The sequence below is a fragment of the Schistocerca cancellata genome, chromosome 4 (genome assembly GCF_023864275.1).
Source record: "Schistocerca cancellata isolate TAMUIC-IGC-003103 chromosome 4, iqSchCanc2.1, whole genome shotgun sequence".
In the NCBI taxonomy this organism is placed as follows: Eukaryota; Metazoa; Arthropoda; class Insecta; order Orthoptera; family Acrididae; genus Schistocerca; species Schistocerca cancellata.
In genome coordinates this window covers 936,969,880-937,041,968 of record NC_064629.1, presented here as the reverse complement: position 1 = coordinate 937,041,968, position 72,089 = coordinate 936,969,880, and the positions used below count along the sequence as shown (strand labels likewise).

At 38.2% G+C, this 72,089-nt stretch overlaps 1 protein-coding gene across 3 annotated transcripts; it reads right to left on the bottom strand.

Annotated features, from left to right (window-relative positions):
• Positions 1–19,899: 19,899 nt before the first annotated feature.
• On the bottom strand, positions 19,900–61,545 carry LOC126185128 (uncharacterized). 3 transcript variants are annotated; one of them, XM_049927953.1, is made up of 4 exons: positions 61,422–61,545; positions 37,442–37,502; positions 31,245–31,395; positions 19,900–23,948 (listed from the first exon to the last, which is right to left on the bottom strand). In XM_049927953.1, exon 4 carries the CDS (start codon positions 23,920–23,922, stop codon positions 20,431–20,433), a length of 3,492 nt encoding a protein of 1,163 aa, XP_049783910.1. In that variant the 5' UTR covers positions 23,923–23,948; positions 31,245–31,395; positions 37,442–37,502; positions 61,422–61,545; the 3' UTR covers positions 19,900–20,430. The 3 variants fall into 3 exon arrangements, with proteins under 3 accessions (XP_049783910.1, XP_049783908.1, XP_049783909.1); XM_049927951.1 differs by lacking the exon at positions 61,422–61,545 and adding an exon at positions 61,176–61,200; XM_049927952.1 differs by lacking the exon at positions 61,422–61,545 and adding an exon at positions 60,957–61,113.
• Between the last annotated feature and the right edge of the window lie 10,544 nt (positions 61,546–72,089).

Genomic DNA, 72,089 nt, shown 5'->3' with positions numbered 1-72,089 from the left:
ATTATAGATATTGGTACAATGGATAAAAGCATCCCACTAAACATGGATTACTTTTGAACTATGAGAGTAAACGGTTTTTGTGTGAAAAATTACAATAGATTGGTTACAGAGAGAATTGAACGGAGTAGTTAAATATGTGAAAATGTTAATTGGTGAGTGAACTTTTTTAGTGTAAATCAGCATTCAGTGTGTATAAATTTACCTTCAGTGTTCACACAAAAAAGCAAAACAACTGCAGACAGAACCAAAGACAAGGAAAAATTTTAAATAATGTTACAGAATGTCCAGCAGGTCACTAATTAAATAGAACAAGTTGATGAATTTCTAGGAGAGAGTAAACCATACTTATATATTGTGAATCAACTAGGACACAAGAGCGAAGAGATTCATAGTTTTAAGTTAAATAATCACAAATCTCTAAGTGCATGTTGTAGTAAGATGCACAAGGGTGGTGGTGCAGGCAGTATGCTAGAAATAACAATCTGTGTGAAAACACTGACTGTGTTCATGAACTCACTGTGGAGACGTGCTTTGAATCTCCAGCAATAAAAATAAAGGTAGGCAAAATCAAATTCATAATTGTAAGCCTATACAGATCACCAAATGCTGGTGTATATGAATTCTTCTGCCATTTAGAACAACTATCAACAAAAAAAGCAGGTTATAATAAAAGGAGATGTGAACACAGACACTTTAAGCTATAATGTAAATAAACTTAGGTATTCTGACTTGTTACATTGCTACAGCCATATCCATATGAATTCATTACCAATGATAATGGCCACCTGCTTAGCTGAGTGGTAACGTGCTTGCATCCCATGCAGTGGGCCCGGGTTCGATTCCTGGCCGGGTTGGAGATTTTCTCCGCTCATAGACTGGGTGTTGCATTGTCATCATCATCATTTCATCCTCATCACTAACAGGCAATTCGCCCAATGTGGCATCAACTGAAGGAAGACTTGCACTTGGTGGCCGAACTTCCCGGATGGGGCCTGCCAGCCAACAATGCCACACTATCATTCATCAATGATAATAACACTTAACTCATCACTCAGACCATAGAGCTTTGTCTACAGAGGTTAAAACAGAGCACAAAATAACTTGCTCACTTTTAGAAGAAAAACTGGCCACAATAAACTTAGGGAGGAACTAGCACACAGTGAATAGAATAAAATAGATGAGCTTCTGGTTTGTTTAGAAGATTTAGAAGCTGAGGATGAAATAGATGTACTATGCCTGTCTGAGCATCACATTGTTACTGATATGGATAAGGTAAATGTAAGTGGATATAAGCTCTCTGCACATGTAATGAGAGAAAATATGGAGAAAGGAGGAGTTGCCATATATGTCAAAAGTTATCATTGTGCAAAAAGTATAGAAACAAAAAAGTTTTGTGTAGAGAAACATATAGAAGTATGTGCCTGTGAGCTTAAATTAAATAAAGGCACATTTATAATTGTAACTTTATATAGGTCCCCATCAGGAAATTTTCATCTATTTCTGAAAAATTTGGACTCCTTGTTGTGCTATCTGTCAGACAGGGGGAAGCAAATTATTATTTGTGGGGACTTCAATGTAGATTCTCTGAAAGAGGGTAATAGGAAAAATGACCTTGAAGTATTACTCGGTTCCTTCAATTTGACACCCGTTATTGATTTTCCTACTCGGGTGGTAAAGGATAGCAGCTCACTGATAGATAACTTCTTTATAGACCAAGATAAGTTTAACCAGATAAATGCTCAGCCTGTTGAGAATGGTCTTTCTGATCATGGTGCACAGCTAGTTACAATATATGACATAGCTCCATTCAGCAATACTAAACAGTCCTCCAAAGTAGTACGTTCAGTCAACGATTTAAGAATTGCAAATTTCAGGGAAAGCCTAGAGCAGTTAGACTGGGATGAGGTGTACCATGAACCTGATGCCAATTTAAAATATAACTTATTTCATGACATTTTCGTAAATGCATTTGAAAACTGCTTCCCCAAGAAACTAGTTAAATATACTCGTAAGAAACCTTGTAACAAACCATGGCTTACTAAGGGTATAAAAATATCTTGTAACCGGAAAAGGGAAATGTATCTGACAGCAAGAAAGAGTAGTGACCCAGAAACTATTGAACATTATAAAAACTACTGTGTTATATTAAGAAAAGTTATTAAAAAGTCCAGAAGTATGTGTATCATGTCTGAAATCAGCAACTCTGATAATAAAATTAAAACAATTTGGAATATTATTAAAAGAGAAACAGGTCAACCAAGAGCACAGGAAGACAGTATTACCATCAAATCGGATGAAAACTTTACGAACAAAAAGTCAGAAGTTGAAAATATTTTTAATAATCATTTTCTAAATGTTGTGGATATAGTAGGATCCAGCTGTTCATTAGAAGATGCTAGGCTGTTAATGGAAGAGGCCATACCTATGCAATTTGATACAATTGAAATCTCACCCACTTCTCCCTCTGAAATTAGAAAAATAATAAACTTGCTTAAAAGCAAAAACTCACATGGAATTGATGGCATTTCCAGCAAAATACTAAAAGCTTGTTCTCAACAGATAAGTAAGATTCTCAGCCACCTGTGTAATAGCTCTCTGGAACAGGGCATTTTCCCTGATAGACTGAAATATGCTATTGTTATACCTTTGCATAAAAAGGGGGATAGATCTGATGTCAACAATTACCGTCCAATCTCCCTTCTAACAGCTTTATCCAAAATTTTTGAGAAAGTAATGTATTCAAGAGTAGCTTCACATATCTGTAACAATGAAGTACTAACAAAATGTCAGTTTGGTTTCCAGAAAGGTTTTTCAACAGAAAATGCCATATATGCTTTCACCAATCAAATTTTGAATGATCTGAATAACCGAACACCACCCATTGGGATTTTTTGTGATCTCTCAAAGGCTTTTGATTGTGTAAATCATGAAATTCTGCTAGACAAGCTCAAGTATTGTGGCATGAGTGGGACAGTGCACAAATGGTTTAATTCGTACCTAACTGGAAGAGTGCAGAAAGTTGAAATAAGTAGTTCTCAAAATATGCAAAGATCAGCACATTCCTCAAACTGGGGAACTATCAAGAATGGGGTTCCACAAGGGTCAGTCTTGGGTCCTTTGCTATTCTTAATATATATTAATGACTTGCCATTCTATATACATGAAGAGGCAAAGTTAGTTCTCTTTGCTGATGATACAAGTATAGTAATCACACCTGACAAACAAGAATTAACTGATGAAATTGTCAATACTGTCTTTCAGAAAATTACTAAGTGGTTCCTTGTAAACGGACTCTCACTGAATTTTGATAAGACACAGTACATACAGTTCCGTACAGTGAATGGTATGATGCCATTAATAAATATAGACCTTAATCAGAAGCATATAGCTAAGGTAGAATATTCCAAATTTTTAGGTGTGTCCATTGATGAGAGATTAAATTGGAAGAAACACATTGATGATCTGCTGAAACGTTTGAGTTCAGCTACTTATGCTATAAGGGTCATTGCAAATTTTGGTGATAAACATCTTAGTAAATTAGCTTACTACGCCTATTTTCACTCGTTGCTTTCATATGGCATCATATTTTGGGGTAATTCATCACTGAGGAATAAAGTATTTATTGCACAAAAGCGTGTAATCAGAATAATAGCTGGAGTCCACCCAAGATCGTCCTGCAGACATTTATTTAAGGATTTAGGGATATTCACAGTAGCTTCTCAGTATATATACTCTCTTATGAAATTTGTTATTAACAACCAAACCGAATTCAAAAGTAATAGCAGTGTGCATAACTACAATACTAGGAGAAAGGATGATCTTCACTATTCAAGATTAAATCTAACTTTGGCACAGAAAGGGGTGAATTATACTGGCACTAAAGTCTTTGGTCACTTACCAAATAGTATCAAAAGTCTGACAGATAACCAACAAGTATTTAAGAAGAAATTAAAAGAATTTCTGTATGACAACTCCTTCTACTCCATAGAGGAATTTTTAGATATAAATTTAAAAAAAATAAAAAAAATAAAAAATAAAAATAAAAAAACACAAAAAATGAAAAATTGGTTATATTAACTTAAGTATGTTGTTAAATTAACTTAATTATGTCATGTATTGGAAAATTTGACTCGTTCCACATCATTACGAAATATCGTATTCATGATCCATGGAACTAGTATTAATCTAATCTAATCTAATCTGACTGGCACAAAATACACAAATCAGTTGATATGAACGAATAGAGGAGGGAGGGGGGGGGCATTTCTACGAAATATTTAACCATAGTTTTAATCGGGCATGTCTAATAATAAATAAACTAAGGAAATCAGACTACACAAATAATCTTAAAATTCATCCAGAAATCCACAAATTAAAGGAAAATATTGCAGACCTACATGTGCTGTTCAGAGATACAAAATAACAGTACTTCCCAATAAAGTACATAAACACCAGAGAAACAGACAAAGAATCCCTGGAGACTAAATGCACACTATTACGCGAACAGGTAAGTGACTCCAGTAATGTTAATGAAACAGCTTAGAATATAGCAAACAAAGAATGTGAAAATAAAGAGAATCCAAGATACAGTAATACAGCACTAGAAGAAAATGGAATTTGGTGAGTGAGCCAAAGACAATATGTGAGGCCGTCATAAAACATTTGGCTACAGCACGTAAAGAAGAAAATGAACCAACACTACAACTAAACTCAGTTAAAACCAGTAATTCATTTTTCCCAAGGAGTATAACAGAATCTTGGGCAATGAAAATAATCTCAAAACTCAAAATAAAAACATCTAGTGGCTGGGATGACATTATTATCTACATTTCCAAGGAAAGTAAAAATTACTTAATAAAATCAGTAAAACACTTTTTATAAAGTTCTAAAAATTACTGAGACACGACTTGTGTATAAAAAGGGACCAAACACTGACATAAATAATTACAGGCCTCACTCACTGACTTCGACACTAAGCAAGTTGTTCTTTCTTCAGTAAATACAACCTATTAAACAACTAGCAGAATGGGTCTTGAAAAGGGAGATCTACAATGACAGCAGTAGAAACTTTCAACCATGAACTGCCAAACAGACTGGATAAAGAAAACAGAGTCATTGGGAATTTTCTTGCCTTGTCTAAGGCACTTCATTCTATGAATCATGCAGTACTATTGTCCAAATTAGAAACTTATGATGTAAGAGAAGTAGCACTAAACTACTGAAGTTGGTATCTCTGAGATAGAAGACTGTACTAGACTGTGTTATAAGAATGAAAATAAAATCCTAACTGTAAAAATCGGCATACAAAACTCCTAACTGTCGAATTGCCCAAGGAACTACTCTTAGGCCTTTTTTTAAATTGTATATATTAATGACTTAACACAGGCACAACACTCAAAGCTATTTAATTATGCTAATGATGCATTATTTATTAGCTGGGGCCATACTGATCAGCTAGCATTACAAAGCAATGAAGAAAACCCTGAACTGATCACAAAGTATCCAACAATAAACAAACTTACATTGAGTAAAAGTGAGACTGTTCTAATGAATTTCTAGTTACATTATAACCAATCTCATACTAAATCACATTCTTCTGTTGAAACATTTGTTAAAAATAAGTTTTTAAGCACTGTGATTGACAAACATCTTACATGGACATAGCATATCTGCTGCATCTGTCAAAAGATAGGCAGCAATATTTCCTTAATGGAATGTCTCTTAAATATAATAAATCCTCCTGTCCTTATGTAAGTTTATTATGGATTAATTAATTTGCATTTGCAAAATGGCATTGAAATTTAGGATGGGGCACATGGATAGGATATTCAGGCTTCAAAATAGAGCAGTTAGGATAATTGCCAATATAAGTAAGCATCAATCCTGTACAGACTACTTAAAGGCAATTAAGTTTGAAACAGAAAATGATTAACTGAGTATAATGAATTGAGATATTCATAACTGGATAGTGTTATGTACTGATTGTCAACTACCATTTTAATTTTTTTAAGGTTTTTGCACCCAGTCATGTGTATAGGTGTGAACTATACGCAATAAAATTGTCTGACACCAATATGGTTGATTTTTCAACATGAAGTTAACTTGCACCAAACACTCCACCTCAATTATTATATTTTGCATCAGTTGACTACCTACACAATCTTGCAGTTTTACTTTGCATCAGTTGGCTATGTAGCAATTGAGCTTTGCCTGATCACATGATGCATAAATGCTTTGCACGAGCACTATGTCTCTCTCTCCCCATGTGCTGTGGTTGTCTCTCATGTGCAATGTGTTTTCTGATTGTGAGACAATCCTTTAATAATATATTTTATAGTTTTCACTGTTCTTAAGTGTTGTTTTGATAATGAAAATGTATAAGACATGAGAAGAAGAATGAATTTGAAACTCAGATCAGTTTCTTTAACATAACATTGGTGATTTGTGGTGCAATAATTGCAAATTATTTGTAGGTTGTTCTAGTTATGATCCATAAAAGTGATGTACCAAATTACTATGTATAATAAAGCATCTGGTTCTCCATACACAGAAAAATGAATATGCAATAGACCCCCAGTCTTTGCAACACAAGTGTCAGTACCTGATCAGTCAAATTAGTTGTCGATCTCACACCCCTGAGTCCAGTAAATTCTAATTTAAGCCCCATAACTATTGTACAGTATTATTATGAAAGAAATGATGTTTCCAGTTTGGGTGTTGTGAGGCCAACGTAAATTTTTGAGCTCTGTGAAAAATTAGGAGATCATGAAATGTCAAATTCTGAAGCCATGGGAGAGTCTTCAAATGGGGGACCAAGGAAGGGGTGGACCAGAAAATACTCATCACAAAATTGACAAATAAGGAAGACAAAATGCATTATAATGAGACTTTCATAAATCAGAAAGGCAAAGTAAAAGAGAAGAAAGACTTCAGAGAATATCTCTGCCTCTAAGTTTTTCCAAGTTAGGATGGGATACTTTAAAAGACTAGTTTGGAATATTCTACAAAACTGACTTACATGACAGTCAAATTGCACTTATTTGCACTATGCTATTAGAAAATGAAGGGAAAAGGAAGAGAGTTAGGAAATCACATAAAAGGACAAAAACAAAAGCGTATAAAATATGCGGGATACCTGTATGTAAAACTTTCTTTCTCCAGGCTTTTAGAATATTTAGTGGAAGGATACATTTAGCTTTAAAGAAAATTAATCACCACAGTGCATTAGAGACTTCCTAGGAGTGGGTGGAGAAACAAAAGGCTTCCTAAAGAAAAATGCAAAGAAGTAATACACCACATTAGAAAATTTCCAAAATACAAATCTCTCTATAAAAAGAGGTGAACCAAACAGAGTATTCCTTGCCCCTGAAATTACCATTAATGTCATGTACAGTTTGTACAAAGAAAACTATTCAGACCCTATATCACTGACAACTTACAAGAAAATATTTTTTGCCAAAATTTAATACACAAAGAATGAAACTGATAAAGATATACATACTGTTTGTGACACACTTGAGGCTCTGATTAAAAAAAACTATGACAATTCAATGGCAGAAAACCTTAAGATCAACAACAACACTCATCTTAACAGTGAAGGAGCAGAAACCTTCGGATACTTATGAACAAAAGAAGACGAGAATGTAGAAGTTCATTGTTTTGGGCTTTAAGGAACTGTGCCTCTCCCAAGCATTCCTACAAACATTCTGTTCTACAAGGGACAGTTGTGGCTATATAACATAGGTATTCATAGTGCTACTAATGACAAAGGGCACAGATATGTCTGAGGGTGAGGCAGGACATGGAGCACAGGAAGTAGCATCCTGTTCGTTAGAACATTTAATGCAACAGATATTGACAGCCAAAGAGGTAATTTTGTGGTCCGATTCATGTAGTAGACACAAGAGAAACAACAAGATGGTTCTAACACTAAAATTAGGTTTAGATCAGCATCCCACATTGCAGAAAATAAGATAGCTGTTTTTTATACCTGTACATAGTTTCCTTTCAAATGGTTGCAATTTTGGAGACATGGAATGTGCTCTCCAACTCCAACAGAGACTTTATCATCTGTGAGGATGGGGCAAAACAAAGCAGCAGAATTAGGGTTTAAACTAAAAGCAGCTAATGGTTCAAATATGCATTTTATACATCACTTAACATCTTCCAAAAATGTTTAAAATAAATATTATTGTTATTATTATTATTATTATTATTAGATGGTTATTATACTGAAAAAAATTATGAGGCAAAATTACAGGTATTGCAACTGACATAACAGTGGCAATTGTCAGTAAAAATTATAATGTGTGGCAGTTCTTACTGTTTTGTCATTCAGAGAGAGCTTATATCAATAAAAATCACATTTTTATTTCTACTATGACTATTGATTTGAATATTCACTTTCCTATAGAATTTACAAAATAAATAATAAAACCATTACAATTAATAATTCAACAAAATTATTTTGAATCAAACCAATAGTATTACATGTAAAAATAAGTACATGAATAGACTCACATACTTCAATAATACCAGACAGAATTTTCATGAACCAACAGAAAAATACCTCTTGAAGACAGGATACCAAATAAAGTATGAGGTTGGTTAGTTAGTTGGATGAGTGTTCCATTGATCAATCACACTGTACTGTAGCTATAATGTACGTGTCAAGTATCTGGTATTGGCACTGGTACAGGCACAAGGGTACATGGATGGCAGTATATCTTGTAAATGAACATCAGAGGGGTATACAGCAGCTACAAAACAAATACATAAACAAAGATGGATGCATCAAAAGGTGCTGTTTCCACCTTTAAAAACAGCATGTCACTTGCATGCAGTGTAACAGTTAAATACTACTGAATGCCATGTGCAGCCTCCACAAAAGAGGTCCCGCTCCCTGTCTGAACACATCTCACAAAAGTAGCACCACAAAGTGCAGTATAACGTAATGCAATCATGATTTGAATTTTCTGTGCTGTGACCAGTAAACATCTGTACAGTGTGATACCAAAGTAATACAACTCAGGATACAGTAAACTAATGTTGAAGCACTTAACAGGGCAATTCCAGTAATAAACATTAGCATTGAAGTTGAGCCACTGTAAAACATTCTTATATATACTGTGAAAATATGTAAGTTATTTTTTCTGCTGCCTTATTCCTAGTACGTAAACCTACCATTTTTCTTGTTTGCATGGATATGTTAATAATGACACCAATTCATGAACTTTGGGGTGTTATGTCACCACAAAAAAATACCAAGTCTGAATACGCTACTATTTGACAGAATATGTTGCAAAAACTGAAAATGAATGTACAAGGCAACAGAAAATTTTTACAAAGTATTCATTTGACACTGCACCATGAAGTTTAGTTGCTCTCAAGACACAAGGAATCTGGAAAAATAGATGGACCCAATATAATGTCAGCATGTACCCTGAATTCATATCAAAACCTTAAAAATTCAGATAAGAGTCCAATGGTGAAACAATGATTGAGGGGAACACTGTAGCTTATGTCAAACGGTTTGACAAGAAAAGTGCTTACCTAATGTTCATTATATTGGTGTTGCACTCTCTGGCACAGAAAGCACATAGTCAATAAATGACAAATGATCCATAAATGTACATGCCATGCGTACCATGAGAACACGATAACTACATAGTTAGCAGAGATGTTCTGGACAAGTTAAACCCACTGAAAAGAATAAATATGAGGACTTAATAGTATTATCTATGAATCATGTTCCACCCACAGAGGCACAGCAAAATCCACATTTTTTAATTGATGTTATCAACAAGCTAAGGAGAAGCATATTTCTGCTCAATTTTTGACTGGAAATTGCCACCATTCCTCCTCAGAGTGGGAAAGTTGCAAGTAAAAATGCAGTCAACCTTCTACTAATGGCAAGATCAATCATTTCACAAATGCTGCACTTTTATGGTTTTCTAATTTAATATACCAGTTTTCCTGAATACCAACTTCAATTTCAGATATTTTCTGAACCAATAATGGCACTTGTTTTATTTATTTATTTATTTATTTATATCCCATAAATCCAATACCGCGAGACATTTGCATGGATGTAGGACATGTCAGAATTATTACAAATAATACAATAGGAATACATAAAAGGACCTCTTGCAAGATGATATCTGGTATAAGACAAAATACACATTAATAGGTATATAAAAAATTACATTAAAAATGGTAGATCTTAATAGCTAAATGAAAGACACAGTAATGTTAACAGTGATTGTGAGTATCGTAATGCACAATAGCACCTCAAGTTAGTAAATGAAAAAATCAATTACAGTTAACTACTGAAATATGCTTCTACCGAATAGAAGGAATTATCTAATAAATACTGTTTGAGCTGTTGTTTAAAATTGGGAAGCTCGTGGATAAGTAATTTCAGTGATGGTGGGAGAGCATTGAACACCTTGCAGCTCATGTAATGGACTCCATTTTGTACAATAGTAAGGTTTTTTGATTCATAATGAAGGTCCATCTTCCTCCTGGTATTGTCGGTATGGTATGAATCATTGGTTTTGTACGATTGTCCATTTTTACCAATGAAACATAACAGGGAGTAGATATATTGGCATGCAGTTGTCAGTATCCCTAATTTTCTGAAAATGTTCCTGTTGTGACGCGTCGATAGTTCAAAGTGCCGCCACGCAATTACGCGTGTCCTCTACATGCGGCGCTGTCTGCCAGCCACGCAGCAGCCGCGCCACCTAAGTGGCCAGCATCCCCTAGACTTGGACTTAGTGCAGATTTGACCGTTACCATGTACACATGCCTTACGTGGTCTACTCGCTCTGTGACTTAAATGTATTGTGTCGTCTTTTGAAATATAGTGTCCAACTTGACGTTATAACAATTGGCGACGGGGTAGTGGATTTTTCCTTTTCATCACTGACCCACACGTTTCCATGGCTACTTTAGAGCAACTATTGCACGGTCTCATTGAACAGCAAATGCTTCTCATGGCGGTGATTCGCGATTTCGTCGCAGCATCCAATGCAGGGCGTTTCTCGCTGTTGTCTACAACTCATTTTACTCCTTACGACGAGACAGCGGAAGACTCGTCTGATTACGAAAAATGTCTTCGACAGCACTTCTTGGCACTTCATGTCACGGACGAACAAACATGTAAGTCTCTGTTCCTTTCATGGATTTCACCTCAAATGTATCGACTGTTGTTGTAATTGGCTCCTTTGAAAGATCCTGCGTCTTTGTCCTTTGATGAAATGTGCTCACTTCTGTCCATATATTTTCATAAGCAAACGCATGTGGTAGCCTCTCATGTTGCCTTTGATCATTGTCAAAAACAACCAAATCCATCCCATCACGCTTGGGCTGCTGAACTTCACGGCCTCAGTAGAAAGTGTCAATTTGTTACTGACGTTCACAAAGAATCCTCAGCCGATTCCATGGTACGGGATGCTATTATCCAGTCGGTGCTCGACAAAGAAGTGAAGCAGCATGCCCTTCAGTTAGCAAATCCGACTCTCGATGAAGTCCTATCCATCGCGCAGTCTTTTGAAATTTCTCGCACTGCTGGAGCGCAAATAGAGGCGTGGGGTGACGTCGGGGAAATACAACCTCTGTGTGCTGTTGACGAAGCATGTGATATGTCCCCACCAGCCAACGTGGCTGCAGTACGCTCCCGAGCGCCGCCTCGGCCTAACCGTAAACAAACCTCTAAGAAACTGCAGCAAAACCACCAGCAACTTCCTTCATGCCCGCGGTGTTTTACAAAACATTCACAGGAGGATTTTCCCCAACATTGGGCCATGTGTCACAACTGCAAAAAGAAGGGTCATGTGTCATCCGTTTGAAAATCCAACCGCATACATGATGTTCATGAACATGACGCTTATTCTGATTCTGTGTTGTCTGTCAATTGCACTTCTTCCCTTTCAGGGAAGTTATTCCTCACGGTCCAAATACTTGGTCGAGATGTTCGTATGCAGGTGGATACTGGTTCTGCTGCCACCATTATCAATTCTCAGACGTATCTTCAGTTGGGTTCTCCAAACCTATCACCTGTCACTAGGTAATTACAGACGTACGATAAACAGAAGATTTCTCTCTTGGGACAATTTGATGATGAGGTATCTTACAAATCCGTCATTCGCACTGTTCCCATATTTGTGGTCGACCATAGTAACGCGGAAAATCTTTTTGGTTTCGATACCTTTCGCGTTTCTGGGTTCTCCATAGATGACTGTCAATATTGTCTCTGATGCCATTCCTTATGCTCAATTGGATTCCTTGTCGACGACATTTTCGTTCCTTTTTTCTCCTGGGTTAGGCCATGCAAACGATTTTGAAGCTCATATCACGCTCAAACCCACTGCTCGGCCTAAGTTTTTTCGGGCTCGGCCCATTCCTGTGGCCCTTCGTGATCGGGTAAAATGGGAGCTGGATCGTCTCACTGCTTCCGGGGTCTTGCTTCCTGTCACCAGTTCCTACAAGTATGTGTAGGCTGGACTCCGCTCATTATCCTAATAACTCTCTTTTGGGCAATGAATATTTTTTTTGGATAATGGCTGATTACCTCAGAAAACTATGCCACAGCAATAGTGCATGGAAATAACTAAAATAAGCAGTTTTTGTGGTGTCTCAGTCACATACAGTGGAAATAATACAAACGGCAAATGTTGCTAAGCTGAGTTTTTTGTGGAGGTACAAAATATGTTCAGACTATTTTAGACTGTTGTCAATGTGTACACCCAGAAACTTAGTTGACTCAACTTGTAGTAGCTCACTACCATTCAATGTAATACTTAATTGATCCTCAACTTTTTTCCTTACTTGTAAATGTACAAACTGGGTCTTACTAACATTTAGTGATAACCCATTATTCACAAACCACTTACATACTTCACTAAAGACAATATTGGCCAATTCCTCAAGATTGAGGTTGGGAGTTTTGTTGATGAGGATAGAGGTGTCATCAGCAAAAAGAGTAAAGTGAGTTTTAAAGCTAGTACACAAGGGAAGGTCATTGATAAAGATGAGGAAGAGAAGGGGGCCAAGTACAGAGCCCTGAGGAACACCACAGCCAATAGAGCCCCAGCTGGATGACACAGAGTACCCCTCAGAGTCGTTCAACATGACCTTCTGCTTTCTTCCAGCTAGGTAGGATTTAATCCATGAGCTAACTGAGCCACTTATACCATAATATTCAGCCTTTGCTAGGAGGATTTCATGATTAACACTATCAAAGGCCTTAGAAAGGTCACAGAAGATACCAACAGGAGACAATTTATTATTAAAAGACTAAGATTTGATGGGTGAAGGAAAAAATAGCTTGTTCTGTTGATACACCCTGTTGAAATCCGAACTGGCTACTGTTTAATATCTTATAATGTTTGAGGTGTTCAATAAGTCTTTTCTGAACCAATTTCTCAAGAATTTTAGAAAAGGTTATTCTCAGTTTCATGTACTGTGACAGGAGACACTTTAATCTGCTTGGTTTTTTTTATTAATAGCTTTTTGAAGGGATAACACGGCTTCATTGACAGAACATGTTTTCCAGTTTGTACTGCTGACGCCAGGAACTGGTTGTTAAAAATTTCGGTGATTATTTCAACATTGTCATGAATGGTATCATTTCTCTTAATTTCTATTGTGTTTTCGGCAGCAGGGATTTTACCTTTTTTCCTTTTTATCATGCCCCATATGGTCTTAATTTTGTTGTTAGAGAGATCAATTTCTGATTTTATAGAAATACTCTTTGGTCTTCTTAGCACTTTTTTAAGGATAGAGCAGTATAGTTTGTAATGTTTTACCTTTTCTACACTATAACTGGATTTGAGTGAGACATACAGATTCCTTTTCCTTCTGCAAGACGTTTTAATGCCCAGTGTTAGCCAGTTTTTATTATAGTAGGTTTCGCATTTGGATTTGACAGTCCTTTTAGGAAAGGCCACTTCGAATAGGCAGATAATTCATTTAGAAAAGCATTGTACTTATCATTAACACTGTCAAAGATCTCAATTTGGTCCCAGTCTACTTCTTGTAGGGAATTACAGAAGCTATTGATAGACGGTGTGTCAATTACTCTGAAAGTTTTACTGCAGGAGTTGTTCTTACAAAGGGGGCTAACATTATCAATTGAAAATAGTTGACCATTATGGTCTGAGAGCCCATTCAATATACATTTTACAGTTGTGTTTAGAATTCTACTGCTGTCTAAGAAGATGTTGTCAATTTGACTTGTAGAATTAGCTGTGACTCTAGTGGGAAAATCCACCAGTGCTGTTAAGTTAAAAGAGTTCATTAAGGGGATCCGGAACACCCTACACTTGCAATGTTAAAATAACGCTTATAAATTACATCTTTCCTCACAAAGTATTTGAGGTAGGAAGTTGAACTTTTTACAGATTATTTATTGGAATATGGGCTACAACTTAACACAGGGATTTTACAAAATTTTAGTTCAGTTATTAAAGATGATTTTTTTTCAACTGTAATGAAAATTCACAACATTTTTTTGCAATTTTTTATTTATATATTCAAAAATATACAGTTTTTTGGAAAAAGGCTGTGTTAAATTATGCAGAAGGTACTGTGTAACATTTACTGAAAGTTTGAAACAAATATGTTTGGAAGATCCTTAGAAAACATGTAATTAGTATGAGAAAATAAAAGTTTTGGGAATCGAGCAACAAAGATTGGATTAACTTTTTAGTGCATTCCAGGTCCATAGGATGGATTATCTTCATCCTCTGCAAACTCCTCCTCCAGCTTCCTCTTGTTCCTCCTCCTGTTTACTCTTGCTTGTATTTCTAGACTCTTTACAGCCCTGTCTGCAGCCCGAAGGTGTTCCTTGTCTAAAGCAAGCATCGCTCGTACCATGTTAGAACCTATCTTCATTCCCATATTTCTAAATACCTTGCACCTTACAATGTTGCCATCATTGAAAGTCGCAACAGCATCATACACACCAAAGTGAAGTGTTTCTATTCGAACAAATACAGTCTTGGGGATTCTCGACCATATAACACAATTTACACTTTCATTGGGGTTTTGAGTTTTTCTGTGAATACACTTTTTCAACAGTTCAGGTGCTGCTAAGTCTCTGAAAATAGGTTTTATCACCTCCATTATTGCATGAGGCAGACTATGCTTATGAGTGTACACTTCACCAGTTAGCAATCCTTTGTTATATTTACACCAACTGTCTTCTTCTTTGGGACACAAGCTATGCTGGGGATTTTCATTGGTTGAAGAAGTATGAAAAAAAAAAAAAAGAGCCCAAACAGCCTTCTTCATTTCGTCGACACTTTGTGTATTTTGCCTAATAGCCATTCCATAATAGTTCTGTATTTTGTCAATTACACTGTCAGTTAACCTTCCCTTCCCATCCAACCCTTTACTATCACTGAGTTTTTGTTTTTTGTATGAAGCTTTCAGTCGCCGAAGTCTTGTTCCCATTTGCTTCTGTACGTGTCCAATAAACTCAAATTTCTGCACTACAACATCACCACCATAGGGCTTCAGTCCTTGAACATGTTTGAAACTTTTAGAATCACCGTCACCAAGGTAATTAACATATCGCACTTTATCACACGCCTCAGAACGCTGGAATATACTGGCAACACCAGCCACTTCCATTCCTCCACTACTACCACTATAGTTAGCTTTGCAATTATTTTTGTGTGTACCTTTATATTTTTGTGGACATCTACAATACTTTGATATTACTGCTACATCTAAAACTTTCCCTGTATACATACTGGTGGCAGATACTACACCATGAAGAGATGTGTGTCCCCGTTTATGCCAGGTACCATCGAACGCTGCAGTCAAATCTCTGTTACCATTATTTTCCATTACTGCCTCTTCCACAGCGTTCTTCATAGATTCTATACAGACATCTTCTACTTTAGACCCTATTAATTTATTATAGGTCGTAAACTTGGTTGGGGGATTTGGAAGATTCATGATGCCACAGAAAATTGCACCTGCAGTAGCACCCTTACCAACTGAACGCAAGGAATAAACAAATCTAATGTTGTGTTCGTGGATTTTGCTACCATTTTCTTCAGTTGCAGTTACTGCAACACTGTTCCAAAAGGTGGTCATGTATGAACACTTATCACATTTCAGTTGTATTTCACTAGCAAGTCCTACGTGCTTTATTATGGAGAGTTCCAGACCAACTTCACTACAATGAATACATCTTACACAGTTTGAAAAAATTCCTTTGAGAACTGACATCAAATATTTCATTCACATCCGATTCGCCCATAAAACATTCATAGTTTTCACTCATTGAACCAAGCTTCTTCTGTGAAGTATTTTCTTTCCCACTTTGACTGCTATTTGGGTTTCCAACATTTCTCCTTTTCTTAAAAGCCTTCAGAGGATTTCTAATAACTTTACTTTTACTCATTATTATACTTCAACAAAGCAGAGACTCAAGAAACAGAATTAATTACGAATATTTTCGAGATAACGACAGAGTAAATAAACATGAAACAATCGACAATCACACCAGCGATATATATTGAACCATCACAGGTTAGCCACAACACATACTTTACCTCACATCACTAAAATGTACCTGATGAACACGGACGTTAATAATAACACCATTTGACAGCAGTTTAACTGCGCCACAGTGGGTCACGCCCAAGTAGAACACATTTCAAAAAAATTTAAAAATAGTTGTAGTCTTCGGAATTGAATAAATTATGTATCTATTAAAAGGTAATAGTCTGCAGATTCAGAAAACGCAAAAAAGTAAAAATGGAACTTTTCATGATTTTGAGCCTTTCCGGAGCCCCTTAAATGTGATAAATCATTTCTTCCCATGTTATCTGTAAGAAAGTCAACATTAAAATCACCTACAATTATAATATCTTTAGTTTTTGCAAAGAGATGAGTTAACAGAGATTCTAACTGTTGTAGAAAAATACAGATTTTGCCTGCAGGAGTCCTATAAAATGAAAGGACAGTAATTTCAGAGAAATCGGTACAGATTACAACTCCACAAACCTCACAATATTTATCAATACAGTATTCACTCAAGTCTAAAGATCTATAAGCTATTTTGTTCTTGACGTAAATCACCACTCCACCCTTATCTAAAGAATGTCTACAATAAAGAGCAGCTTGGTTATAGTTATTCAGTTGCAGTGTGTGTCAACCAAGTTTCATAAAATGTTCACTAAAACAGATTACATCAGCATTATTAATAAAGTCCTTATCTAAAATGTTAATGGATAGCTCATCTAGTTTACTTAATAAGCCTTGAATGTTGTGATGGTAAACAGCAAATTTATTAGCACTGGCTGGAGATTTCGGGTGGTTGATTGGGTCAGTCTCTCTTAAAGTATTAACATTTGGCTTACTTGGAGGTGTAGTTATGACACAATTTTCCTTTCCTTGTGATGATACCATAAAAAATTCTCACTACGAACGGCAGCTTTTTTGGACCTCTTGCTCCTCCTCCTTGCAGTTTGCACTTCACCTTGGGTTGCTGAAGATTGCTTGTCTGTCAGCTGCTCTGATGGTTCTGCAACAGCAGCAAATGATACTCTGGGTGCTGATGATGCTTCATCTTTTGTGGGAGTGATGATATCCCCTCCTCTTCTTCTGAAATTGTTGGTAGGTCTATTCCAGATTCTGACGTGATTTCTTGAATGACCATTGGAGCAACATTATTTGTTGATGCTAGTACTACTGTTGCAACCACTTCTGATGAGGGTGATTTTCCTTCAGTTGATTCAGGTTTTGCTGCCCTTGGTGAAGTCTCTGCTGTGTCAGCAATTAATCCTGGTAGTGCTGCCACAGGTGTTCGCTCTCTTGAATTCACTGATGATGGTGAATTTGCTAATGCTATAAATAGTGGGTCCACTCTTGAGTTGCTGCAGTAATTTTGGAAAGTTGAGCTGCTGCATATGGTGGTGTTTGCTGAGGTACTGAAGGTTGAACTGTTCTAGGCAAGTAAATTTTTTTTTGTACTTACAGGCAGCATTTCCACAATTTTTCTGCAGAGAAGTTTCTTGTCCATTCTGTTAAGGTGCAACCCATGTCTCGTGAAGTTGTCTCTAAGTAGGAAGTCGACAGGCAGAAACTGAGTATTTAGATACAGTTAACATATATTTTCGAACTGTTCATTAGCCTTGGTTATTTCTTTGTTTACACACGATTCAAATGTAAGGTCATGTCTACATCTACATCTACATCCATACTCCGCAAGCCACCTGACGGTGTGTGGCGGAGGGTACCTTGAGTACCTCTATCGGTTCTCCCTTCTATTCCAGTCTCCTATTGTTCGTGGAAAGAAGGATTGTCGGTATGCCTCTGTGTGGGCTCTAACCTCTCTGATTTTATCCTCATGGTCTCTTCGCGAGATATACGTAGGAGGGAGCAATATACTGCTTGACTCTTCGGTGAAGGTATGTTCTCGAAACTTTGACAAAAGCCCGTACCGAGCTGCTGAGCGTCTCTCCTGCAGAGTCTTCCACTGGAGTTTATCTATCATCTCCGTAACGCTTTCGCGATTACTGAATGATCCTGTAACGAAGCGCGCTGCTCTCCATTGGATCTTCTCTATATCTTCTATCAACCCTATCTGGTACGGATCCCACACTGCTGAGCAGCTATGTGGAATTCCCATGACTATAATTGCTTTACTATTATTATTATAATCAAGTATCCTCTTCAAGTTTTGGACAGCACTCAACAATTCATTTTTATAAACGTCGTTGGCTCCCCCCACTATTACTGCATATTCATTTATATTTGTTGGAGACCCGTCTTTTATGTTGTTTTCCGATTTCATACAAGGGTGCTCCTGGTTTCACATAACTGCAAACTTTAACATCATGATCTTCACGTAAGATTTTTGCTAATCCATGACCGTGACTATCCGAGTGGATATTTACCTTAAAGGATTTCTTCCCTGACACACTTTTATATGACAATACAGTAGCAAATGAATATTCACTATTTCTAATCTCTTCAAGAACACTGAAACAATTATTTAATGGCACTTGGATGACAGATTCATTTGGTTTTCGCCGAGTGAACTTTTAGGCCTATTAAACTCAGCACAACTTTTATTTGGCGATGTATTAACACTGTTCAGTGACTGAAGATATATCAAGTCCTATTTTAGCTTTGCTACGTCGTCACGCAGAATGTCAATGATTTTTTCTTTTGTTGCTAATTCACACAGAATATCGTCCAAATTTGGTTGCAAAGGTCTGTGTTTACTGGGCTGATCACTAACACTTGTACATACACGAGAGTTTACATGTTCTTTTTTCCCAGTGTTTTTAATTAAGATGTGGCACAGCACACAAAATTATCACACACTGTGTTTTATTTCTCACACAGAGAACACTTAAACATGTGATTTTTGTTACTAAAAACGGAATTCACCAATGTGTATCTTCTCCGGCCGCCATCTTAACTCTTGTTGGCGAACAATATTTGTTTTTGGACTTCAGTTTAATTCTAACCTAATGTAAGAGAAACTACACACACACCTTCAAACACATGAACCAGTTTTGTATTTGTATGTTTTATTTATCCTGTGGATACTTATTCAGATCATTAAATTTATGTTATACTAACAATGGCCCAAAACATGGGAATGCCTGTTTGGGCAATGTTATAGTTAATTTCTCAAGAGACTGATACACTGTTAGCCTAGCAGATGAATGTTTTGCAGATCATGATCCACTACTCCTCACATACCACTATGCACAGCCAGATAATTATGATGTCACTACAAATACCAAATACGAAGTCAAGCACGACGTGTGTTGGGGGTCAGAGAGAGGAATGTATTAGGTTATTCACAGACTGCCTTAGAAACACAGACGGGGACTTTATTGAAAATGTATTTAACGTATTCTTTAAGACATATACAATTCTAAAATTGTCATAGAATTCTTTTTCAGTCTAAGTCTTTGGTATATGATTCAATATTACTAAAAAGTAGGAACATTTAAAATCCTGGTATATGATACACTTGCTAGACACAATTTTCTACAATGCATCAAGTCTTTTGCAGTCCATGGACAATCACGACGTTGGGTCCTGAAATTGGCGATGGTCACATTGCGTGTAACCACCACCAGAATGCTGCCCACCAAAGAGCCATGTGTGTTATTCCTAGCACCAGTATTCTTTCTGGCATCTCCAACGTTGTCTTCATTTCTGTTGTCACCCTCCTCGGTGGCACCAGCATCCCCAACACTGTTTTCATTACTATGGTCCTGAGTAGCTTCAGCAGTGTTGTCCCCAACACCATCTACATTTCTGCTGCCACTGTAATCCATGTCACCATCACCATCCTCACTTACATTCTATCCAGTATTGCTGACTGCATCAGTAACATCTCCACTGTTGACAGCCGGAGCAATATTGGCTGCATTACTAGTAGCATTAACGATTAGGTATCTGATAAACTCGCCAGACGCCTCCGCCATATATTCTAATTTCCATCTGCTTAGAAAAACGGCCATCTGGCAAACCATTCCAATGTCGCAGAGTGCTTACCAAAGCATGGACAGCCACAACATCAGGGTCATACAGTTCTTCATAGTAAGGTCCTGCATAACCACCATCATAAGGCTGTTCAACAAATTCCCAACGATCATTATACTGAGAGCCATCAATTAACTCAGGTTCACTGGCATCTCCAACATTGGCTTCTTTTCTGTTCCCATCATCCCCGGCAGCATTGGCATCCCCAGTACCATCTTCAGTACCATGGCCATCACCGCATTTACTAGCACTGGTGTCCTGAACACTGCCTTCAGTACTGTGGCCACCAATGACTTCAGTGTCGGTGTCCTCAACACCGTCATCATTACCTCGGGCAACAACTTGTTCAGCAGTAGCGTCCCCAACATTGTCTTCTTTTCTGTTCCCATCATCCCCAGCAGCATTGGCATCCCCAGTACCATTTTCAGTACCATGGCCATCACCGCATTTACTAGCACTGGTGTCCCGAACACTGCCTTCAGTACTGTGGCCACCAATGACTTCAGTGTCGGTGTCCTCAACACCGTCATCATTACCTTGGGCAACAACTTGTTCAGCAGTAGCGTCCCCAACATTGTCTTCATTAATGTGGCCACCATACCGTTCATCAATTGTGTCCTCAACATCATCTTCATTTCTGTTGCCACCATAATCCACATCACCATCATCATCCCCACTTACACTGTATCCAGTATTGTTGACTGCATCAGTATCATCTCCCCTGTTGACAGCAGGAGCAGTATTCGCTCCATTACTAGTAGCATCCTCAGCAACATCATTTTCTGTGCTGTTATTGTCATATTCATGCTGTGCCTCCATTCTCAGATCTTTCATATGTGATTCATTTCCGGTGTGGTTACTTAGATCTGAGGCCTCGACAATGTTACACTCAACCTCAACCATATTTTCATCTCTGTCTGTCTCATCCCCTTCAGGACCACAACTACCTGCATCAGATTCTGCCTCATTTTGTGAGTACTGTTTTTCAGACAACTCTAATTCACTGTCACTTTCTGAGGTTTCAACTTCTTCCTTTATTTCAATCTCTTCCATAGAGAGAGATACGGAGTCAAAAGTATTCCGTTCACCATCTTGAACTCGTTCTGCACCCCCACACATTAAATTACTCTTGGAGCTGGCACACCCTGTTCTATCATCCACTCTGCCATTTACATTATTCTGATCAGAAACTACAGTATCCACTTCATGTAGGTCCAGGATTTCTTTTGGGCCTCCAGTGGGTGAAGAACTAGTATTAGTAAATGTCCCAGCAGCTGACACCATGATTACGGGCTCAACTGATGGCGACGTTGCACCATATTCTGATACTGACTTTGAGACATTGTCTTCTGTTATACATGTTATTGTGCTGGTACTCTCTTTTGTGTTTGCTTCCAGTTGGGCTGTTTCTCTGATACTTGCTTCAATATAAGCATTATCAGTGCTACCTACTGGTGATGGTGTGTCGTTTGTCTCTTCAGTGAGAGAAGTGCTGTGTGATGTGCTTATGCAGGTCTCAGCAGTTGACACTATGTTTCTGGATTTCGTTGTTAATGTTGTGGCATCACACTGAGGTGCAGACTCAGATATACTACCTCCTTCTACACTGGCTTCTGTACTGGTCTTCTCTTTGATGCTTGCTTCTAGATGGAATCTTCCCATTAAATTCCCATTTGATTGCGTGCCTGCTGCTGCTGGCTGTACTGCATCACCATTGGATAGTGAAATCACATTTAATTCGGCAGACAGTCTTCTTTTTAATGCATTCATACAACGAATGCTGGATACCAAACACCCAATGGGTGAATGGCATGTGCAGCTGGACACCAAGTGAGAAACGCCAGCTACCATATGCTCAAAATTATGGTCACTTAATGTATCACCAACTCTATTAGCACATTTCTGCAGATGCGCTGCCACATCCTGAAGTAAACGTGCAAACACATCAACAGTTTTTCGAAAAGTGTCACCCAACTGTAACTGAGGAGGCGCTGATGCTGACCGTTGACGCAAGTTTGGGTGCATTTCTAAATGTGTAAGTGCATGTGCAGGTTGTGAAGCTGCACTGTCTCTCATCTGCAAAGGTGCTGTGGCTACAGAACATGAAGTTGGTGTGACTGACCTCCTACTACTGTGGCTGTTAATAATCTCTCTGTTTCTGGATGACTGGCCATCTTTAAATACTTCACTCATCATCTTGAGAGTTGTGATAGTTTCAGAGCTTGTACTGCTGTGCTCTGTAGTTAGTGGTCTGCCTCCATACTGATAATCAGCATCTTTTACTTTGCTGTGAGAAGCACCCACAACAGTTTTTCTTTTTTGGGTACTACTGGCTGCTCTATTTACATCACTATTTCTGATGCTCTTCTCCATATGTTTGTTATGTTTTGCCTTCAAGCCATCACTTGAAACTCTTATTTCATTTCCACTGTTGTTATCTTTTCCTACACAACATGTACAAACTGGCTTCTTATATATTTTACGGCGTTCTCGGCGAAATTCTGAACTCATTTTGTGGGAAGCATCCCACAACTGTCTTCTGCTCTGATGGGTCGAACTCTCCAACAACCCCTGGTCATCATTATGACTCAAGCTGAGCGATGCTACATTCTTCTGATCACTATTATGTAGTTCTTTGCCGTCATGATGAGTAGATTTCTGCAAACATCTTTCACTGCTTCGGGAGTCCATGCTTCCTGTTGTCGAGTTCTCTTGATTTTTTGTGCTGCAACCATTCGAACTCTTAGTAGTTATTTTGACATCTCTGACAGAGTAATTACTGATGCATTTTTTTTTATTGCGATTTGCAACTTTAGCCTGTCTACGCTTCTCCACATCAAATGGCTCTAGCACCACTGACACTGTTTTATTTAGAACATTTGCAAGCTGGTCCTCCTTACTGACATGCTTGGATTCCTCCTGGTAGTTAGTCGCTGCCTTCTTACTGCTACATGTAACATCAGAATGCCTTCTTTTCCTGCTGTTTTTGGTCAATTCTATAAAACTTCTGTTAGAATTTGTATTATCATGCTGTGCACTTTGACTGATGTCTGACGCACATCCTCTTGATTCATTCTTCCTACGCTTCTCCATATCAAATGGCTCTAGCACCACTGACACTGTTTTATTTAGAACATTTGTAAGCTGGTCCTCCTTACTGACATGCTTGGATTCCTCCTGGTAGTTAGTCGCTGCCTTCTTACTGCTATATGTAACATCAGAATGCCTTCTTTTCCTGCTGTTTTTGGTCAATTCTATAAAACTTCTGTTAGAATTTGTATTATCATGCTGTGCACTTTGACTGATGTCTGATGCACACCCTCTTGATTCATTCGTCCTCTTGAGTGAACAGCTTTCCCCTCTGCCTCTGCTACTAGATCTGGTTTTCATGTTGGCTATTCACTCTCAGGCAGACACTGTAAAGACAAATTAAATACCAGATTACTGTGTGAGCCAGGAGCACTATAAACAAACAAATCTTAAACCAACTACAACAGATGTCTGTAAACAAAACTCCTGGAACATGCACGAAGTGAGAGGAATTTTAAAAATCAAAAAGATGTCACATTCATCAAAACAAATCAAATTTAACAGAACCATGTAATTGTCAAACACATATTTTGTTGCTTAATTTACAAATTAATTCTCTATTATGTCTAGCACAGCACAAATGCAACCTGCAAGTAATAAATAGTGATGCCAGAAAACTCCCTCCCTCCCCATCGCCTTTTCACTTTTCAGTGCACTTTCAATACTCCTCTCCTCTGATCAGGAAGAAGCATTAAGATCTGATACTTCACACATGTACTTATACCGGGTGTCTCAAGAGGAATGGTCAGTATTAAGGGAAATGAAATAAAAAATCAGTTGAAGCAAAAAATTGGGTATGTACATATGCCCTAGTCCGAATGGATTCCGAGACAGCACACATTTAATTTACATTCTTATTTAATTTGAATATTATTCAATACATAGTCAATTTTACACACGTACACATGCAAAACAGTTAGTAAATATCAAACATGTGTTTTAAAACCACCAAATGAAAAAATAACATACACCTCATGGCATCTTAGGGAACATCTCAACCACATTTATCCTAATCACTGAACTGGTAGAGGTAGTACAATTAACTGGCCACCAAGGTCACCAAACCTTACAACATTAGATTTTTGTTTGTGAGGTTGGATGAAGTCTGAAGAATATAAATCTGTTTACAGCTGTTGTACAATTCACAGTAAGTGTTCAAATAGCCCATCATTTCTGCATTCTTGGGAGAACATACTTCGTTGCTTGTCCGAGTGCCTGTGCATGTTCTGTAATGAGAGCGGCAATGTCCATGATGTGACCAAGCTGTTCATCTTGCATTTTCATCATTTGTTTATATTCTTTAGACTTCATCCAACCTCACAAACAAAAATCTAATGTTGTAAGGTTTGGTGACCTTGGTGGCCAGTTAATTGTACTACCTCTACCAGTTCAGTGAATAGGATAAATGTGGTTGAGATGTTCCCTAAGATGCCAAGTAAAATGTGGAGGGGTTCCATCTTGTTGGAAGTACCCTGCAATCAATGTGGCCAAAGGAACAAAGGAATGAACTTACCATAAATTGCAAGTAGGTCTGTCCAATAACTCTCTTTTCTAAAATGACTGGACTTATCAGCATGTTACGGATCATGCCACATCAAACACAGACCAAAAAACAAAGTTGGATGTTGGTTCCACTGTAGTGTGTGGATTTTCCTGTGACCAGTCATGATTATTACGCATGTTGTTGATTTCGTACTATATAAATGTGGCTTACCAACAGTATTAATGGACAACTACTATTTAATCAGTGACTAAATTCAAGTCATGTGGCACTGACACCAATGTGGAGAATGTGGACATGTTGCAAACATTCGAAGGAGACAGGGCTTCCAAATACCATATAAGACTGGGCAAACCCTCCAATCGCATCTAAGCCAACCAACTATCAAGAGGGATAAATTCCAGTGATCAGAATATATAAACTTGAATGTCAAAGTTGTGATGCGATATACATAGGCATGACATGTGGGAATTTTAAAACATGGTACAAGAACATATCAGGTGTTGGAAGTATGAAACAAACCATTCCACATTTGCAGAACATTCAAAACACCATAACCACCATCCTACAAACATGGAACAAGAAATCAAAATAATGAGAATACGCAACCATGATAAATATCTTATACAAATGCAAGAAAACTTCCACATTCAGAAAGCCATCGCTGAAAACAAACATGTGATAAATGAGCAAACACACATCACCACACCCTCCCTACCACAATTACTAAAAGAAATGATAAGATAAAAATTGTCCCTCTCACACAAGCAGCCACAAAAAAATAAATCTACTTCATTTACTTCTGGTATGATGGACGTGGAAGAATTATGGGCAAATTTTAAACACATTGTAAATCACACACTGGGCAAGTATGTGCCGAAAAAGTGGGTTACGGACGGAAAAGACCCACCGTGGTTTAACAGCGCAATTCAGAGAATGCTCAGGAAGCAAAAGCAGTTGCACTCGCGGTACAAGAAAGATTGGGAGAATGAGGAGAGGCAAAAGTTAGTAGAGATCCGTGCTGCTGTAAAAAGAGCGATGCACAAAGCATTCAACCACTAACACCGTCATACCTTAGCAAAAGATCTTGCAGAAAACCCAAGGAAATTCTGGTCTTACATAAAATCGGTAAGCGGGTCGAAGGCTTCCATCCAGTCACCCACTGATCAGTCTGGTCTGGCAACGGAAGACAGCAAAACAAAAGCTGAAATTTTAAATTTAGCATTTGAGAAATCTTTCACGTAGGAGGATCGTAAAAACACACTGCCGTTTGAGTCTCTTACAGATTCCCGTATGGAGGACATAGTGATAGACATCCCTGGGGTTGTGAAGCAGCTGAATGGCTTTAAAATAAATAAATCTCCAGGTCCTGCTGGGATTCCAATTCGGTTTTACAGAGAGTACTCTACTGCATTGGCTCCTTACTTAGCTTGCATTTATCGCAAATCTCTTGCCCAACGTAAAGTCCCGAGAGACTGGAAAAAAGCGCAGGTGACGCCTGTATATAAGAAGGGTAGACGGACGGATCCTCAAAATTACAGACCAATATTCTTAACATCAGTTTGTTGCAGGATTCTCGAACATATTCTCAGTTCAAATATAATGAATTTCCTTGAGACAGAAGTTGCTGTCCATGCATCAGCATGGCTTTAGAAAGCATCGCTCCTGCGAAACGCAACTCGCCCTTTTTTCACATGATGGCTTGCAAACCATGGATGAATGGTATCAGACAGATGCCATATTCCTTGAATTCCAGAAAGAGTTTGACTCCATGCCCCACTGCAGACTCCTAACTAAGGTACGAGCATATGGGATTAGTTCCCAAGTATGTGAGTGGCTCAGAGACTTCTTAAGTAATAGAACCCAGTACGTTGTCCTCGATGGTGAGTGTTCATCGGAGGCGAGGGTATCATCTGGAGTGCCCCAGGGAAGTGTGGTAGGTCCACTGTTGTTTTCTATCTGATAAATGATCTTTTGGATAGGGTAGATAGCAATGTGTGGCTGTTCGCTGATGATGCTGTGGTGTATGGGAAGGTGTCATTGTTGAGTGACTGTAGGAGGATACAAGATGACTTGGACAAGATTTGTGATTGGTGTAAAGAATGGCAGCTAATTCTTAATATAGATAAATGTAAATTAATGCATATGAATAAGAAAAAGAATCCTGTAATGTTTGAATACTCCATTAGTAGTGTAGCGCTTGACACAGTCTAATCAATTAAATATTTGGGCGTAACATTGCAGAGCAATATGAAGTGGGACAAGCATGTAATGGCAGTTGTGGGGAAGGTGGATAGTCGTCTTCGGTTCATTGGTAGAATTTTGGGAAGATGTGGTTCATCTGTAAAGGAGACCACTTATAAAACACTAATACGACCTATTCTTGAGCACTGCTCGAGTGTTTGGGATCCCTATCAGGTCGGATTGAGGGAGGACATAGAAGCAATTCAGAGGCGGGCTGCTAGATTTGTTACTGATAGGTTTGATCATCATGCGAGTGTTACAGAAATGCTTCAGGAACTAGGGTGGGAGTCTCTAGACGAAAGGAGGCGTTCTTTTCGTGAATCGCTACTTAGGAAATTTAGAGAACCAACATTTGAGGCTGACTGCAGTAAAATTTTACTGCCGCCAACTTACATTTTGCGGAAAGACCTCAAAGATAAGATAGATTAGGGCTTGTACAGAGGCATATAGGCAGTCATTTTTCCCTTGTTCTGTTTGGGAGTGGAACAGGGAGAGAAGATGCTAGTTGTGGTACGAGGTACCCACCGCCATGCACCGTATGGTGGATTGCAGAGTATGTATGTAGATGTAGAAATATCTTACTCTCACACACACACACACACACACACACACACACACACACACACACACAAATCGTATTCAATATCTGGCAGTAGCATCTGACAGTCAACAACACAAACCAAAATAAAGCATCAAAACAAGTGTTCAGTTCCTAGTGCTTTGAAACGTGGAAAAAACCCAAAGTGGCAATTGTAAGAAGAGGAATGGCACCAAAAATTGAACAGAAACACAACCTGTAAGTAAAATTTAAAATATTACTATATCGTAATAAAAATCAACCACCAGAACTGTTTATAACCTATGGGTACATTGTCCAAAGTGTAAACTAAATAGTAAACATAGATACATATTACAGGCCACTGAAGATGCCTTGCAGAGAATAAAGGCAAAATGTGTATGGCACGAAAATTGTTTCATTTGGCTGTAGTCAGATGGTCCAAAAAGTAAAAATTATCAATATACTGTAACAGTAACCATTAATTTAAAATTTACCAAAGAGATTCCTTCACTGACACTTTCATCCCAGCTTCCTCACAACATCCTACAACCTACAAACTACAAACTTGCAGCATTCCGCCGCATGATCCACTGTCTCCATTCTATCCCTATGTCCCAAGAAGACTGTGACCTGGAACTTAACACAACAAAAACAATGGCCATAAATAATGAATATAACCGCAATATCACTCATAAAATTTTAAGTAAAAAGGTGAAGAAGCAAGCCAGGTCCCTACTGTCCCCAATGAAAAACACAGCAAAACGGGAAAAGCAATGGTGCAGATTACCTTTTACAGGGAAAACATCAAAAAGGATAAGTAACATCTTGAAGGCAAAGGGTTTCTCTGTGTTTTTCTATGTCCCTCAGACAATAGGTAGTTTCTTGTTCAATGCTAAAGACAAACAACCAGCCATTAAAAAAAAAAAAAAAAAAAAAAAAGAGGGTTTATAAAATCACATGCCACAAGTGTCAGTCTTGCTACATTGGACAGAAAGGAGATCAACCTATACCAGGCTTAAAGAATACCACATAAGCTGGAGATTGAGGAAGCCTGATTCAGTCCTTGCAGAACATTACCGGAACAATAACCACAAATACACAATAGATGTACAAGTCTTACACACAGAGGAATAGGGGGCCAAACTCAACCAACTAGAAATTTTAGAAATTAAAAGACAGATGTGTATATCTACACACCTATTGTTAAACAAGCAAACCCAATTGAATTATTCACCTCTTTTAGATGAGATCACAACCCCAGGATAGAAGCAAAACTTTGGGCCACAGTCCATCATAGTTAAAAAGTGCTTGGCTGATGCATAACTTTAGTCCTGTCATTGTAGTGTAATTGCTGAATTGTGTAATAATGTATGTAATTTGTTAAAAATGATCATTGACATAATTGTACAGTAAGCTATGTATCGATACCTTAAGAAGTTGAGATGATTATCTTTGTCTTGTGAACATGTTTATCTGTGCATTATCATCTTTTGAAATCAGTAACATACTTCAAAATGGACTTATAAACCGAAATCTAGATTGTGCAGCAACATTGATAATAAAATTGTGAAACAAGGCCAAAAACAGTGTTTGTTTAGTTAATTTACAATGTTTCACCAAGAACTCACAGTCGATTCAACTAAAATTACATAAATGCTTACTTCATAAATACTCTAACTTGGGTGATAAATTACTTTCGGGATAGTAAAACCTCAGTTTCATGGTGACGCTGTGTTTTGCTAAGACCCATAAATAAATTAAAAGTTCCTAGAATAAATAAAGAAGAAAATGACGAATAAAACATCTTCATAGATCAATGATGTATCAAATTCACTCATAATAAAGTGTGTTAGTGTCGTATCAGAACCAATTTCACATATCATAAATACGTCATATCAAAGTAGTGTTTTCACTAAGATTAAAAATTTCAAAATCAAAACTATCGTATAAAAAGGGCAATACGTATGAAGTGGGAAGCTATAGATAAATAGCCTTGTTACCTGTATTTTCTTAAGTAAGAGAGACACTCATGAAACAAATCCACAAACTACCTTGAAAAATTCAACCTCTTGTCTGTAAATCAACACAGTTTTTTGCAGAGACATAAGCACAGAGTCAGCTACTATTCATTTCATTGAAAATATTGTTACAAGACTAGACAGAAACAACAGTACACTACGAATAAATCTGGACTTATTGAAGGTGTTTGATACTGCCCAACATGATATCTTGCTAGATAAATTAGAAGGTATTGGTATACGAGGGATAGCCAAGAAAAGGTTTCAGTCATATCTCCAAAACAGGAGACAGGTAGTAGAAATTACATCAACAAACATTACACACCAAAGTATTGTGTATGGATCTGATATTCACACTGTAAGACCTATCATTTCTTATTTACATAAATGATATCAAGATTTTGATCAATGGCACTCCTAACTCTTTGCTGATGACACAAATGTAGTTGTAACTAGTAAAAAATAGGTATTCCAACATCTACAACCAGAGTTTCGGAATATGTGGGAAACTGGTTGGAAAAGGATGAATTAATTTTAAATCTTTCAAAAAAAAAAATGATCATATTCACTGCAGAAAAACAAAATCATATCATGATCTGGACCTCAAAACACAAAACAAACAAATTGAGAGGGTAGCTGTAACCTAATTTTTAGGTGTCCATGCAGATAAAAATTTAGACTGTTCATGGCATTGCACCAATGCATTCATCATGTAGGCACTCATTCTAAGAACAGAGACATGGGTGTTTATAGTGACATATGTGGTGCAACAGTGATGAAAAGTTTCCGAGTTTTCACAGAAACTCAACTGCAGAGTCATTCCTTCTGTATCCAGTGGCTCAGTACAAAAAATTATGTTTTTGTGATAATGAACAGGGCATCCCTATATCCAAGATGTTACAAACTAAGATTTAGGTACTGAACAGTTAGTTACCGCAACACGATTAAACAATATCTAGTGCCTACAAGATGCATTGAAAAGATTAAAGACAAGTTGGCTCTGAGCACTATGGGACTTAACATCTGAGGTCATGAGTCCCCTAGAACTTAGAACTACTTAAACCTAACTAACCTAAGGACATCACACACATCCATGCCCAAGGCAGGATTCGAACCTGCGACCGTAGCGGTCGTGCGGTTCCAGACTGAAGCGCCTAGAACCGCTCGGCCACCACGGCCGGCGGATTAAAGACAAGTACAAACAATAATAACATAAGTGTGTGTGCCAAAGAGCAAAAAGATTATATCACAGACAATACAATGGTATCAGTTGTGACAGATAATAATTACAATGTATTACCTGAAGAAGAAGCTGACAGCCAACAAATAAATTCTGCAGATTATAATTCAACTTCCGCTGCACTATACACACCTCTGTGCAGAAAGTCAAGAGAATGTCTTCAAGTAATAAACAAATGAATATAAGAATGAGTTGTGATGATTGGTGACATCTGAAAAAATAAATAAGTAAATATAATACATCATATATGGTGGTAGGAACTGAGTGCACCTTTGACTGAAATGACAAAAAACAGAAACTCACTCAGAGAATTATCTAAGAATAATACTTTCATAATCATGGGTGGAAGTAATGATGCATACTGAAAGGAGGGTAGACATGTGACACAGTGATTAAAACTACACAACTTGATCTTAAATTGCCCAACATCACAAGTAATACCATGCCTCACAGATATGACCTGCAGGATGACTCAGTCAAATTTGGAGCTTGCAAAAATATACAGATAGTTGCAAAAAAAATATGCAAGGCCTATCATAATGTAACATTCTTTGAGCTTTCCATTTCAGGAGAACTGTTTATGAAACACAGACAACATAACAACAACACTGGGAAGTCATATATTGGCAAAATTAATGCACAAAGATGACTTCATTACAATAAATACAGCCCCATTGCGTAACTGGTTGACCAAACCTGAAACACCAAACTCAGAAATTGATTGTGTTGAAACTTGTGCAACTATCAAAAATCACAGGAATACAACAGAAGAGACACTTTTAGGTGATAAAACAAAAATGATAGATACATATACAGAAAAAAGGCATCCACAGTGAGACGATAAAAATTAACCAGAAACATCTGAAGGAAGCTTCTTTTATATGCTTAGATGAACACAGAGCAGTGATGTGTTGGCAGTTAACACTATCCTCATCAATCACTACAATATCCTCTGTACATGGTGGGCTATGCATTTCTGTCAGAAGTAACATGAGACATTGCTGCTTAAAATCCTGGGAAAAGAAAACAAAACTTCAAAATTTCAGCTATGGAAATAACTTCACTAAAAACAATTACAATTTGCCTGTACAGAAGCCCAAATGAGATCTTAACTTACATTCTTGCAGAAACTAAGACAGTGCAGTATATAACCTTAAAGCTAATAAGAAAAATCTAATGGTGTGCGACGATTAATTCAATTTCCAGGAAAACTCAAACAAAAAAATGTAAATACGACAGCGGGCACATTTAGGCGCCACGTCCCACCACGATCATCAACGGCACCTACCTTCCGACACCGCATCACTTGCACCAATGGCACAACGCCTCTACGTCACCGACTTCTTGTCAGGCACACCCTTTCTCGTCGACACCGGTGCTGATGTCAGCATTATCCCAGCCAAGAATGTGGGTAACACGCTTTCTCCTGCTAACCTCGCACTGACTGCTGCAAATCACTGTTATATCGCAGTCCTCGGCTCCATCAAGATTTCGCTTTGTCTGTCTCTGGGCATGACATATCCTAGGACCTTCCGCGTCATCAACATAGATGAACCTGTGATTGGGTTGGACTTTCTACACCAATACAAGCTTTGGCCGGACCTACAGGCTGCTATGCTCCACCACACATCTGGTTCTACTGTTCTGTGCTTGAACAAGTGCAGCACATCTTTACTCTCCGGTTCCTTGGCCACGCTTTCCACATGTGCTTCTCTGCTCGAAGATATTATGGCTCACCTATCTGATTAATCAGACATCCGCAAGCAGATAACCGGACTACGCACTCATAATGCGGAGTTACGATCCCGCATTGCTACCGCCTCCGCTGAATTGGCTTATGCACGGATTACCTTAGGCTGCCTCTCTGCAGAGCCGCTCCTGTCAATGCAGCCTCTCTCTCCTACTGTGTCTTCGCTCTGCTTTGCTCCTGTGATGAGCTGCACCTTTCCTGCTCCTGGTTCCGTGCGGATGCAATTGGACCTGCAGGACACTCCCGCCCCCGCTTTGCGAGATCCTTCATATCACATGGCTGTCACACCATGCCCACTGTCGCCGTCTCTCGCCAAGGCCCTGTCCACATCACTATGGCCCGGCTCAGAGGCTCATGTTCCTGCTTCACGGTATCACTCGCTTTCCGTGGCTACAGCGCTGCGTGCTCAGCCGTCACCTACTGCCAATACCTTGTACACGCCATCCTAGCACATCAAGGTCAGTCAACCACTGCCGCTCCTGCCGCCTCCCGCCCCCCCCCCCCCCATCTCGTCCCACCACACATGCCTCCCTTTGCATGTCTAGGCAATCAGCAACGGAACCTGCCACCTAATCCACATCACGGATACGTCATACGTCACAAAACTCAATGTCTTCACGCTTCGAAATTGTTGCGAGCAAAAGAGATAGTTCAGGATTTACTGGCTTCGAATGTGCTCCGACCATTGGACAGCAACTGGTCCTTTCCTCTCCACCTGGTGCCTAAGAAAGACGGATCGCTACGCATGTGCAGCAACTACAGGTACCTTAATGCTAGGACTATTATAGACAACTATCCAATTCCTCATATCCAGGATTTCACGCAGTTACTGCATGGATCGAAGTTCTTTTCTGTCTTGGACTGTTCGAAGGCATATCACCAAATTCCACTGCACCCGCCGGACATTCCAAAAACAGCGATCATTATGCCTTTTGGACTTTTCAAATTCTGCTTCATGCCCTATGGTCTAAAAAATGCTGCACAGACATGGCAATGCTTCATTTATTCGATTTTGCTACCACTTCCTTTCGCTTTTTCCTATTAGGACGACATACTTATCTTTTGTTCATCTACGGAAGAACACCAATTTCACCTTGACGCAGTTCGTGCAGCTCTTGTGGCCAACGGTGTGGTTGTCAATCATGACAAATTGCAGCTCTGTTCCACATCTGTTACTTTCTTTGGACATATGGCTTCAGCCGAGTGCCTCCGCCCTACTGACTTGCAAATTGCAAACATCCTCGCTCTACCTCTCCCCGAGGATTATGCACAACTAAGCCGTTTCCTATGGATGGTGAACTTTTATCGGTGACACATACCTTGGGCTGCCTCCATCCAGTCGGCTCTGACGCCCTCTCCAGTAAAAATACAAATACAACCGGAAAGCGTAAACTGGACTGGACTAGGCTGATGCTGGATGCTTTCAACAATTTAAAATTGGCCATCACGTAGGTTATCACTCTTGCTCACCCTGACCCCCGAGGCGCAGATTTCTATCACTACTGACACTAGCGATCGGCAGTAGGTGCTGTCCTTGAACAGCACACTGCAGATTCAATGCAGCTGCTCCCTTTCTTCTAAAAAAAAAGCTTACAAGGAGTCAGTGTAAATGGTCGGCCTTCGACCGTGAGCTCCTCGTGGTTTATGAGGCAGTCAAACATTTCATAAGCAATGTCTAAGGACGCGCTTTCACCATCTACTAGGACCGTAAACCTCTTGTTGACGCGATCCGCAACCCAGCAAAAGATCTCCCATCGTACCGCTTCCGGCACATGGACTTTATTTGCCAACATACTTCGGACACTTGTTACATCCGCGGTGCGGAAAACAGTTGCCAACTACCTCTACCACATTTCGATGATCTCCGCCCCATTGAACTTGGATGAACTGGCATTGCTTCAGGCTGAAGATGCGGACACAACGTCTGCTCTCAGATGACGGATCTTCGCTTGTCATCAAACCTATTGTCCTGCACAGGTCGTCAACTCCTATCATCTGTGACGTTTCTACTGGTTCGCCCTGCCCCTTGTTGCCTTCCCCCCTTCGGCACGGGATTTGCGGCGTGTTACATAATCTTGCCCACCCTGGAACACGGGCAATGACACAACTCGTAACCAAATGTTTGTCTGGCCGGGTGTGCGGAGCGATTGCCGCACACGGTCACGCACATGCGTTCTTTGTCAACAGAGCAAGGTGAGCAGACATGCTCAACTGCCTTTAGAGCAGTTTGACGTCCTCAGGGGCCTCCTGCGCCACATGCATAATGACATGGTTGGTCCTCTTCCCCCGTCCGAGGGATAAAAATACATAATTGTCACGATTGACTGCATCACCCATTGGCGGTACCCCTGGTGGACACTGCAGCTGAGACAATTGCTCGCGCATTCATGTAGGCATGGGTGGCTAGATTTGGTTGCCCCCTGTCACTTACCACGGACCAGGGCAACCAATTTGAGTCGTCGCTTTTCACTCACCTGTGCGAGTTGTGTGGGGTCGCAAAATTTCATATGACTGTATATCATCTGCAGGCCAATGGACTAGTGGAGCAATGGCACAGAGTGCTAAAACCTGTACTCATGTTCCACAGTGGGCTTTGGTCTGAGGCTCTGCAGTGGGTATTGCTGGGAATCCGCTCCACACACAAGAAGGACCTCAATGCTTCATTGGAAGAGGTCCTGTATGGTGAATCGCTCATGCTGCCTGCCGAATTCATTGAGAACACTTCTCCGACAGATGCTACTGACCTGCCGGCCCTTGTCGAATGAGTGTGTGCTCAAGTGGCCTGCCTTTGCCCGTCTCTAACTCGCGCTCACACCACGCCACAGGTGTTAGTTCACAAGGACCTTAAATCGTGCAATTTTGTCATGCTACGAGATGACACTGTTTATGCAGCTCTGCAACCTCCATACTCCGACCCACACTGCGTATTATGCCGCGGGGGTCAATAAATTTGTGATTCTGCTCAATGGCCACCCGAGTACAGCTTCAGTACAATGTTTAAGGCTTGCGTGTTTCCTACCGGAGCCACTTCTTGCTGTTCCCTGCCGACCTGTCTCAGCCGAGCCTCACACTTCGTGTGCCCGACACTGCCTCACCCCCCATGCTGGCATGAAGATTTTTTGTGAACGTGTGCTAGCTCCGCCCCGCCGTGCTCCGCACTGTCAGGGGGGGAGGGGGGGGAGGGGGAGGGGGAGGGGAGGGGAGGGGGAGGAAAGGGGGGGGGGCAGGCTCTGTGACGTCTCTGATGTGAAGCGACTGTTCTTTGACTATGCTCTTTGGTTTTATCTTCTTGTCTATGTTTTAGCGCTACGTTCGACAGCCATCTTTCTGTATTCGCTCTATTAAGTGATGAAATGTCGTTTCGATTCTAAAAGCATGATGATATGGTTCAATGCCACGTAAAACCCACATATGTACTAACTATTATGAAACTGCATTCCCACTGAAGGAACACGGGCTATGGTCTTATAATAAAAACAAGTCTTGGATACCAGCTGCAATTAATATTTCAAGGAAAAAAAGAAAAACCTATATTGTATTAAGGACACTGTGGGTGTGTGATGAACTTCACGCTTACCGCAGAAAATACAAGTGATATTTTAATAGTTGTCACAAAAGCAAAAATGAAGGAAAATGACCTTTACATGCCACAAGACAAAAGCTACATCAAAAATTGTGAAACAGCAGACAGGTAATGTCACTACCAGAAATGCCAATATCAAGCTATGTCAAGATGAAGAGAAAATAACTGATACAAAGAATATTGCAAATATCCTCACCGACTATTAACAAATATATGTATGGAACTAATCAATAAGATTAACCCAAGTAACCAAAATGTTATGGCACCATCATTCAAGATCAACAACCCTGCTACCTCATTGCATCTGTACCAAATGAATAAAAGAGAAATTTTTACTGTCATAAAAACCTTAAAAATGAAATAGGCATCTGGAGTATATGGTATACCTGATAAAATAATAAAAAGATGTAGTGGAATCACTGTAAAACCACTGACATTTATGCAATAGTTTACTGATGTCAAGGACTTCTCTTCCTATCAAAAAATTGCAAAATTGAAACTAATATTTTAAAAAAGTAAAAACAGAAGAAGTTGTCAATTACAGGACAATTGCCCCATTGTCCTGCTTCTCAAAAATTTTTGAGTAGGTCTTCCACAACAGACTGACATGCTTTATGCAAAAATACCAAATTCTGTCCATAGCACAACACAGGTTTAATGTGAAATGCCAACCAACATTGCTACCTATGAATTTCTGAGTGAAATTTACCTGAAAGTGGACAATGGTGAATATATTATTGGAGGATGCCTCGGCTTGTTAGCATTCAGTATTACAGATCATGAGGCACTACTACAGAAATTAAATGAACTAGGCATAAGAGGCACACCTAATGTTAGGTCATGTCATACCATTGCAGACACAATCAAATAGTGGAAATACAACACACTGCATGCAACAAAATTACAGATCAACACTCAGCTTACCAAGAGATGAAATATGTTGTTCCCAAGCATCAGTCGGATGTTCCTCCTGTATGTAAGTGACCTACAAACAGAAATTTCAAAATATTTATCAGTTTGCTGATAACACAAGCTTCCTCATCAGTGAAAAAACAGGAAACTTAATACAAGAAAACATAAAAAAGGCTATGGTCAGCATAGCAAAATGATTCACACACAACAAGCTAGTGAGAAATGAATAAAAAGACTCTACTGTATGAATAATGATCTGCGTTAGTTTTGAAACTGACAACATACCTTTTTTATAGTAATTACACTATTTGATATTCAGAAACAGTGCATGGGTGAAATATTTAGCTGTTGAAATAGTTGTTTGGAGAGTGTTAGCCTTAAACTGTTGGTAATTATCCTCGTTTTTGTTTAGTGAGGATGGTTTCCAGATTTGTATTATTATTACACCAGGAGAGGTCATAGGTAATAGCAAAATGAATGTAATCAAAGTAGACAATTCTGCTACATTATCTGTTACATACAGTACTAATTTCACACAACACAAAGGAAGCAGAGCTTAACATGTCAGTAAGATAGAGGATGTTTGATTCATTTACTTGTCAATGTGGTCTTGTGGGTACATAGAATTTATAGTAAGATGATGGACATCATTTAAGACAATAATGCTTATGTCACTATAATACATCAATCATTACTTACAGCTACAACAGATTTCTGGTAGATTATCTTTAGTACTGCTTCAGTTGTTACAATGCTACTATGGTTTCCATGTGTAATATTTGTATATTACTATTGGTACTGCCACATTATTATTTATCAAAAAAACTCTTTCTGGCTACAAAAGAAGTGGTCAATTAGATACACCTTTACTGCGCCTTTGAATCCTGAAATGCTGTTAACTGATTGTATGTCATTTGGTAATTTTCTTAATATCTTTTTGTTCAAGTTGCAGAACTCCATTTTGGCATAAGTTAGTTTCCGTTCTGTGTATATGGAGATCCATTTTTTGCCTTAGATGAGGGTGTGTACAGCTTAATTTTTGGGTATGAGTGCAGGATTTTCAATTGCATACTGCTTTACGAATACTACTGTTTCGGGCATCGTCTATCATCAGATGACCTGCACAATGCAACATCTGTAGAATCCTTTGGCAAAAAAGACTTTCAACTTACAACACATGAAGTTATTGTATTCACATTAAGAACAGAAATACTGACATGACCTTAACAGTTGACAGTGTTTATGTTATATCGAGGCATCATACTCGTGTCACATTGTGGAGGTCATCTGATGATGGGTGGCACCCGAAACACATTCCAAAAATAAAGAAGTTCCATTAACATCTAGTAACTACTATTTTAGACCTATAGGCTTTTTTAGAATCAAAATAAATGTCATTAAAAATGGCCACACACCTCATGCACAACTTTCAGTCATACTTGCAGAAAAAACAGAAACAAAGAAAGAATGAAAGAATTGGAAGAATCATGCAAGGTATAACATACACAGAAAATCTTGCAAATCAATTTGCAAAGAACTGCAAATCATTCTACTTCCATGCCAACAGATATATACAAGGTGTTCAGAGATTCCTGTTACAAACTTCTAGAATTTGTATAGGAAGATAGTGGACAATAACTGAACAGGAACCCATGCCTGGAAATGTAATGTTTCTATGCTATAACCATTTGAAAATGTGTTGGTAGCGTAACCACTTTTACAAATAATTTATTAAGCATGACCCAGTAAATGACTATTTTTACATTTCCACTCATTAATAGCCAAAGAAATTCCTCATGCACTCGTTGGTGGGTTCCCTTCATTGTGATGCAGTATGGCCTCTTCCAACTCGGGTGTGCAGTGCCTTGGAGTATCAGACACACGCCTGCTGATGGTAAAGCTACCCGTTCTCGAAGCTACTGCACAACTGTGGCAATGAGGGTATGCAATGGAGTCTGATCTTGTGCAGAACAATCTTGATAAAAGCAACAAGCAGCTTTTCCATTACTGTGAGCTTAGCCATTCAGAAGGATCATGTCAGTGTATTCTGCAAATGTGTGCTCATGTTGATTAACTCTCACAGACACATGACAGGCTCGAACCAGGTGAGAGGTAGGATAGACATCACAAATGACATCAGCTGATCTGACATAACCACCCTAAATCCTGCCTACCCTGGAGCATACCTACTTAGCAAACATGTTTTCACACACCTGTAGCACAGAAACTGTATGTTTCTATACAAAATATTATCTGCTCACTCCCCTCGACAAGCCCTAGAGGTTTGTAACTGAAAATTCCTAACACCCTGTGTATCCATAGTATTCATATAGCAGTATGTTATTGAAAATCCCGCAATGTTCCTCAAAAATGAAGATGTACATACCGATAATACAGGGCAAAAAAAGACTGATCACCATATGCATGAAACAAAACCTAAGCTCTCCCAAAATGCAGTCCTGCGTCTTGGAAAAAAAGATATTTAGAAAATTACCAAATAACATACAGTCAGCAAGCAGGATTTAAAGCTACAGTAAAGGCATAGCTAACTGACCACTTGCGTAGTTTAAATGAGTTTTTTGATAAATAATGATGTACCAATACCGTCAATAATGTACCAATATTATGCACTGAAACCATAGCAGCAGTGTAAGGACTGAACCAATACTAAAATAATGTACCAATACTAACAATAATGTACCAATAATCTGTACTATAGACTGGTGTAATAAATTATGTGTAAGAGAGACAGAAATATTACTGTGTTAAACGATGGTCAAGATCTTACCCTACATTCTATGCACCCACAAGATCCCATACATAAATAAATAAATAAAGCAAACATCCTCTATCTTACTAATGAGCTACGCTCTGCTTGCTTTGCATTGTGTGTAATTTGTACTGAGTGTAGTAACAATGTAGCGAGAATTGTCTACTATATTACATCGATTTTTCCATGATCTGTGGCCTCTCCTGGTGACATAAGACAAACTTGAAAACCATCTTCACCACACAAAAACAAGAATAATTATTAACAGTTCAAGACTGACACTCTCCAAACAATAATTTCAACAGCCAAATATTTCACCCACGCCATGAATATATATACTAAACAGTGTAATTTATATGAAAAGGTACATTGTCAGTTTAAAAATTAACTCAGATCTTCATCTACACAATACAAAAATGTGCAGTGACAGCCATATAAAGCTGTTAACAAGGCTTTGGCACAGAAATGAACTAACATACATTTAGGGTACTAAAGTGTACAACAAACTTCCGGCACACGTAAAATAAATTTAAAAAATGTCTTCATTTAAAGAAGTAGTATTCAAATTTTTAATGACTATCTGCTAACTGCTATTATACAGTTTACAATAAACTTGCACCACCGCCGCCACCACCACCACCACCACCACCACCACCACTGTATTTTATTTTTTGTCCAACCCAGGACATATTTTTGTGTTTACTTAAAAGTCTCAACAGTTTACTAGAACATTAAAATTCATTTACTCAGTTGTATTTTTCAGCAGACTTCTTTTTCAGAAATGATTTGTGTTCAGTATACACTGAATAACCAGTTTCTAAGGTAGAAACATCTCAGTCACTTTGAACTATTCTGAATGCATTTTCATTCCCCACTATCTTGTATCGTTAGTGTCACCAGCAGTAAAAACTAATCTTTCCTTCCAGTCCGTATTTTTGCACACTGCAAAAGATACCGAGTCAAAGTTTCAGCAGTTCAACTTGATTTCCTTCACTTCTGTTTGAGCTATCCATTGTTTATGTTGCACAATGTTTTCCGAAGAAGGTAATGCGTAATCAAATACTGTACAAATAGCAAAGTAGCTTTAACAATAATTGCCTTGGTTTTAGTTCTAGTAGATGAAAATTTTGGGCCACTTAACATTTTAACCACTTTAGATATCTGTTCTATTTTGGAAGTGTGTTTGTGATTGACTGATTGATATGCCGTATAACAGTACAAATTGTATGGAGGTTGTCAATTGTGTCTTATGAACTGAAACATACACAGGTTCTTACAATACATATAATTATGCCATATGCTGTCACTTTATATAGTCCTATGTGGTATTTGTGTCCACTAAATAACTATCTACAATTATTCTAAATTCTCATTTACTTTGTAACAACTTTTGCCTAATAAATATGTCTTTAGCTTTTGGCTAAAGATAAGAAGTTCATTTACGCCTTTCATTTCCTGTGGCAGCCTGTTGTACAGTTTGAGGCCACTATATAGCATACTGTTCTGTGTTTTGGACTTGGTTTTCCCGTTTAGGTATAGGTAATGGTTGGATCTAGTTTCATTGTCATGTATTGAGATGTTTGTAGAATACAGATGAATATTTTTCCTTACATACATTACAGTCTAGAAAATGCATTCACGTAGGATAGCCAGAATTTCTGATTTTTTGAATAAGACAGTACAATGGGTCCTATTGCTGCTATTTGTTATTATCTGTACAGCTCTCTTCTGTACCTTGAAGACAGACTGAATATTCCGATCACTTGTTCCCCAAAACATGATTTCTTAACTAATGATTGAATGTGGTATGTATCTAAAATATTTCATTTTGAGGCATTATATATTGCACACTAAGTGCAAGTATTCGTAGAGCATAACATGCTGTATCTAACAGCATGGTACGAAAATGAAGTGTCTTTAGCAGCACACTCCAGATCAGAATTCCCTAAAGAAAAGCCTCTTTATGTTTGGTGAAGCAGTAGCAGTAATAGCCGGTTTTGTGTGGACATTAGTATCACCCTTTCCTTTATGGGCAACAGAAAATCCTGCAGTACATAGTGCGCAACAAACACCTCTGTTGTTACTGTCACTGTAAAATTTCCAAAATTTGCATTCTTGTTGCCAGTTAACAAGAAACACACTTTCTTTTGAGCATTGCCAAATAATAAACAAAAAACAAACATGTATAAAGTGACCACAAATGTGCAGATGTGTTACAGTACTTCACACACGAAAACAACAAACCCACTGCCCTTGTTGTGTTGCCAAATGACTAACAGTAAATTGAAAAGTTATTGGTAGCCACGCCTCACCATCAAAATCAGTTCTAGCTCCAAGGTCAGCTAACAGAGCATGGGCATAAGAGAATGTTTGTAAATGAGATATCAAACATATAACTTATGTCTAAAATTTAAAAAAAAAATCCTGACCAGTCATGAAATTCTCAAACCCTGGTCATTACGTGGGATGATACTAAAAAATCAGGACTGTTCAAGCTAACCCCAGTCATATGGTAACCTCACTACTACGATAATGTTTCTGAATTTGATAAATGATTTTTCATAGTTGCACTTACACATTTTCATCTTCTTGGGCTTTTGTTTGACAACAAGGATTCAACTTTATTTGAATCTGCTGTGAATCTCCTCCTCCTACTCCTCCTCCTCCTCCTCTCACAGTAATATCTTAACACCGTTAAGCAACATGGTGATTTGATCCCATCTTCCACATCACAAACAGTCTAGCATATATTTTATAACAATTCTGAAGTAGTGTCAAACATCTTCCACAGTCCCCTTTTTGGGCTAAATGTTTGCTGTTAACTGCAGAGATAGTTTGAAAGGATATGATATAACTTGAATATGTAATAAGCAATAAGGTTCTGGATCAATTTAACATGGAATGATCATACTGATTTTGCTGTGGGAACTTCACATACCAGATGGAGATTTATTGAAAGAGTCCTATACAATAGTAATTCACTCGTGAAGGAATCATCAATTCTTGGGTAGTTTTCATCAGTCAAGGACCCTCATTCAGTTGTATTAATGTAGGCAATAAAGAAGACTGAAATAAGATGTAATCATTTCATCAAAGATTTGTTTAATCAGTGTAACGCAAATGCCCAATAAACTCCGGTGGGAAATAATATGAGAAGGACATTGTGTAACACAGCCAGCCTTAGTCTCAAAATCATGAGACCACATTCAATAAACATATTACCTTCTGTAACATTTATCTTGTGTAAAGATCACAACAGGAAAGAGAGAGAAATCTGAGCTTAAACAGAAGGTTATTGACAACTGGGCATCAACAATACCATCTACACAAGGAACAGAAAGGAAGGGAATTATTATGGCACACTTTGTACCCCCTGCAGCACATTGTCTGCTGGTTTCTGGAGTACAAATATACATATAAAAGTACATTACATTAATATTTGTTCTGTGTATCATGAATGGAACATTTTGTAATGATGTAGAACATGTCAGTTTAACATAAGTTTTCTTTACACAGTTACTACTTCACATCTACAAATTCACCTATTGAATAGAAGACACTGTCATTCAGAAATTCTTTTAATATGTTTTTAAATGATGGTTGGCTAGCCGTCAGACTTTTAATGCTATTAAATGACCAAAGATTTTTGCGGCAGCATAATTCACCCATGTCTCTGTCAAAGTCTTATTTAACCCAGAATAGTGAAAATCATCCTTTCTTCTAGTGTTGGAGCTATGCACTTCTATTATTGTTGAACTGGGATGAGTTATTAATAATAAATTTCATACATGAATATATGTATTCCAAAGGTACTCTGAATATACCGAGTTCCTAAAATAAATGTCTGCAAGGTGATCTTGGGTGGGCTCCAGATATTATTCTGATTACACACTTTTTGTGCAATGAATACTTTTTCCCTTAATGATGAATTACACCAAAATATGATGCCATATGAAAGCACTGAATGAAAATAGGCACAGTAGGCTAATTTACTGATATGCAACAACCCTAATAGCATAAGCAGCTGAACCTCGGTGTTTCAGCAGATCGTCAATGTGTTGCTTCCAATTCAATTTCTCATCAATGCACACACTCAGAAATTTTCAATGTTCTGCCTTGGCAACAGACTTTTCAAAGTATGTATTTATCAGTGGTGTTATTTCATTTATTGTACTGATTTGTATATACTGTATTTCCTCAAAATTTAGTGAGTCCATTTGCAGAGAACCACCTAATATTTTCTGAAAGACATTTACAATTTCCTCAGCTGATTCCTGTCTTTTGGGTATGATTACAATACTTGTATCATCAGCAAAAAGACCTAGCTATGCATCTTCATGAATATAGAGTAGCAAATCATTAATACAGGGTGTACATAAAGACCGGGAACACTTTCAATTATTTATTACACAAGAACCAAACATTGTACAGACATCATACATATGTCATTTTGAAGAGAAACCCTGAAAGTTTTTTTTCATGTACACTGCCACAGCGTAGTTTGGCAATCTGCCAATAATCAGTGCTAGCTGCAAACATGGTAAGTTCAGGTGCGAGAGCACTGTCACTGGATATTTCTACTTAGACATGTTGTAGCACTGGCTGATGCCTCAAATGCAATCAGACTCATCATTCATTAATCAGCAGGATGGGGACTCATCCCACTTTCATCGTGAAGTTCGTGTGTACCTGAACACAGAGCTGCCGCATCGATGGATCGGCCATGCTACAGAAGGGACAGCTGTTTCGTGAAATTGCCTCCCCGATTGCCAGATCTCACTGTGTGACTTTTTTCTGTGGAGACACATTAAAGATCTTGTGTATGTAATGCCTCTACCATGTGATGTAGCAGAGCTCTGGGAGAGAATATGGGATGCGACTGCCACAGTCGATGATGCCATGCTGGGACGGGTATGGCAAGAATTCGATTACCGTATTGACGTGTGTCGGGTCACTCATGGTTCGCATATCGAATGTTTGTAAAAAAAACTTTCAGAGTTTCTCTTCAAAATGCAATATGTATGACATCTGTATAATGTTTAGTTCCTGAAAGTGTTCCCGGACTTTATATACACCCTGTATAGATTAAGAACAGTAAGGGAACCAAGACTGAACCCTGTGGGAAACCTCTCTCTTGTCTCCCCAGTAGTCAATGGATGACACAGAAAAGTTGTGTGTACACAATACAATGTAAAACTATGACTGTTTAAAGGTGGACTTAACAAAATTTTCTTGATAGTGACATGTCTGTAGATCTCTTATTTTGAAAGTTCGATGTTTTATTTTTAATATCAACTGGTTGTCACATTGCCATATAATTTGGTTGGCAATAATGCACTACGTGTTGCATCATGTTTTCATCCCATGCATAATAAATGAAGAGTTGACTTTCCCATGACAATGCACAATACTACATCAGTCCTGTCCACTACACCCATCTCACATCTGTAAGGTCAGAAAAAATGACTTTAGGGGCATTCATTTCATAAATCTTCAACAGTGCTCAAAATACAGGATGTGAATGTAAGGATCTGAGAAATAATTGATTGTGCCGTGTATTCAAGGACTTGCAGAAGTGTCATGAAAAGTGCATCAAAGTACAAGGGGCACTTAAAACGGTTGTGAAAATGGAATGATAAGTAAATACCTGTGAAATAAATGTGTGATGGCCCTCTTGGCACACAGAGGAAATATGTATACATTACTAAATGCCCCTTTCTCACGATAACAGTGACATTACTCCACCAATGACAGACATTGGTAGGTAGTAAAATACTTCCATTTTTATGAAATCCCCATATTATAAGTCTGCTTCTTTACTGTTATGCTGAGGAAGATGTGCCTGTGTCTGAATCATCTTCAGCCACTCATGTTTTTGCTTTGGTTAACTTTTCAGATAATCACTTTGAAACTTTCACATAATAAAGCTGTCCTCAACAAAAAGGTTATTTGGAACACTGCATAGCTTCACTGGATATGGTCCCAATGGAAGTAGTATCCCATTGCTTCCTGTGACACTGAGCTGACTTACGCAGCCCATTACACGAGAACCACAGACTATTGTGGACTCCAAGCCATGGCAAAGCTCAACATTTTTCAAATTAACAAATCATTGCCAGATGCGAAAGAAGTGATAAGTAACAGGAAAAGGACCAACTGCAGATTAAAACCCGGACCTTTAGATATTTAATCTGACATCTAACCACTGAGCCACACACCACTTCCACATCTGAGATTAAGGAAAATATTGGAATAAGTGTGATAAGTAGTTTTTCACATAACTGTACTTTTCACACAGAAAGAAGGGAAATACACTTGATACTTTTAGATGAGTTTCATACTATTTATCATGCAGAATAATATTAGAGATGGTGGGATAGGAACCATACAATGGTTTCTTTCCTGTAAAATCAATCAAATATGCCCCACAAAGGAAAGTAACAGGGTGGGTCAATAGAGTTGACCAAGATTATCTTCATGTTCACCTCTTAACAACTCTAACAGAGCAATTAAGGATCTATCAACTTGGGAGTGAGTGTTCTTCACACATGACGTACAAGTATTTAGCCACCTGTAATGTCCGAATTATCCTTAAACGCAATTAGTCCTAGAAAACAGGAACAGGAGGAAAGCAATACAATGAAATTGTGTTCAACACTGTCACATAGCCTGCTTTCTGATGTGAAAAGGAGACAGTCTATTGCACAAGACTCTTTGGGGGTCATCATCAATGAAACTAATGAAGTGCAGGAAAATTGCATTATGCAGTTCGGTACTCATATAGGAAACCTGTATAGAAGTACCAAATATTCAGCTGTTTCTGATAAATAACTTAAAATATTCTGTTTTTATGCATGTGGTATTTGTTCATTTATCTTCAGTCGGCTGTGCAACTATTAGCAGCATTATCAGTACTCCAACAGTGATTCACGTGTTGCCCTTGCCAGCCTAGACATACCACCATGCAGCAGCACTGCTCAGTCATTGTTGGAGTACTGGTTATTTGTCAAGTTTTAACGTTTCTGTTAATACAAATTGATAAAACAAACATCACACAACACTAATTTGCGATCACTCTATCAAACATGCATGTAAAATTTTGCTTTAAAAATGTAGTAGGGAAACAAATAGATGCTTTCCATTGACGCAGGAAGTTGTATGAAAGATGTGATGAGCAGTATTTGTTTAGCTGACTCCAGCTACACACTACAAAAAAAATTGCAAACATTTTCTGAAACACAACATCAAATGCACATGACGACCTTTAAGAGGGACACCATGGATAACTTGTCAGGGTGTAAGAGTCGTTTTCTTTATGGGCGAGTGAATAGGGATCAAATGTGCCATGCCATAATGATGGCTGCATATGGTGCAGTAGGTCGCACCTCCCATTATTGCCACAAGATGTCACTGCAAACACTAATGAAATAATGACAGACGGGGTAACATTCATGCCTTTGAGAACTTTCAGACTACAGTGCGTGCCTGGTGATCGAAAAAGAATAATAATAAAATAAAAAAACCTTACAGTAGTTCCTGAGATTATTCTTCACATGCAGGCCAAAAAGGTTGGTGGAAGGACAATATTTGTGTAGATTCTGGTAATAATGGCATGTGGCTCAATGGACTGGTACAAGTCTCAATTGAACATCACTTCAGCAACCTGCATGTCCGTAGCTAGGTATCCTACTGTGGAAAGGAGCTCAAACCACATTTCATTTATAGCAAATCTCCACATCACAGATGTGATTGCTAGGTCAGACAGATCGCCATGCTCAACACGGATCGAAACAGGTCAAAACCTATACAGTGGTACCTGGGTTAGTCAGATCATAAATACAGTAAGTGTGGCACAAAATGGACGTACAGTCAAAATTGTAAGACTATTATCAGATAATTGTAGCTTGTTTGATTACTCACTCTTAAAGAATGAACCAGTCACTTGAAGATATATTAAAATAATCTACTCAGTAATTTTGACAGAAAGCTGCATAACATGCAAAACCTTAAACCCCTTTCCACACTCATCTCATTGTATTTAAAACAGTGGAAAAACAATTATCAAGACAAACTGCTCCCCTTTTGTCAGAATATATAATGCAATCAAGGAAAATGTGGCATCGCAGCACTGGTGCACAACAAGCAATGCACCCTGGTGGTCCTCCTGCTGCAGGAGTTGCCTTTGTGTCGGAGTACAGTGGCCCATTCTCAGACATGTTAAGGCCACTGGTTTCTACCTGTGTGACTGCAACAATGTTCACCATGGCAAAATTGTTGGCTTCATCAGGTTTAATTTGTTACTTTGTACTGCCAACCACTCTTTCTCCTGCTGACACCTACCTCTTCTCCTCAACGAGTAACAGCAGCCGAGGGGACAGCATGGGATAGTATATTGATTTAGTTGCCATCACCTCTTGCTGCCATGTCAGCTTGCTCATTTCCATGGATTCCTGCAGGGCCTGAGACCCAGAAGAATGATATTTCACTCCCTTGCTACTGTACCAAGTGAAAGGTGTCTTGTACGTATTAATTCCTTTGTTTACTGGGTACTTTTTCTGAATGAACTATATAGCACTTAAGATATCACAGCAAATGAGTAAATTATCCGAACAACTGCACCTCTTCTGCTCCTTTAGGAGTGTAGAGATTACTGTGTCAAAGAGAGTAATGTCATTTGGAAGTCAACTCATAAAGACACTGCCAGCGGAAACTACTGGGCAGCTGACACTACAACTTTGATTAAACCTATGAATGTAAACAACGCACCTAAACATTAGCAAATGGCTTGTTTAAAATCAAATCTGATGTACAGTAACTTTGAAATATGACACCAGTTTCTACTGGATGCATAGTACAGTTTCCAAGTGCCATAAATGACCTTTTTGAAACCACACAACTGTTATTGAAGTGTATGTATCTCTGATTTTAGCAGGAAAATTGTACAATGCCATCAGCCAAAGTTATTTACTTGAATACCTACAATCCACTGATCTCATTCACGAAGCTCAAGCTGCGAGCCACCCAGGTGTGGATTCTGTTCCTGTCTGTATAAACACTGACATTGCATATTCTTGCAGGTTCTAATTCAAATTCTTTATTCATACAGTAAATGTTAACAGATTGTGGAATGTCATAACACACACAATTCATACACACAAGCAAGCACATGTTATGCACAAATGACTGCCAATCCCAGCATCTCCGGCCAGAATGCTGGAGTTGGCAGTCATATTTGCATAAGGTGTGCTTGCTTGTGCAAATGAATGGTGTGTATTTCTCTTTAGCTGATGAAGGCTGCAGCCAAAAGCTTTAGGTAAGTGTCTTAATTGTAACTGGCTGCAACTTAATGTGTCTTCCTTAAACAAAGTAACAATCTGTCTTTTCCTACATTGTTGATATTCCTACCTGGAGTTCCTATAACACTATTTGTAGTCAAGGTTTTACAGGCTGATGTCATTAATTGCACATGGAGCTTGCCTGGTATCATGTTCATTTATGTTGGAATTTTTGTTTCTTTCTCGCATATTTACATGTTTCTAGAACAAAACTGCAGGGGAGTGAGAGAATCGAAGACTTCTGGAAGAGGTACCTGCAGGAATCTGTTTGTCATGCATAGTGCATTTATCTTATAGCTATGTTTTGGATCAAGAGGACGATTCAGATAGTGGTTTTGCTACCCCAGAATATAATAACGCACCCCAGAATATAATCACATAATACTGTGGAAGTGGGCACAGTGTGCAATTAAAACAGTGTGGAAGCTTGCTTTGTGTGCAAGTAAATGTAGGCTGTACTATACTTTCTTCAGTGTTGCATTTGTTTTTGTTATATGTGTGTTATTTAAAATCACACTGAAACCAATATGCCTAAAAATTTTGTTTCCAGTCAGGGTGTAATGCTTCTGAAGTTTGTCACAGAGGTGTTGGAGGCTCTTCTTTTAAACAGAAGTTTAGAAAAGTTGTTTTGGGTGTATATATGTTACTAGCTTATTTCCCTCAAGCTTCAAGCCAGTCATGTACCTGGTCTGTAGATTTATTTATGTTTGCTTGTAGCTGTCTTTGGGTTTTTGCTTGTAAGAACAATCATTACACAATCCTTAACTTTAATTTTATAAAATTTGTGACCAGACTTTCTAGACTAGTTGTATGTGATAATTCGTGCCAAGATCTGTGAAGAAAAGATAAATGCAATGCCTCCTTTTTGGATTCAATCTGCCTCCCACCATTGAATTTCCCAAATGGAAAATAACAGGAGAGTAACAGAAAATATTTTCGTTTATATCTCACGTGTAGATGCGTTCACTCTTCAAGACATTACAAATGGGTTACCAACTCAATACATAAAGGTTTTAACAAAGGATGGCATAAAGACAGATACAGGAGTACACAGATACACAAGAAATTAGATCGACCCTGCTATCTGAAACACAATTACTCACTCAGCTTACTACAAACCACTAAAATTAGTCCCTGTGCGAACTCTCATTAGACCTGCTTCACTGTGTTATGAGAAATTAAGTATTACTTACCTTCCTGTGTCCTAGCACGCTAATAAGATTTGTAGAAACAGGTAAATTCTTATGTAGCATTACATAAAACTGTGCATATATTACTACTTCGAGTCCACTTAACTGTATTATGGTCATTTCAGCTTATTTTAGCATATGGGAAAGTATTTTAAAAAGTTCATGTACAAAGAATACAGATGTATTTACTCGATCTGACCATCCCGATATGGGTCTTTAAAGGTTCACGCAAATTATTCCAAGCAAATGCTACAATTATTCTCAGCCATGGGCCATGGATGACACATTTCTCTTCTAGACACATGTCCATCTCCACACGAAATGGTGACGACCATGGCAACATGTGTACGCAGTAATAAAATTTCCGACCTCTGTTAGAGTTGTTTTACTAGTTTGTGCTGAAAATTAATGTCTCAGAATTTTTTATTATGTGTGCAATTTTGGTTGAGGTATTACATGTCATGAGCATTACTCTGTCAACTTTCATGCTTCACTGGCAGAAATTGCAACCCCTGCGAACAGAGGGCTCCAAACTGTAGCGTGTAACATGGTGGTGTGTAACATAATGTCAGTGCATGAGAAACAGCATGCTGTAGTGTAATTCCTAACCGCAGAACAGTTTGTTCCCACACGGTGCCCCATCTCCTTCAGCATGACAATGGAAGACCACATAGGAGCACTGCGATATCTGCAACAATTAGATGCCTCGGATTCACTGCCATCCTTTGTACAGTACCAACTTGGCCCCATTCGATTTTCAAACCTTACCTGCAGAAGTCAAACATTTTACAGTGAGGGTATCAACTAACTGGTCTCTCATTGGGTGAAATGTATTTGTTGCCAGGATGACTACATTGAGAAATAAATATGTAGACATGATGAATAAATATGTAGAATGTTAATGAAGTTTGTTTAATTTAAAAACCTTTACAGTTCTGAGGCATTACTTTTCAGCACACCCCCATTCACTAACAATAAAAATTTCAGAAGGTACCATCCAACTTCAGGTGTTTTTAACAGAAATTATCTAAACACTTCACCTAAACACACAGATGGAGGATAGCTTTTGAAATGTAGTGCGTGGAATAAATCAGCTCCTTACAGTGTTCTTTTCTTGCCCACTATTAATAGTTGCGAAAACAGTAAATTCTTTAGCTGCATTAGTTTCTTCATTATTTTCGTATTAAAAATTCACAGCTCAATGTTTTATTATTGTGATGTTTTTCTTTTGATAAGTTCTAGATGAGAACTGACTTTCTTAGAACTTTTTTCATAGAATAAAAAATAAGCAAACATTATAAAAAGAGAGATTTTTATCGAGTAGGCCTACATAAGGTTGATCGTAGATTCGATGCGTTACTGCAGACATTTTCAAATTTTATGAGCACGCTTTTTCAATTGTGTGCAGAAAAAATTAAGAGCACATTAAAATCTTTAAGTAGTGCCAAATTTTCTCAGGAACAAATATTTCAATGTGGTTTCATTATCCCATTGCAGCAAAGAATGAACCACCACTCAAATATCGAGCAGAAAGGAACATCACAAAGTAAAATGCTTCAATCTACAATGATGGACATAAGATACAGTTGTTAGTGACAGTGAAGTCACCAAAACTTGCACAACCTTTTTTTTAACTGAGTTGCAGAGCTGGAACACACGAATTTTCATGTGTGCAAAGTCTAGCATGTGGTTAAAAGTGTGAAAGTTCAATGCTGTTGTTTAGGGGAAGTAATTTAACTTAAATCTTGCTCAGAGACAAAATCCTCATTGTATACTTTGACTGACCAATGTCAGAAACTAAGTTATTTAGGAAGTGAACCACAACAAAATTGTCAATTAGGAGGACGCTGTAATTGAAAAATGATTGTTATTTTCCTTGCTTGTTTGTGCCCATGTATAATAAAAGAAATACAAACAAAAGTTTGATGAAATGGTACTTTGAAAAATATTCTGAATGATTTACTTCTGTATTTACCATGAACAAGTTAGAAAGGACATTGTAATCACTGATTCGCCACACATGAAATACCTGATATTTCCACATCACAGTTTGTCATATTTATACAGTATGTTTTGCCCGAGGATAAACCTATTGGAAGATTTTTGACTTTTCTTGTCAATGCTATGCAAAAGCCTTAGAAAAATCCCTTTGAAACTTTACTGGCTAATGTCACTATTTCAAGCAAAGTTATTTATCAGTGCTACAATGTTGCAGCTGTCACAAGTAGTCATCCTCCAGACAACCAAACCTTTCCTACATAACATTTTAGATATGCTCGTAATTTTTGAAGTTATGGCCATACTCACAACACAGACACTAGAATTTTTTACTGACATCACTAAAACTTTTAGCTACTTCCCCAGCTGTTCTGAGTGAACAATGATGCTATGTAATAGAATAGAGAAGTCCATTATATGTCCAACACAAAATGCAGCCTCAAATCAAGAATAATACAACCTGAACACAAAAACAGTCACTTGCAGAATACATAGAGAGAATCCAACTTCTATCTCAACAAACTATTATGATTAGAATCATAAGAAGGTGCCATCTAACACTACAAATACCATCATTTTAACTTTGGTTGTCTGTATTTTATCATATCACACCACACATTGATATACTGTACAACTCATTTCAGGCTATTGATTCATGACTGTATAAGAAGATCTAACATTTTAAAATAGCTGTACAAGGTACCTGAGATACCATCACTGCCAAAACTTCCACATACAGAAAGATACTGCATCCAGCCAAGAAATATGCACAGAAACATGAAATTCTAAAAATGGAAGCTGTGAAAAGTGTAACAATTCTCATTCAGGTTCATGATTGCTTTTACTTTACAAGCCACCTAATCGCTGCCCTGTATCCAACACTGACAGGTTCTCGTACATATTGCTATACAGGTCTCACGAAATATATCCTTCTTGGAGTGGTGTAATATGAAAATAGAGCTTCAAAGATTCCATATGAGTAAATAGTTTAGAACTCACACAGGTGCTGTTGCAAAACTATGATTTCTAGTCACAAATAATTTTCATGAGCTCTCTATATCTTGAAGACAATATAATTTTTTTCTGAGATCTGAAGTGTACAATGTTTTCCATTCAGAAAAACTCCTTACAGTGCACTGTAATCTGCTACGAATGAGTCTGTGACAAACTACCTACACTTATGGAGAGTGCGATAGATTGTTTCATATAAGCATATCCATAAAGAATTTTCTATGTTTTTAATTTCTGGCCATGTTACATTAGCTATTTACAACCCAACAGTCCATCTGACACTGAAGCATCACCGCATTTGACCCATTTGTTATCCTAATACACATAACAATAATTCACTATTCAGTGTACTAGATAACTCTAGCTTTTTTTTAAATCTGAAAATGATATTAGTATCATACATTCAGGGCCATACTGAAAAACAGAGCAAACAATGTATTGGAGGGAAATTGTTCACAGTTAATGATTAATGTATGCTCATGTAATTTCAATGTGAGGTAAAGCAAAGACCAGGCTTCATTTGATCAATGGATCACCTAATGACCTATACTGGCATACAGCTCAGCTTCAATAAATTCTCATCAGGTTTGACTTACACAAAATATGCAGCCATGGCAGAAATATTTAACAGTTTCAAGTAACAGACACTACAAATAACGTATGAAAAACCTACTTGTGAAACTACAAGAAAGAATTTAGGAATATCATTCGGCCCTGTAGATACCGTTCCCCAAAGGGCTGCCAAGATAACATTATACTAATAAGAAATTGCATTTGTAATAATTATTACCATATTCAGTCTGTGAGTGGAAAACAAACCTTAATCTATAGTGTTCTAATAAGTGTCCACAGCCATATAGTGATCTGCATGGGTTCTAACATGTGTGTCACTGTAGACCACAAGGCCTGGAGATCAATCTTTCATTAAATATGTTTATAACAGAAGCATGATTTATCTCTCTGTTGGTCACAAGACATATGAAATATCTGCTTCATCCAATATACTGTCTTGCAAACAAACATACAACATAGGGTGTAAGAAGCTTTTCTTCTTTTAAAAAAACCACCTCTGATAGCAGTAGTCATGGAAAGGGTCTCAATCCCCAAAGCTAGCATAATAATATGTGGAGACACGAAGTCAACACAGATGTTGAGGGTGAAATTAGTTGTAACTTAAAATAATTGAAATAATACGAAGTTGCGTGTGTAAGGCTTTTCAGTTATTTTAAAAACAGTGTGATCGCCTCACAACACACCATGTGTTCACTGCAAAATTAGTAGTAACTACTTAAACTTTTTGAACACTTTCAGTGTGGCACAAATGGTAAACACTGCAACGATGATTTTAAGAAGTTACGTTTCAATTTTAAATCAAGTATTTACAGACACTGACAGGGAAAACTGTAAAGTATTTATAAGAGATCACGGCATTTCAAATTATTACTGTCAGATGATAGAGCTAAAGACACGCTCAATGAAACCCACAAAACTGCAGGCCTACAAAAGGATCTCCTCAGATCTTAAGATACATACTTTTTTCTAGATATTGGCAAATAAAACCTGGGGTGAAATGTATACAAAAAGCAATCTAGATGCTACGTCCTCTAAATTTTACACATTAGGTAAACCAATTTTTCAGATGACACTTCCGAAAGTAGACATTTCTACTGCTGCAGATAGGAAAACAGATGGGTAACTGCAGGTTTTAGAAAGTTCTCACAGACACTTAAATTTCTCAGTTCCTTGTAAAAGCAGTGCACTAACCCACAGACCCTCGAACACTATCAAAGATGTAATTTCCTAGACTTTCCCGGCGATTCTGTGACATCTCGAATCGGGTGTACTGGCGGTGGTCTGCGTTTTTCTAACAATATTTCCATGTCATACCTCAGCGTCTTCATCAGTTGCTTCCTGTGACTGTTACAGGAAGCACCTGATGAAGACACCGAGGTACGATGTCGAAATACTGTGTTAGAAAAACGTAGACCACCGCCAGTACACACAATTCAATGAGATGTCACTATCACAGATATTTAAATAAATAGAAGTGGGTACCGCTTGTTGTAATAAAAAAAACGTTCAATGATAAGTTAATATATGAAACTTCCTGGCAGATTAAAACTGTGTGCCCGACTGAGACTCGAACTCGGGACCTTTGCCTTTCGCGGGCAAGTGCTCTACCATCTGAGCTACCGAAGCACGATTCACGCCCGGTCCTCACAGCTTTACTTCTGCCGTACCTCGTCTCCTACCTTCCAAACTCATTCTGGTCAAGTTAATATATAATTCAGAAAATAAAAGCAAAGTGGTATGAGAGGTTATAAAACGTGAAGTTGGAGAGGGCAGATACAGGGATAATAGTATATAAATCAGAAATGGGGACAGAATAACAGAGTCCTCAGAAATTTGCAACTTTTGTAAATGATTATTTCTTTGGTATTGCAAAGAAGTTGCAGAAAAATCAATCTAAAACGCATGTAGCACTACAAAGACTTACACAACAAGCACAATCATGTTTCCCACAACAGAGCTTGAAGTTACAAATACAACACAACAATTAAAAAAAAAAACTGTTCTCAAAGCATGCATACAAGACCAATAAACAAACATAATAAATGTATCTTTTAGTTTGGGCATTTCTTCCCTAAAATAACTAAAGCAAGCATGAGTGTGAAGAGAACTGGAACCTAATGGCCACATTCACTGCTGTCTTCATTCTTAAAAATAATTGAAACAATCATGAAAGACGACCTCCTTAATGAAGTACAGTTTACTTTCAGAAGTGGAAGAAGTACAATAAAAGCCACTGCAGAATTTACAAAGATGGGAAACAGGATGCAAAAGGTGGAGAACGTTCACCCATCCACTAATGTAAATGTTTGGTAAAACAATAATCAGACAAGATACATAAATCACATTCCACAGAAGCAAGACACGGAAAAAAAGTTCTCTTTGCTGATGACAGAAACATCATAGCCACTGATACGACATCAGAACGCCTGTTAGAGAAAGTGGATGAAATGCTTAATGATGTTTACAATTGGGCAGTATGTAATAAATTAATGCACAACAAAAAGAAAAACAGTATGCATTTAAGCATAAGGAGAGGAACCAACTCTTGTCACATTAAGGATAGAAAATAAACTTGTAGGTTGTGTAGCAAACAACAAAGTTTTTAGGGATGGACATTGATTGTCAGCTATTATAGTATGTACAAAGATACTGGCAAACAGTATATCATTAACATATTATGCTTCTAGGGTGTTAGCATCAGATGGTAACAGCCAATGTTGTGACATATTATGCCTACATATACTCAGTTCTTAGCTATGGGATTCTTTTCTGGGGATCCTTACTGCAACAAGTGAGTATGTACACCAATCTGTGGGGCATATCAGACAAAATATTACTAAATACTACACTAATAGTTCTATTCCTAATCATGGAACAAGACCTAGTTTGGAGCTAAAAAAAAGAGGCAGTGCACCAGCGCATAAAATTGAGTAACAAATTGTCGAAGGTAGTGGAAAAGATTAATAAAACACATTTGCTTAAAAAGGCAGCTAAAATGTCCTTCACAAGTAATGCATATTACACAATTCAAGATTACTTAGAGGACCCAGAGTAGTGGCTGGTAATGAATGGTGACACTACAGTACCTTGTCACATTTCAATACAGGGTTAGGGTTTACTGCTTTCACAAGGATCATATGTGAAGCTGTATAAAGCATAACGGTTATGTCTGCCAAATGAGGCAATGCAGCTGTTAGGATGCTGACCTCATATTGATGAGGATGGAGCTGCTCTCTCCAGCCATTCTGATTAGGGTTTTATGTGATTTTCCTATATCCCTATGTCCAAATGCCACGATGGTTCCTTAAACTAGGCCACTAGGCCACTGTCATACACCTGTCCTATTCCCATATGCTACCAGCCTATCCTCTTACAGCATGTTATATATGTTGTGTGTTATATTTTCCTCTGCTCATTGACACTGTATTACCTCGACAAATCCTGTATCATTGTGAGATGATCCCTGGATGAATAAAAAACTAATTTGCAGACATACATCAACAACTTGCATGGGAGAAATCACAAAGGGAATTCCATCAAATGAAATAATTGATTACCTGCTCTTCCTTCTTATAGTGAATTGCATAATATTTAATTTGAAATAGGAAACAAAACCAATTTTTTGTTAATCAGAAAAGTGTTCCAAATATGTACAAACCAAAGAACTATTAAAATGACTACTAAAATCTCAAATCCTCTACTTTTTAAGATGATGGGTGGTTGATGATGGAAATGTATCTGGGTCTGAAGAGCAGTTTATATATCATAAAACAAAGCACTGTGAACTGAACAATTTTGTAAATATGTCATATTGAGTAACAGTGAAATGGAACTGTCTTTACCATAGGAATTGTACAAGGTATGTGGCAACTATACTAGATTTCCATACCCTTCCTTGTTGAACTTCTCACAAGCTATTCCACTTTCTTCAGGGGCCAGAGAGAGTAGTTATGTGCCTGCAAGTTGTGAATATATATATATATATATATATATATATATATATATATATATTTAAAAAGAAAGATGATGAGACTTACCCAACAAAAGCGCTGGCAGGTCGATAGACACACAAATAAACACAAACATACACACAAAACTCTAGCTTTCGCAACCAACGGTTGCCTCGTCAGGAAAGAGGGAAGGAGAAGGAAAGACAAAAGGATTGGGTTTTAAGGGAGAGGGTAAGGAGTCATTCCAATCCCGGGAGCGGAAAGACTTACCTTAGGGGGAAAAAAGGACAGGTTTACACTCGCACACACACACATATCCATCCACACATACACAGACACTGCTTGTGTCTGTGTATGTGTGGATGGATATGTGTGTGTGTGCGAGTGTAAACCTGTCCTTTTTTCCCCCTAAGGTAAGTCTTTCCGCTCCCGGGATTGGAATGACTCCTTACCCTCTCCCTTAAAACCCAATCCTTTTGTCTTTCCTTCTCCTTCCCTCTTTCCTGACGAGGCAACCGTTGGTTGCGAAAGCTAGAGTTTTGTGTGTATGTTTGTGTTTATTTGTGTGTCTATCGACCTGCCAGCGCTTTTGTTGGGTAAGTCTCATCATCTTTCTTTTTAAATATATTTTTCCCACGTGGAATGTTTCCCTCTATTATATTCATATATATATATATATATATATATATATATATGTGTGTGTGTGTGTGTGTGTGTGTGTGTGTGTGTGTGTGTGTGTGTGTGTGTGTAACAGGTCTGATTGTGCCTGTCTGTGGCTCAGCATCTCCTCTCTATTGTGGGTAGCAGTCTATCCTTTTCATAATATTGCCACCTTTAAGAAAGAATACCTTCATTGCCGAAAAACAGGCTGTAAGGAAAATATGTGGTGCTTGAAAATAAATAGAAAAAGTTTTTCTTTGATAATTCCTCCCGTGCCATGGAAAAATCTCTATTATAATGTATAAAAGGTGGTGGTTACTCACATCTGTAGGTCATCTTTTTTATTTTTAAAAGGAAAAAGCAAGAATGTTGTCAATGATCAGTCTGTGTACAAAATATTTTGTGATGTGAATATAAAAGACTCAGTCCACATCATTACTAATTATTGTGCAAATGGCCCATGAAAATTAAACTAACTAGCTCTCACCTCTTTAAGGAAAGTACTCCCCAACAATTCTCTCTTAATTTTACAGTATACTTTTCTTGGGGGCATTTTTTCCTGATACAATACTTCATTTGTACAATTTTTTTATAAGTTACTTTATAATGATAAACAGATTCCTGTGGAAAGCCTGAAGACTGTCCTGCATAATTCTAACTTGTTCTCATCAACTTCAGTCACCTGCTCAGCCTGCATGAAGGGAAAATTATCACAACACACAACATAAAGCAACTGTTAGTCACTGTGGAATATGATATGTTTAGGGGACAGATTTACACAAAATTATTTTTGTCTTAATATTTGTGGGAGAGGGCTACGCCAAAGTACACCACTACAGAGGGAATGGTTCGCATGGACATCAATCATCTCTGTCTCGAACACACAATATTAATTAAAGCAGCACTTCAAAAATACCACGAAGTTATAAACTCTGTTCTTAACAAAAACTGGATTTTAGCATTAATTTCTTTCCCCAAAGCATGGAGAATACAGGATATAATTTTTTTGTAACTGTAGCAGAAATTATATTTTAGTGAATCCAAAATAAAGATTGGTATTTTTCACTTATGTGTTGATACACAAGCTGTCAAGGATGAACTTCTCAATACATCTACCTCTAGATGGGCAAACTACAAATCACATGCAAGTGCCCAGCACTCTGGTTAAGCTAAATAAATAACAGTACAAGAAGGAAATATATATATCTCAAACACTACAAATCACATGTAAGTGCCCAGCAGAGGATTCATCAAACCACCTCCAAACTAGTTCTCCAATCTCGAATAGCAAGTGGAAAAATTTAACTATATCTTTCTGCATGACCTCTGATTTCCCTGTTTTATTATGGTGTATGTTTCTCCCTATGCAGGTAGCCATCAACAAAATATCTTCACATTTGGGACAGAAAGTTGGTGATTGACATTCCGTAAGTAAATTCTGCCAATTTTCAGAGCATCTGAAATTGTAAATGTATATTGGCGTATGTAATATCGCTCTAAACAACGATCAAAGGATGGACGAATAAATAAAAGTACAAATTGTGAGTTTTCATTTATTACTGTTACTGCTACGACAGGATGTCATCTTCATCGTCTTTACAAGGGAAGTCCAAGTTTATATATAAGCTGGGCAGTATGGTAATTAAGCGTCAACTGCGCCGGTTAAAAGGGGAAACGGAATAATTTTTTTTTCTTCGTGTTATTACAGAACTCACGACCAACGCCATTTTCGTGAGTATGAAAGACAACACAGGAATGATAATTCATGTCTACCATATAAAAAGCATAAAGTATTAATGAGTTAACCCACGGCCAAACAGAATTTCATGGGTACGACGAACACTTAACATTCTGATCATCTCATTTATATTGGATACGATGATATACACATTTTAACAGTGCTAATACTCGAACTTTCTTCATAGTTTTATGAAACACGAAGATTGCGCATACAGGAGACTGGCTTTCAAAGCTACAGCTTACTAAACTGATACCGCGCCACAAACAGTTGTATTAAATGCAGCCATACTACGTATTTACATTTAGTTACACGTCATCCAAACGTAGCAAAACCAGCGACATCCACGGCAACGTCATTCCCGAAGCTAACAACTACTATAACACAAAACCTTGAAGATTTGCTAATAGGAATTTTTCAGTGATAACAAGGGAGCTATTTCGAAGCAAACTGTTAGCACTCAGAACCTCAACCACATAATTATTTAGTCACATGAAAAAACAGTAGCAATGTAAAATAACCTTGAGTAATGGTGGCCATTCCAAAATGCACGCACATATGTACACACACACACCCACACCCTCTCTCTCTCTCGAAATATAATGTACATGCGGTCGTGCAAAACGTTTTATTCAATTAAAGTACTGTTTTTTTTACTCTCATTTAACATTTTATGAAAGTAATCAACAATCTTCCACAAAATCTGATTCTTAATAGGGTAGTATACAAACAGTAGTCAAAAATTTTTAAACCCAACCTTTTCTTACCTACGTAACTCTTCAACTGCGACGAATACCTTGTTTAACTTCAACTAATTCTGCGTTATTTCGACGATACGAAAACCTATCAAAGCCGCTAGCTCTACCATTAATGTCGCCTGCCTTCTACACGATCTTTGCCGTGTTGGCATATGACGACAGAACGAAGTAAAGATCAGAAAACGGAGAGACAAACTGCATGGAAATGAGCAAAGAACAAAAACCCAAGGTAGTCGAATAATGCCTAGATTTGAGGAGAATTTCAGACTGCTTTACAAGACGAAATACATAATTATCTTATCGAAATTAGGAAAGTTTGCACTAGATTTAAAAAAAAAAATTATATATATTATTACATGCGTCCTCTTTATGAACACTTCATTATTGGTCAAATTCATTATTCTGATATCTCTGAACTACTCAATCAAGTTCTGTAATGGTCTGATTTCTTTACTATTTACGCATTGCGGAGAAGATGAGCGGCAGGAATGTTGAAAAACAGGGAGGAGATTACAGACAAAAAAAAAATGAATTGATAAGGTTCAGGAAATCAAATGTTACAGTGATACATTTAAATTGAGGAAAATAAATCTTTAACAAGCTGCAAGGAAATATAAACTCAGTTATTAGGCAAATCTCACTTTCTCCCACACTGATAATGTGAATCAGTGTGTAAATACATATTGAACCTTCAAAAAATGTATTAAAGAATGAACTAAATATTTAAGTAAGAAATGTACAGCACATTTACCATTTGGGTTAACATGTCGCCACCGGAATAGAAATGGGAAAGAAGCTATGGCAGTTGAAATTCTAAGGGTTTTGAAATCATGTCTTGTTGCAGCAGCAGTCATGCCACACACAGATGGTGTCAGGTCACCTGCAGCAGAGGCCAGATCACACACAGCAGAGGCCAGGTCACATACAGAGGAGACCGGGACATCTCCAGCTGTAGACCTTACAATGGCAGCAGAGGATCCTGCAGACAGCAATGGAGGACCCTGCGTCAGTAGCAGAGGAACCTTCATCAGCAGCAGAGGATCCTGCATCAGTACCAGAGTACACTTCATTGGCAGTAGAGGACAATTCACCAGTAGTGAGAAACCTTTCGCTGCCAGCTGCTCTGGCAACTAGAGATCAGACACCAGCGACAGTAGAAGGATACCTTTCACTGGCAGCAGTCGATCCACTCTCACCAGTAGCTGCTGCAGAGAGCATTACAATACAGACAAAGGAAATACAAACAGGGTGCAGAAAACCCATTGTGCTTAAGGGCTTTTGCCACCTCACCTCAAAACAACATCAGTTATTAGACAGCAAAGTGTGAATACAGCTCTACCACTCTCTGTCATAGAGGTTTCCATATTTTAAGCTATAATATCCAGAATCTGAGAAATAACCCTTTTGAATCTAAAGTTACAGTTTACCATATGTTTATCATGGAGCACCAATACAGGGATTCTGAATCAGGTATCATGAACATTAATCAATGTAATTTGGCTTTTCAGATTTTTAAGAAGGACGCCAAAAGTGGTGGAGTTTGTATTTTTCTTAAATCTAACATGGAAAGGAAAATTTGGTGTGAGGCAGAAGCATTGAGTATTGGAACGAATTTTGAAACTGCTGCCGTTCAGTTGCATGGGAAACTAATTAACATAATAATTATTGCGGTACATGGAGAACCTAGTAGATACATAGACTCCTACTCCTCTCTGCTGGACATTATATTTATTGAAGAAAGCACCATAATTGTCTGTTGAGAGTTTAATATAAACCTCGTGAATGATTCTGCATTAAGGGAGCTGTTTCTTAATGTACTGCAGAGTGTCAAGATCTTTCCTCTTACAAACAACCCCACAAGAATAACAAATGGAAATAGATATGTCTTACAGACAACACATTTTCAAATGTCGACACCACAGAGATAGAAATTATTAATACTGACTTATGGCTACTTGATCATAATGACCTCTTCCTTACAGTTCCAGCAGTATTTCATGAGAGAAAGGGCAGTATGTCTTTCGTATAGAAAAGACTTTTCTGCAGGAAATTGTATTAGTTTTGTCGTTAATCTAAGTAGTGAATCTTGTTTAGTTATGCTTATATTCTTAGGTACTAACATTGCTTTTTCTTCAACATTCATGTCCAATTTTGAAATGTGTTTTCAAAGCAATTGAGTAAAGTCCATTCATGTTGGATAATTAAATCTAGTTTCTGGATTACATCAGGCATTAAGATTTTCTGTAGGACTTCAGAAATGTTCAGTTAACAAATGAAAAGATCCACAGGTCTTCAATTTATAGAACAGATAAAGACTTATAAGAAATATATCACAGGTAACAAAACAGCCAAAACAACTTAGAAACAAGAGCATAATAAGAATTTTGGTCAATAAATCAATATCTGTCTTAGATATTGTACCGAATGGAACAAGTAAGATACATGAAGGAAAGGAAATAACACTTAAAGACGTTGATGATATCAAAATTGGCAAAAGAGACCAGCCAGATTACATAAATGATTACTTCATAAATGTTTCCCACACACTTAGCTTAGATTTCGCAAATCAAGACAGACTTAGGTATCGTACATCTGCATACAGCGTGAGGTTAGTTCCAGTTAGTGAAGTAAGAAGGAGTAAAAGTGATTAAAAGCCTGCACTGCAAAAGGTTAGTGGGGTGTGGATGATGAACGAGAGTCATAATTGGTAATCATTCACAAACTGCAGAACCCTTTGCTCTCAACTGTTAATATAGCACTCAGTGAGCATGTGTTTGTCAACAGATTAAAAATATCGAAAGTGATACCTTTATTCAAGAGTGGTAGTAGGCATAAGATTAGAAGCTGTCGACCCATTTCACTCCTCTCAACATTCTCTAAAGTAACTGAAACGGCCACAGTCTTCTGAATAATTGCCACCATGTCTTTCGAACAGGTAGCAGCACAGAAAGAGTGGTAAATCCTCTGAGCACTATGTGACTTAACTTCTGAGGTCATCAGTCCCCTAGGACTTAGAACTACTTAAACCCAACTAACCTAAGGACATCATACACATCCATGCCCGAGGCAGGATTCTAACCTGCGACCATAGCAGTCGCGCGGTTCCAGACTGTAGCGCCTACAACCGCTCGGTCACCCTGGCCGGCGAAAGAGTGGTAAGTGCTTACATAGACGAACCAGATAGAAACCTGGATAACAACAATCTTGTTGTAGGAGTTAATTTAGATCTTTCTAAATCTTTCGATACCGCTAGTCATAAAATTCTTTGAGATAAGCGGGAAACAATGGGGATAAAGGGGATTGAAAACAAATGGTTTCAGTCATATTTGCAAAATAGATCTCGGGTTATGGAACTCACATCAACTCATTCTAATCATAAAATCAGATTAGTACCTCATACAAACAAAGTCGTAATAGGTGTACCACAGTATAGTATGTTACGTACCCTTTTGTTCTTTATTTACTTACATGACATACTCATCTCAGAAGCTGCAGCCAAGATCATATTGTTTGCAACTGATGCTTGAGAACTAGCAAACGATGTTAAGAAATCTCTGTACACAATAACTGATTAAGTCTTCAAGTTCTTGTATTCAGTGTTAACATGCTGACCCTTATTGAGAAAGAAACAAATTACATTCAGTTTGGAAAGATGAATCAAAACCAAGGTCTCCAACTAGTACTGGGTGGAAACGAGAAGGATGCACAAAACTTTTAGAGATGTATGTTGAGCAAGAGTTAAATTACAAAGACCATATAACTAAACTCTTGCAGAGACCTAGTTCTGCATGTTTTACTTTGAGAATTATTTCTAAAGTTTACTCCTGACGTGGGTCTATAATGGTTTATTTTGGCTGCTTCCAGTCACTTGTAGATCATGGAATTGTTTTTTGGGGTAAAACCGATAACCAATTCAGTGAAATTTATACATTACAGGAAAGGGCTATTCGAATCTTGTCACTCAGCTCTGCTAGGTCTCACTGGAAGCCCACATTTAAAGAGTTCTTACACAAATGTTGATGAGAAGAGCTAGACTTCATGAACAGCAAACAAATCGTGATTACCTTAGTCATAATAGAAACACTAGCCCTTCATTTACTGTTGCGTTCTTCTGATACTCTTAACTGACGTTCCATCTATACTGTGTTAGTGCATGTAGTGGTACAGGGCGCCCTCCACCACGAACCAAATGGTGGCTTGCGGAGTATCTATGTACATGCAGATGTAGATGAATTTGCAAAAGAATGTTTGTGCTATTTGTTTTATGTTTCCTGTGTTTCAGATGCTGTGTAATACCCTCCTCAGAGCAGGCATTTGGTGCTACATTGATTGTGACAGATATAATGTCAGCGATTTTTCGTGTGTTTTACTATTCAGCAGTCTTATATAATGTTATTATTTCATTTTATTTTATTTTTTGGCGGTGTTTTACATCAAAATTTTATGTCCTAGTTATGTCACTGATTTACTTATCGTGTATGTTGCAGTTGCAATGTAGACTCTGTATTTGTCATTTTCCTTCCAACCATGTACTGAGCGAGGTGACTTTGACAGTCTTCATAAAGTGGACTCGCATTTGGGAAGAGTGGAGTTCATTCCCTCTCAGGTCACACAGGTTTGGGTTTCCCACAGTTTTGTTAAGTTGCTAAGGTGAATGGTGGAGTAGTGCTTTGATTAGGCCATGTCTCACTTAGTGCCAAATTCTCCCCATATCCTCTCCTACTTTGTTTATTTTCTATATATATGTAGAGGGTGTAACAAAAATGTACAGCACAAATAGCAGGACACATTCCTCACATGTAGATGAAGAAATTATGTTATATGAGTATTGAAACACTTTGCTTTTGTGTTCCAACTCATTTTCTCCAACTCATAAATTATGTGAAAACCCATACAAACAGAATGCACCAGCATACCCATGCAACTCTTTCTCGAAGGTGTATACCTCCCGTGTGCATTGATACATGCATCAATGTGTCACATAGTGAATGTCGCATGGGTTGATGTATCCCTGGAGTATGTATATGGTTCAGCAGCCTTCCATAATACTGGCACAGAGAATCTGAGCATCTCATTCAGGGGTTCCATACACAAGAGCTTTCAAATGCCACAACAAGTAAACTCCAGTGGGCTTAGGTCGAGAGAGCGTGTAAGGCCATGCAGTTGGTCCATCTCTACCCATCCATCTGTCACCGAAAGTGTTATTTAGAAGCCAAGAGACATTAATACTAAAAGGCGGGGTGCTCCATCATGCATGAAGTACATGTTTTGTCATACAGCTAGAGGCATGTCTTTTCACATATCTGGTAAAATATATAGCTGGTGCTCATGTAACACCCGCCAGTCATGTGGTCAACATTCAGTGTTGCAGCTACATGTCTTGTACTGATTCTAGGGTTGTCGTCAACTTCATCACGAATTGCCACCTACTGATGCAGTGTCCTCGTCCGTCTAGGCCTCCACCGGTTGCGAGTATCAGGCATTTAGAACCAAGTACCCTAAGTCGACAATCAGTGGCTTCAAACACTTTCCTGTCTGGTCACCTTCACAGCAGAAACCTCTCCTGGTACAAACGTCGAGCGCCACCACCATTCCCATCATTCAATCTATACATCAAATGGGCATCTGACATCTCTGCATATGTGTACACGGCCATTTCACGAGCCAAGTCAGTGATTAATTCTACGTAGTAATTCGTGTGGCAGCAATGGTCGCACTCACCGCTGGAACAGTTGATGTTACCTGTAAACAAGCTATGACGTATGTCTCATGGCAACAGGGACATGTAAAACAACACACTGGCAGTGCACACGTAACCCGAGGTCATAAAGAGTGCGTGTTCTTCACGATTCTATCGCTCTGTTCTTGAGTGTTTCTCATAATTAATGAGTTGAAGAAAATGAGTTTAACCATGGAAACAAAGAGTTTTAAGACTCATGTTCATATAACATAATGTGTTCATCTTTGTGTGAGCAATTTATCCTGCAGTTTGTGCCATACATTTTTGTTACACTGTGATATTATTTCTGTACTGTATCTGACATTTCCGACAATGTTGTACTGAATGGTCTAAAGATGAATGAATAAATAACGAAATAGAAGAAAAATAAAATACTAGATTTTCTGCTAAGCAACAGGAAACCAAATTACAGTACCACAACACCAGCTAGCTCTAACCTGGACAAAGTGCTTCGAATCTATTGGATTCAGGGATAAAAAGTGATTAATGAGGCAGATATTCTGGAAGAAAGAGATTGTTACAACAAAATGTTGTCGTTGAACATCTAAAAGCATGGCAAACAAAATTAGTCACTTTGGTAATTTGTTCACTGGTGGACTGCAAGCAAAGCTCCTCACTGTGAGCCTACCAGCACTGAAGATGTTAGATGGCAACGAAGGCATACAAGCATCTCTCTAAAAAACTTAATAGAATACAAACTCACAGTTACTAGCGAAAGGGTGGCCTAGAAGTAGGTGTTGGCCCACGTCCCTTCTCTGGTCTTTGCTGTCGTCTGATGACGGTTCTGGAAGAGGATTCCCGCTCTCAAGCCATCCTCTGCAATCTCTCGAAGTTTGTCAGTATCTTTCTATTACACTACATTCACTGATGAGCGAAAAAATTATGACTACCTGTTTAATTATGTGTTGGTACATCTTTGAAACGTAATACATTTGTGATTCTGCGTGGTATGAATTCTAAAAGTGCTTGATAGGTTTGTAGATGTCTGTGGTACCAGATTTCTACGTACAGGTCAGACAGTTAGAATAAATTACGCGTCGATGGTTTGTTGGCACAAAATTATTGCCTGGATGTGCCATATGTGTTGCATTGGATTCAGTTCAGACGATTTTGGTGGCCAAGACATCAACATCAGTTCACTATCACGCTCCTCAAATTACTGTAGCATGATTATGGCCATGTGACACGAGCAGTTATCCAACTGGAAGATGCATTCACTGTCAGGGAAGACACCGTGCTTGAAGGACACAAGTGGTCCACAAGAATTCTCATGTAGTGCTCAGCTCTCTTGTACCTTAGATTACCACCACATATCCTACGGGAGCCCAGGTGACTGTCCATCATAGTACAACACTGCGCCCACTGCCCTGTGTCCGTGGTACGTTGCATGTTTCAAGCAGTCATTTCACTGGATGACTGTGTATCCTGACATGACCATGGATCTGGTGTAACAATAAACGTGACTCATCCAATCAGGCAATATGTTTCAATACATACACGGTATAACCTCAACGATCCTGAGCTTTCTGCATTCGTCATTGATGATGTCGTCCACTCAACATGGGAACACATAGGGGTCTTCTGCTATGGAACCTCATGTTCGACTGTGTGTGCTGATGAAAGTGATTTGAAAGGTTTGAGACTGGACTAGCATTGGACTGTATTGTCAGATCTGCTACAGATTTCCGTCTACCCTACTTTCCAGACTGAGCAAGCCTTCAATCTCCAAATTCTGTGATAAAGTGTGGACAGAAAGCATTTTCCAGAAAGCATACGACACAGTGCCCCATAGCAGACTATTATGAAGGTAGGAGCATATGGAATAGGTTCAAATATTGAGTGGCTCATAGACTTCTTAAGTAATAGAACCCAATGCGTTGTCCTTAACGGCGAGTGTTCATCAGAGACAATGGAACGTGGGGATGTGTTATAGAACTGCTCTTATTGCCTATACACATAAATGATCTGACCGACAGGTTGAGCAGCAATCAGTGGCTGTCTACTGATGGTGCCATGGTGGAGGGGAAGCTGTCGCCGTTGAGTGACCATAGGATGATAAGAGATAACTTAGATAACATTTCTAATTGTGTGATGAACGGCAGCTTGTTCTAAATGTAGAAAAATGTAAGTTAACACAGATAATTTGTAAAAACAATCCCATAATGTTAAGAGTACAGCATTAGTAGTGTGCTGCTTGACACTGTCACGTTCATTCAGTATCTAGGATAAAGCTGCAAATTGAGATGAAATGAAACAAAACTGTAAGGACTGTCGTAGGGAAAGTGAATGATCGACTTAGGTTTGTTGGGAGAATTTTAGGAAAGTGTGGCTCATCTGTAGGGGGAGATCGCATATGGAACACTGGTATGACACATTCTTCAGTTCTGCTCGATTGCTTAGAATCCCTGTCAGGTCAGATTAAAGGAAGGCATCCAGGCATGGGCGTACCCAGCGAGGGTACGCAACTGCCCCCCCCCCCCCCCCCTAGAAGACATTCGCAGTTTTTTACTAGTTTACTGTTTTATTTAATAAGAAATGATGCATGTTTTCTCAGATTGTACAAGTGCATTCTTGTATTTAAAATGTTTATTAAGAGCAGTTTTTCACTGGTTTACTGTTTTATTTAATAACAAGTGCTGTATGTTGTCTCGAGTCCTTGTTTCCTGAGACTAGTATGACCTGCCCTTCCCCCCCCCCCCCCCTCCCCCTAGTTTAGATCTTGGGTACGCCCTTGCATCGAGGCAGTTTTAAAGTGCAGTACTAGAATTGTTACAGGGGGTTCGATTATCACAGGAGTATTACAGATACTTGTGAACTCAAATGGGAATCTCTGAAGGGATTCGCGAAACTCTATGGAGAAAATTTACAGAACCAGCATTTGAAGTTGACTGCAGAATAGTTCTACTACAGCCATCGTAAATTTCGCATACGGACCACAGAGACAAGATAAAAGAAGTTAGTTATCATGTAGAAGAATATAGATAGTCGCTTTCCCCTCGCTCTGTTTGCGAGTGGAACAGGGAAGGAAATGATTATTAATGATACAAGGTAACTTCCGACATGCTCTATATGGTGGCTTGTGGCGTATGTATATAGACATAGATGTAGATATACATTAACTTGTCGCTTTCTCGTGGTTTCCCTGTCCTTGGACCAGCTTCCATAGATGATCATGGCAGTAGTATGCAAGACACTTATCCTAGGCGCTGAGCCATAACAATCGCGATATTTCTATTATATACTGCATCGGTATTCATAAGATTGATATTCTGTATACGATTCTGTTGCAGAAAATGCCACGAACATACAAAAAAAGCCGCTGGTTGTTGTCCCTATACCAACTACACTGATGATATGTTGGAGAATGCGCCTACAGAAATTCGTGGTAAGAAAATTTCAGCTCGTGCAGCAGCAAACCAAAAATACGGTATTCACTGAAAAACCCTCATGAACTAGTTACATGGGAAACAATGCACAGATTGGTGGACAAACTGTGTTTAGTAAAGAAGAGGAAGGTATGTTTGCTGTACATGCTGTGACGATGTGTGATGTTTCCCACTTTCATTGCTCGATTTACGGTTTATTGTAAAACCTTATCTTGACAGAGGTGGACAAAGAGTGTTGTTATCTTTTCAAGAAAACTTGCCAGGCAGAGAATGGTCTAAGTCTTTTTCTGGCACGCCACAGTGACAAAATAAGTAGCAGGTTGGCCCAAAACATTTATTTTTTATTTATTTATTGAGTCCTTTGATCACATGTAGTACAGTGTACTGGGTGATATTGGACTTATTACGAAGTTCAAAATGATACATCACTAGGGCTAGAGCAGCTGTTTATGAAGTGACAGTCAATGAATGTTTTGATGGCTGGTTAAGGGAGCTAGAAGGCATTCATCCATCACATCTATGGAATTATGATGAAACGAACTCTGTAGATGATCCAGGGACCAAAAGAGTTATTACCAAACGTGGTGCCATATATCCAAAAAGTATTTGCGACACATATAAGGCATGTACGTATCTATGATGTGTGGTAATGCTGAAGGAACACTAGCATCTCCATAGCGGGTCAACGGGAGCGTCCGACGACAACTGCAATCGCAACCAACTTATAAACTCAGCGCCGTGATGACGTCACACATACCACAATCCGTACGTCACGGGTCAAAGCAGACGGGTGGGATTGGACACTTCCGTTGACCGGTAACCGGTGCTTTATAAACGCTTCCCACATAACTTAAATTTCGCAAATCAGGGCAAACGTAGATATTGTACATCTGTATGCAGCATGACATTAGTTCCAACTAGTGAGCATGAAGTAGTAAAAGTGATTAGAAGCCTGAGATGTGAAATGTCAGCAGGTATGAGTGATGTACCAGTGTAATAATTCCTACTCTTCACAAATTGCAAAGCCCTTTCTTTACAGTTGTTAATTTATTGTTCAGTGAATGAATGTTCCCCAGTAGATTAAAACATTGAAAGTGATACCTTTATTCACGAGTGTTAGCAGGCATAAAGTTGAATGTTATCGATCCATTTCACTTCTCATTCTCTAAAGTAACTGAATCGATCAGTCTTCTGAATAATAATCACCACCATAGTTTCCGAACAGGCAAACGTACAGAAAGAGTGGTAAGTGTTTACATAGATAAAACAGCTAGAAACCTAGATAACGACAATAGTGTTGTAGGAGTTAACTTAGATCTTTCTAAATCTTTCGATACTGGCAGTACTGAAATTCTTTCAGATAAGCTGGAAGCAATGGGGATAAAAGGGATAGAAAAGAAGTAGTTTCAGTCATATATGCAAAATAGATCACAGGTTGTCGAACTCACATCAGCTCATTGTAACTATAAAATCAGATTAGTTTTCTGAAGCAAAGAAAGTCGAGTTAGGTGTACTGAAGACTAATATGTTAGACTCCCCCTTCTCTTCCTT

Excerpts from the sequence above, each read along its gene's own strand:
- LOC126185128 (XM_049927953.1), bottom strand. The coding sequence starts at position 23,922 with ATGAAAACCAGATCTAGTAGCAGAGGCAGAGGGGAAAGCTGTTCACTC.